This window comes from Triticum aestivum, chromosome 5D (assembly GCF_018294505.1).
Source record: "Triticum aestivum cultivar Chinese Spring chromosome 5D, IWGSC CS RefSeq v2.1, whole genome shotgun sequence".
Classification (NCBI taxonomy): domain Eukaryota; kingdom Viridiplantae; phylum Streptophyta; class Magnoliopsida; order Poales; family Poaceae; genus Triticum; species Triticum aestivum.
This window is the reverse complement of record NC_057808.1, coordinates 96495224-96567312: the sequence shown is the minus strand read 5'-3', so window position 1 is coordinate 96567312 and position 72089 is coordinate 96495224.

The following is a 72089-nucleotide window of genomic DNA, read 5'->3' as shown; positions in this document are numbered from 1 at the left end:
ACCTTCAATAAATCTTCTGTAATATCCGGCCATTCCTAGGAAACTCCGCACATCTGTGACGTTGGCGGGCGGCTTCCAGTCCAGTATGGCCTTGACCTTTTTTGGGTCTACGGCCACGCCTTCTTGGTTCAGTATATGGCCTAAGAAACCAACTTGACTTAGCCAAAATTCGCATTTGCTAAACTTGGCGTACAACTGATGCTTCCTCAATTCTCCCAAAACAATTCTGAGGTGCTCAGCATGCTCTTCTGGTGTCCTCGAGTAAACCAGAATGTCGTCAATGAATACCACCACAAATTTGTCCATGAATTTCCTGAACACTTTGTTCATGAGGTGGACGAAATATGCGGGGGCGTTCGTTAGTCCAAAAGGCATCACTGTGAACTCGTATAACCCATATCTGGAAGTGAATGCTGTCTTGGGGATATCCTCTGTCCGTACCTTCAGTTGATGGTATCCCGATCTCAAATCATTCTTTGAAAATACCTTAGCTTGTGCGAGTTGGTCAAAAAAATCATTTATCCATGGCATCGGATATTTGTTTTTGATGGTGACCATATTGAGGGCTCGATAGTCTATACACAGCCTCAGTGTCCCATCTTTCTTCTTGGCGAACAACACAGGCGAACCCCAAGGTGAGGGGCTGACTCGTATAAACCCTTTGTCCAATAATTCCTTTATCTGCTTCTTCAACTCCACCAATTCTGAGGGTGCCATTCTATACGGCTTCTTATAGATGGGAGCGGTGCCAGGTGCTAGTTCAATGCTGAATTCGATCTCTCGGTCTGGTGGCTTGCCTGGTAGTTCTTCAGGGAACACATCAGGAAACTCGCATACCACTGGAACTTTTCTCAGTTCTGCAATGTCCATTTTGTTCAGTTTTGGTTTCTGTGATCGTGGCCTTTCTTGAGCGGAAACTCTTATAGTCTTGCCGTGATGGTGAGTGAGAATCACTGTCCGATTGAAGCAGTCAATGAATCCTTTGTTGGTGGTCAACCAGTCCATCCCTAAAATGACATCCAGTCCTTTACTTTCCAACACGATGAGATTCGCGTGGAATTGTAGCCTTTCGAACTCAATGACCACTCCTTGGCAGTAACCCTGAGCGATTTGCTTATTTGCGGGGGACTTGATGATCATAGATTTTTCCAAGGGAAGTATCGGAAAACCATGTTGCGAAACAAAACTCTTCGAAACGAACGAATGGGAAGCTCCAGAATCAAACAAAACCATGGCAGGTACTGTGTTGACAGGGAACGTACCGAGCACGATGTCTGGGGCATTCTGCGCTTCTTCCCTGGTCACATGGTTCAGGTGACCCTTCCTGTGGTTGTTGCTGGGGTTGAAGTTGTTGCGCTTGGGGGCGGGATTGTTTCCACCATTGTTCGGCTTGGGTGCCGAGTCTCTTGGCTTCGGGCACTGTTTAGCATAATGCCCTTGCTGACCACAAGCATAGCAGGTGACCCCTGGACGGTATGTGAACTCCTTGTCCCTGGCATGAAACTGCCCGACGGGCCTTGGCTCGGTAGTTGTGGATCTCCTTGCGTCTGTCCTTAGGACCTCAGTCTTGCCTCGGTTGCTGCGGGCAAGGGTCGTCTTGTCCCTCTTCCGCTTGCGGATATCTTCCAGACTACGGCGCTCATTCTCCAAGGTGATGGCCTTGTCCACCAGCGTCTTAAAATCCGGAAAGGTGTGCACAATCAGTTGGCATCTCAGTGCTGGTGCCAGGCCGTCCAGGAATTTTTCCATCTTCTTGTTTTCTGTCATGTGCTCGTCGTAGGCATAACAAGACAACTGGGTGAACTGACCATTGTACTATGTCACTGACATGCCTCTTTGCTTCAGGTCATCAAACTCTCTCTTCTTGATCTTTAGGATGCTCCTGGGGATGTGTGCCCCACGGAAGCCTTCCTTGAACTCTTCCCAGGTGATGTTGTGTTCCCTGGGATGCATGTGTAGGAAGTTTTCCCACCATGCTGCGGCTGCTCCAGTAAGATAGTGTGGTGCATAAAGCACCTTCTCATGATCTGAGCACTAAGCAATAATCAGTTTCCTTTCAATCTCACGAAGCCAATCATCGGCTTCCAGCGGCCTATCGGTGTGAGCAAAAGTTGAGGGGCGAGTCTTCTATAACTCGGATAACTTGGAATGTGGTTGATAGGGTTCACGGTGGTTTCCCATATTGATGACATGGTTCATCATCTCTTGGTGCTGTTGCTGGCTTTGCTCGAAGAGACGGCATACTTGAGACAGTGCTGCTTCGCTGTCCTGTTGGCTGGACTGACCCTGAGTGAAATTGTTGCTGGTCTGTGTCCCGTAAACCTCTTCTGGCTGATTGGGCATGGAGCGAGTCCACGGGCGAGACATTTTTCCAGTCTGGGGTATTACTTGCAAAACCCATGAGAAAAAATTGTGTAGCACAAGAAAATCTCGCAAAGGCAATAATTCAAAAGGCTTCAAGGTTTTCAAAGAAACACAAATGATTTTTCATGGAGAAGAAGTGCTTAACATAAAACTTACATGCGAAAAGCAAACACATGATACAGCACTCAGGATGCGCGTACACAATCCTGACATGTTATTAAAACTAGCGTACTACTCCGGAAGGCAGCAAACACACCAATACAAACTAGCGTACAGATAAAACAGCACATCATACAGGCAGACATAACACGCGGCTACTCGGTGCTCTCAGTCGGAGATGGTGAAGATCTCCTTCCCCTTGCCGATGGCAAGGCTCAGCGGTCCAGGAGAGTCAACCTCCACCTCCTCTCTAGCTGGCTCCTGGCGCGTGACGCTGCGCTGCGGTGATGGTGCGGGGGCGACTGGTGGTAGAGCGCGTGCGGCAGGCGGTGCGGCTCTGACTGGAGTAGGAGCGATGACTCGGTCGAACTCCTCAGTGGTAGGCAGACGGCGAGCAGTGGCCAAAACGGCCGGTGCATACGAGGCTGAAGACGAGACGAATGTCAGAGGCGGCGCCGTGTGGAGAAGCTCCTTCCTGCTGGCAGGACCGCCCCGGACTAAGTCCATGCGGGCAGCCACAAGATCATCTACGAGGTTGTCGAAAGACTCCTCCAGAGCCTTGAGATACTCCACAACCATCTCGATGGCTTCATCTCGTTCTCCCCGATGGCAGGCGAACGCATAGTGGCTGGTGTAGGGCACATGGCATGGGAGGTAGCGGTAGCGACGAGTCTTCATCGTAGGAAGGATGTCCCGAAGGCGAGCTATCGCCTCACGGGCAGCCATCTGCATGGCATGCCTCTCCGTAGGCATGGCCCTTCCCACAAAACGGAAGTGGCGAGCAGCAGAACGTCCTCCCTTGAACTGCACCACAGCTTGGTGCATAGACACGTCGTCACTGAGCTTGTGCTGATAGAGTGTGAACTCCGGGCGAGCTGCTGGCCCGATCGCGAGCTTGGTGATGGAGACGAGGAGCTTGACAAACCCCTCGGGCACGTTGGTGAACACTCGATTCTCACAGCTGCTGCCAGCCATCTACAAAAGTAGGCAAAAATTCTGAGTAGTCATGTCATAAATTTATGATGACCAACAGAAAATAGCTACAATTGCAAAATGCTGAAAAAGCACAAAAGACGCTAATAACCGATTAGCGATCGCACCTAGTGGCTTCCTACAGTCAGCCTGGCTCTGATACCAAGCTTGTCACGACCGGTTTTTCAATAAAATAATTATTGAGAGACCAATCCCTTTTACGGACCAGCGAGGAAGAATTCCTTCTCACTGGTAGACAATATCTTGGTCACAGAAGAAAATACCAGGAGTACTAAATATAATACAAGGTTGAGCAGAGACTGCCCAACAATTTATTACATGCACGCCGCTAAAACAAGACGGCGGATAGGGTGGCAAACTACTAACTCACGATAATAACGGTGGTGGAAATATCACCGCGAAGCGAGTGATATGATTCCAGAAGACTACAACTCTTCGAGCGTCGGAGTGAGGCTCGAGAAGACTTATTGCGGGTGGCGGAAGCGTATACAATACAAGTGACCAATATCCGGGATCGCGCAGGACTGACTGGGACTCCTCTAGGCATCGGACGCGCTATCAAACTCTTCATCCAAGAGATCGCCTTCGTCAACATCTGGCCAAATCAACAAGCCAGGTGAGTACTATGAAAGTACTCGCAAGACAGTTCGGACATAAGATATAACAAATGTAAACATGAAGCACATGAACAAGTTAACCAGTGCGATCAGACATAGAGATAATAAATACTGGGTGCCAAGCGAGGGTCTGAATGACGCCTCGAGCGGAAACTGCAGAATAGTAATACTGGTGCCAAACGAGTGTCTGAAAGACTCCTCGAGCGGAAAATGCGGAATAATAATACAGGTGCCAAACGAGTGTCTGAAAGACTCCTCGAGCGGAAAATGCGGAATAATAATGCGGGTGCCAAACGAGTGTCTGAAAGACTCCTCGAGCGGAAAATGCAGAATAATAATGCCACAGTCGGGCGTCGGGGCGACACCACATAAAGGGCTTACAACAGAAAATAAAGACAGTGCATGCCACAGTCGGACGTCTGAGCGACATCACATAAAGGGCTTATATTTAAAGTAAGAAACAAGTACACGCCACAGTCGGACGTCTGCGCGACGTCACATAAAGGGCTTATATCACAGCTCAATAATACAATCGTTCGGGAACATAAATTATCACAAGCATGCGACAAATATAAAGTTAGTCCATCCACAGGAATAACAATAAAACTGGATTTACCACTTGAGCTTGTTCACCGGGGACAAGTTTTTCACACGGATAGATATGGATATAATGTTTACACTACTTGATCATGGATACGATGATTTGGAAAGAATTGACTCTGCAGAGTTTGTACTTAACCACAGCCAACGGATTTCAGTAGTCACGGGGACTAGTTCCGTCTACGGTGTTTTGGAAGAAACACGTCTAACCAGTACACACCCAATTCAACCATCCGAAACCAGGGATCACCCTCGGCAACGTTCAAGAAAAACCTTGAGACGGGGAGGCTACAACCTCGCGTAGCATGGGATCAAATTTCTATACGCGCGCTTTAAGGGGGTGCCCCCCTCTCGGTCCCAACCGGAAACACCCATGCCCCCTGACCGGATGACTGGCTTTAATCCTGGGCCAAGGTACCATCATCCCGGCCTCTCTGTTTGGTGTGTACACGGAAAGAGGTTACCAACTTACTAAACCGCATCCTGGCAATGAGACATGTGGTAGCACGGAAGGGGGAAAGAACGGTAACACGGCTCCAACCATGTTAACGTCGGAGAAAGTCGGATGACGCAAGGCTGGTATGCTACAACAGTACCACCTTGCTGCCCTTCATGCACATGCATTAGGCCATCTCTCATCAGAGATCATCGCAACTTTGGAACATGCGGAAAAGAACGATAACGTGGCTCCAACCACGTTAACGTCGGAGAAAGTCGGATGACGCAAGGCTGGTATGCTACAACAGTACCACCTTGCTGCCCTTCATGTCACCACATGATTAGGCCATCTCTCATCAGAGATCATCACGACTTTGGAACAACCGGGTAGTTGCCTTACAAGCAACGAGGTATTTACCGACACTCATATGCCACGCACAAACTTTCACGCAAACATGCAAAACACCTGTCATATCAAATGTTCGAAACATGCTTGCCTGGTTCGGAGAAGTCGGAGTCTAGCTCGGCGAAGTTCGCGGCTCCGTCACCTCTCCCGGAACCTACGGCAATCACGAAACGGGTACTAACGTGAAAACCAACACATGCACAGAAACTTTTCCAAATATTTTTCAAATAAATCCCATAAAAAACTAGACAAAATTTGAAGATTGTCAGAAAAAGAATCACTCAAAAATACCTTTTTATTAAAAAGTTATAAAGGTTTCTGTCCAGGGACTTATCTGTAATGAAACAGAAAAGTTCCAGGGTTTTAACTGAGAAAACAGAAAACGCTTCGGTTGGGAATGCGCAAGCGCAAAGGATAAAACGTATTTGCCCGAAGGCGCCAACAGAAAACGGTTCGAAGGAGAATAGAATAGAGGCTGACAGGCGGGGTCCACCTGTTAGGTTTAAAAAGCTCGCCGGCGCCCGAAGACTGCGGTGGACCCCGGCTTCGAACCACGGCGAGTTAGGAGAAACGGAGGGTACCAAGAGCTTCAGCGTCTTCTTCCGCGTCGGTGGGTGGTGGACTCGTCCAACGGGGAGCACCACGTCGACGGCGACACTATCTCCGGCGGACGGCGGCTCGGGTGAGGATGGGGAACTCGGGTGGAGGGCTGCAAGCTACAAATTGAGGCGCGGGTCAGAACGAGGGATGCAAGGTGAAGCTACTGGCAAGAAAATGGAGGCGGAGGAGCACACACGGGGGCGAATCGAGCTGGATCCCGTGGCGGGTCGCGGCGGCCGGAGTCGAGGAAGGAGACCTCCTCGGGGTTCCTCGAGTGGCTAGGCGTGCTCTAGGGGGAGTGTAGGGATGGTGGGTGCTCGAGTTGAAGCTCGGGGCCTCTATTTATAGGCAGATCAACGGCGTGGCCGTGAACGGAGAATCTCCGGCGAGCGATTACGGCGGAGCAGTGGATTGGCAGGTGGTTTGAGCGGCCAGGCAGCAACAGTGGAGGTTACTGGAGTTGTTGCACAGCTAAACGGGGTCAGTCTTGGCGTAATGGCGTCGGTCCACGGTGAGGTGACCGCACGTGCTCAACGGCGGCAGAGAGCGCGCTCCGCGCCCTGCGGTTCACGACGAGAGCGGCAGCGCATTCGGGGGAGTGGAAGGCCACGCGGCGGGCTCCGGTGGTTTGGGCGGCGCTGGGTGGCGTCGTCGGCGCCGTGTCTCCTGCTGGCGTCCGCAAAGCCGCCGCCGGCGTCGGTCATGGGGCGGCGCACCTTCTGCTGCTCGTCGCCGACGCCCGCAAGGCGCCAGGCGTTCGTGCGGTGCAGGAACAAGGGGGAGGGGACGAGGAGCAAGGAGACGCGGTGGCACTGGCGAGATCGACGTCCTCCTCTGAAGAAAATGACAGTAGGCCACTGCAGTGTTCTCTGAACTTTCTGAACTTGACATAGACAGTGCATTGCAGGTGTTTGACAGAAAGATTTTGCAATGAGATAAGTTTTTCTGGAGCTGTAACTTGGTGAGGTGACCACTCAATGCACCCAGAGGCTGCCTGATTTTACTTGGAATTTTTGGAGAAGGTTTTGAATGAATTTCACCAAATTTGACAAATCTGGTCCAAACTTGCAGCTGAATTAGTTTGAAAATTTTGAACTGAAGACCAGTGGATCTTCATGGTTCTAGGTTGAGGGCTCAAAGGACTAGGAGGGGAAAAAGGTTTGGTGGCAAAAATCAAGACAGAAAGTGGAGTTCCTTTGTAAATCTCCAAGTGCTAGAAAAGAAGGCAGAAATTTATTTTAATACAATTTAAATGGAAAAATCACATGGGGAGGTTCAACTTGCTGGATTTGATGCAATTCATGATCCAAAGGTGAGGGAGGAGTTAGGAGAGAGCATTTGCACTAAGGCCAAGGTAAGAGAGAAAAGTTGAAAGTGGTAAAGGAGTTTTCCAAAAGACATAGTGCATTTCCAAAAAGATTTTCAAAAGTTATTTTCCCCAAATGAAAAACATTTTGTCTTGAGTCCAAATGAAAAGCAAGAACCTCCAAGACCAAAGATAGATCTTGGGTGGGTCCAAATAAACTTGTGCCATAAAGAGAAAAATATTTGAGAGTGAGAGTTCTCTTGAAGAAAAATTTAAATCACTCCCCTCAAGTCAAATAAAATCATTTGAAAAATCCAAATAAAAACTTGGGTGTCACAGTATAAGCAGCTTTCAGTTTTGTGCGCATGTCTGAGCCAAGATGAGTAACGCGTCTACCTCCAATGTTCAAAATATTGGTAAACCGGCAGTTTCATGGATATTGCTTATTTAAAGCTTATGAAGAGGATATTTACCGAAGACAGCAGTGGTCGTAGCATTGATTTGCCGCTTCAAGCCAGTCAGTTCTTCTGCTACCGGAGTAAGGGCTATTTCAGCGTCCTCCGCCCACTTCAGCAGAGTTGCTTTCTCAGCATCCCATCCTGCCCGTTCGCTTTTAAAGCTCTCCTTCAATTGTTCCATGGCTGTTAAAGCGCTGGTCAGCTCTTCCTTAGCCTTGGAAGTTTCTGCTTGCTAGGACTTGATATTCTCTTGAAGGTCGGCGATTCGAGATTCCTTTTTGCTCAGATCAGCCTGCAGGAGACACTTAATGAGTTGACAGCATACATTTGAAGTCCCAAGCGCATAACAAGTTATACACTTGGCACTTGGGGGCTAATGCATATTGGTTCAAGTCAAGGTTATGGATTTCTTCTTTCATGAATCCGATTATAAAGGAGTTCAACAAGAATTTTTGAGTTTCATGACAAGAAGATACCGGTTCATCCTAAAGGGATAAACCGGCCCTTGGGGGCTACACAGGAAAAATTGAAGTGTTGTTATGCTACAAGTCCCGATTCATATTGATATTATAAACCGGCCCTTGGGGGCTACTGGTGTTTATCTTATAAACTAGATATGAAGGACGATTAAATTATGCAGAGTTAACGGTATTTACCTCATATCGCTCCTTCATCGTGTTCAATAAACCGGCTTCATAGTCACGGCTTGTGTACAGACGGTTTAAAAAATCAGAATGGATATCCTGGGCGCTGAGGTGGGCATAGGTTTCCAGGTCTGCTTTCCATTTGCCCTTGTCAGCGACAGAGATTTCCTCCTTGGCACTGTGCTTGGATAAAGCAATGGGGTTGCTTGGAGGTGTATAGCCAAAGCCAGTAACCATAACATCATCCGTTTTATCATCGGCAGCTTTGGATGGACTTGGCGGTTTATCAGCCGTTTTAGCTGGGCTTGGCGGATCAGCACCCTGACTCGTCGGATCTGTCTCCACCTGCTCAATAAAAGTTTCCTGATCTTGAGGTACCGGATCATCCAAGATAGCATCAGCATTTGAGTCCAGTGGTTCTGGGGTCTTCTCCGGTTCAGTGGCCGGGTTATCATCAGTCGGTTTATTCAGTTTGGCCTTTTTGCTGGGTCTGCCCTTGGCACTGAAAGGAACAAACATAAAGGTTAGTACAATAAACAAGTATAAGGCATAAAGGCTTAAGTTTAATATGCTCACCCAAGAATAGTCTTGAGGGGAGGGAGTTATGTAGCCGTTGACTCGCCAGATGATGAATGAGGTGTTCCCTGATAGTTTGAATCAGACGGATTAAGAGGTTGTCGGAAATAACCCGCCTTGGGATAAGAAGTATCAGAAATATATGAGACCTCTGATCGATGATTCCGGACTGGAGTGTTTGGTAAACCGGCTGAAGTAACTACATGGCCGCTGTGTCGGGTTGTGCGGCGAGCTTCATGTTGCTGCTTCTTCAAAAGAAAGTTTGGGTCCAAGTGAGCTAGGGGGTGAGAAAATCTTACTTTCCAGTTTGCTTGACGGGTTTTCTGTGTTGGCAGAGGATCTGAACCGGAGGAAAGAATAATTACCTCTACATCATCAGCGTCATCCTGATAATAGTCATTGTCAATGAGGTGTATGAAAAAGGAGCCAAGAGAATCAAGTTCTACCTCTGATTCTGGGTTATCTAGATCATCATCAACGTTTAACTCGGAGGACTCAGCGGTTTTCTTCTTGGCAGGTTTTTTGGTAACCTTAGTCTTGGGGCGAGGCGTCTTGGCCGGTTTGTCCTGTGGTTTCTTCTTCCAGAACGGATCATCACCCTGTCAAAGATTGAATTTTTTTGAGGGAATATTTAAAAGGATCGGATTAAAGCAAGAGTTATATGATTCTTACAGCTGGTGGTTTGTTGGAAGCGCAGAAGGGACTCAGCCTTATTTTGCTGCAGACAGCCACCGGTTCATCCAGTATCTTCTTGACAGCTTTAGTAATTTCAGCTTCTGTTAGCTGAATGTCAATATGCCGTTGAGGATCTTTCAAGTCCTCTGTGTACTCGCACATTAAACTGGGGCGTCGGCTTAAAGGCAGAATACTCCAGGAGATCCAGCAACGAACAAAATCAATGCCTGTTAAACCGTTCGGAACGAAGGCCCGAAGCTTTGAAAGCTGTGGTGCATACTTGGCTCGTTCCTTGGCGCTAAGTCGTTGGGGAAATGGATGTGTATTGGTAAGCCGGTGAGGATGATAACCCGACAGATGATTCTCATCAGTTGGAGACGTATCTCAGCAGTAAAACCAAGTCTGATTCCAGTCCTTGGGGTGACAATGATGCTTAGCGTGAGGGAAACTGACATCTTTCCTCTTCTGGATTGAAACCCCGCCAAGTTTAGTACTGGGCCCATCTGTAAACTCAGTACGGCGGTTCAAATAGAAAAAGTCTCTGAACATCTCAACAGTGGGTTCTTCCTGCAGATAAGCCTTGCAAAACACTTGAAAATTACAAATATTGGACACGGAGTTAGGCCCAATATCTTGAGGGTGGAGTTGAAAGCTGGCAAGCACATCACGGAAAAATCTGGGAGGGCTAAAACCTCGACCCAGATGATCAACGAACATGATTAATTCTCCATCCTTGGGCTCAGGAGGATTTTCTGGACCAGGGGCTCTCCAGTGGATAACTTCCTTTTTTGCTAAAGCGCCGGTTGCGACACATACGTTTAGTTGCTCTTCAGAACCCGGGAGGGGACCCAGTTGCAAGCCTAGAATTGTTTGGCCATTTCAATGAAAAGCTGAAAAAAAGATCAATGCTGGTTTAAGATTCATGACTGACAAGTATAATGCGTCGCAAGGCCAGAGGGAGAAGACGTTGAGGCATATATACATGTTAAACCGGATTCTGACATTGGCAGGATTACAAAATGACGAATTGACGGTTTAAGAGAGGGCTAATGGTACCTGGCGGATTATCATTTTCTAAAAGTTAAACTGCCTACATTAGTATGGAAGGTACAGATCTGAGATAACTAAGTGATGGAAAAACAGGTTTCACAAATTGGCATTACAAATCTAGATCTACCGTGTGTCAGAAAATGGAAAATATTCAGGCTTAAATGTTCTGGCACTTGAATAGTTGAAGGATCCAAATGGGATTTTGTACTTAAATGAGATGCATTAATGGAAAGGAAGGATCATGGCTATCTCTATACAGGATAAACATCAAAGTTTAAATCAAGAACTATTGCGCAGAGACGAACAATGACGAACACCGACGAACACTGATGAACACCGATGGGTACAGAAACCCTAATGACAGATCTAGGGTGGAAGGAAAGAGGACTTACTGGTGTCACGGGGGCAGCGGAGAGGCGCCGTGATTCTCTGGTAAGCTCAGGGTGATGCAGCGGCCGGAGTTGAGGTCGAAGACAAAACTTGGCAGCGGCGGCTGAGCTCGAGCGCTAGGTCGACGCAAGGAAGGAGACGAAGTGAAGAGGCACGGAGGGTAAAATGAAAGGGACCCTCGGCCCTATTTATAAGGCGAAGGGATAAGCGACAGGCACGAGAATCGAGGAGCCCAAAAAATGGATATATGACAGAGCTGTCGCCTCGATTTTCGGAGGCTCATTAATAAAGGTGAGGTATATATGGTTTTTTAAAAAACATGTGACGTCATGGCGGTTTACTATAATCTTGGAAGATGACATCATGGCGGATTACAAGGTTTACGCGAAGGTGCTGAAGGAGGAATTTTCCTAAGTATTGAAGATTGACATGAACAGGTTCAAATCAATCTGGGGCCTAATGTTGGGGATATAACTATTGAGTATAAACCGCCCAGGAGGGGCCGGGTTATACCCATAATGAGTTATTCATATTGAAGCCCATGAAGACAACGAGTATGGCGCTTTACGGAGGAGATCTAACACGAAGGCCCAGGGCCCAAAAGCGGATTAGGGCCCGTAAACATAAGCCGCCATATGATGTAACTTGTGTTGTAAGATAGGAAAGGGTAGAAACCGAGCCGGACACGTTTATGAGCTGGCCGGGATTCTGTAAACCGCCGGGCATCAACCTGTGTATATAAAGGGACGACCCGGCGGCGGTTCAAGGACAAGAAACAACACCTCGAGAGCCAGGTCAAGCGGATTCGCTCCCTGGTCATCGAAACCCTAGCAATTCCACATCAACTGGATTAGGCCTTTACCTTCACCGCAAGGGGCCGAACCAGTATAAACTCCTTGTGTCCTTTGTCCCGCTTTAACCCCTTTAAGCTAACCCATCGTGATGGCTCCACGACTAATTCCTCACACTAGGACATCTGCCGTGACTAATCCACGACACTGTGCAAGAGCATTAAACCAAATACAAAAGTCTGAAGGTAACTCGCATTATTAACTAAGGAAAGTATAAAAAGATTGCAAACCATGTACCTTCAAGGTAAATATCATTTCGAACTCGAGGGGACCTAAAAATTGCTATCCCACTCTTGATAATTGATCAAACATAAAAACTTGATCGAACGAATCAAGAACAGCCGGAGGAGGAGGTGCCCACTCTTGACCTTTCCTCTTGACACTGTACAAAAAAATTGACTTATCTCATGAAAGTATGGTATGTAATCTATAAGCATTAACAGTGCAAAAATCTGAAGGTAGTAGCAAGATTCATCGTTGGTATACTGGCTGTGCAATAGCATTAAAATGCCTTAGCTGAAAAATATTTAATACATCCACAATCAGCAGCTAACCCTGAAATAATCCAGTGACATTAAATGACATTGCTTGAATTTATCGGTGGCATTAGACTGAGTGCGGCATTAGTTAAATGTGGCATCACTTTAGAAGTAGCATTGCTTGACTTGACCGCTGGCGTTATGCTAATAGCAAAAAAGTGGCAATAAGAGCATGGGAGGCCCATTCGGACAGTGGGCGCACCAATACGATCTACCTCCACAGACGCATAGAGTGGTTATGGTTGCCCAGAGCAACAAATATCCAGAAGGCATATGTGGATTGCGTCCCATTTTTGTTCTCTTTAGCTACTGATTTTCCCCTTCTCAACCTAGATGCGGGTTCGATGCCTAGTCTCTTGGACAGTACAGTCTCCCTTCCTTTCCTTATTCAACCCAGACATGGATTAGTCTGCATGAAGTAGGGTTTCCTTTAATAGTGCAAGTTATGGTTTTTGTCTGCGTGACCAGCAGAGCAGAGGATAGCAAATTGGGAAGATGGTGGAGTGGAAAAAGATCCACATGCAGCGACATGGCAGATGGGGCAATAGAACAAGGGTATGGTTCGAAAAGAGGTTGCATACCTAAGGGTCGGCGGGAAGTGGCTTCGCTCGTGGTCGTTGTCCTCCGCACACACTATGGCAGCGAGCTTGGGGAAGGAGTCCATCCCGCACGGCGCTACGTCTGAGAGGACGGCCATGTCATCAGTGCGTGATCTCGCTCGCTGACGACGAGTGCATCAGCGCTGCACGTCCTTTTCTTCCCCGGCGGATCTGTGACCACCGGTGAGGAGGGAGAGAGAGGTCGTCTTTTTAGATCTGGAGAGAGGGTGATAGTGTGAGAAGCAAGTGGGCAGCCCTTAGCAAGAAAGCGCTGATGCTCCAGCCTATATATCTTTTTATACTACTAGTACTAGAGGTGGAGTACTGGTAGAGTAGTTTATATTTTCTATGCATACAGTACCAGTTACTTGTACTTCAAAACTGAACGGCACGCCATTAAAAAAATAAAAGGTCGATAACTACTGCGGCACCTCGGGCCAACGCGGCCAGATCACATTTTGCATGAGAAATTACACACCATGTTTTGTTGACATGTGGTCCCGTTCCCACATCTTAGTGAGACGACGGCGAGTCCTTTTGTACAATTTCCGAATGGACGTCTATGTAGGCCGAGGCGCCTCTTCGTGTACCGTGGCAACCGTCCACCGACTCTTCGCCTTTCCCTCTTGATTTGGAACTGCTGTCGCACGCTCTTCCTCCCTCCTCCATTTGCCTTCACCCTTCCTTCTGCCATTGTTCGATCGTCTTCTCCATGGAGGGAACAGGCCAGAAACGACCCCATTATTCTTTGTGACAGCCTGGTTTTTGCCCTCTCTTCTTTTTTGATTTTTATTTGGTTTTGGTTTGAACTTGGAGTTTTGGATCACTTCAGTTGGACTTAAACACTTGGGCACCACCTTCATTTACACCCAAGTGACTCATTTCTCTCTCTAGCCATCATTTCTTCTCTGGTCAACCTCAAAATAATATTATGAATATTTTTCTTAAAAGAAAAATATTCATTTTCTCCTCTAAAACCCTAACCAGCCACTTGTGCTCCAAAGCAACCCCATTTTTTCTTGCCCGCAAAAATCTGAGAAAATTCCCAAATATTCTTTGGACCCTAGGGCACCTTTCTGAGCAAAAATATTGCATCACTTTTTGGAATATTTTGGCTACAGAAAATATTTTCTGTTCTGGACAGAAATGGTAGTTTCTACAGCAACTACCATTTTACTTGCTCCAATGCTTCTGAATTTTCTTGTGCATCACTACCTTCCTAGATAATTGCAAACCTCCAAAGCTCAGCTCCCAACTCTTAGTAGTTTGACAAAAGTTAACTCTCGATGTTACTGTCCAGAAACTTACCAGGAAGTAACACTCCAACTTACAGCACCTGAGCTCGACTCAAAGCATTGGCACAACCCTAAACACTAAGGACTACATGCCAGAAATAAAATTGGGACCAGCCGTGGCTCTATGCCGAAGTGCACGCGGTGACCACGTGTGTGCAGGGTGCCAGCCTGCTAGCCGACGCTGGGTGCCACCGAGCGCTCTGTGCGTCGCGTGCTCGCTTCCCAGGCTGTCGCACCTTGCCAAACCTCGCCACCACCACCGTATCCACTCCCTTAACTCCCTCCTGGCGCTCACCGATGCAGGAGCTCGCCGCAGCGAGCACGGGCGCGGTCCAGCCAACAGAACTGTGCGCCGCGCACTGTGTTCGTCGCCACCCCTCGATCCTGTGCCCGTCACCGCCCACCCACAGTGCCTGCGTGAGCGGCGTCGCCTTCCCTCTCACTCAGTAACGCTGTTCGTCGCCGGGCGCCGTGTCCAGGTGTCCTCCGGCGGAGCCCGATCCCCTCCTCTTGCTCGCCTATAAATGCAGCCCTCCCCAGCCCTCTCGAGCATCACAAACCCACCTCACACACTCCACAAGACCGTAGGAAGCCGTAGCCCGGCCGGGCAGGCCTCGGGCCGCCGTCCCCGATCTCGAGCTCGTCGGCGATCCCCTCGGTTCGTCTCCACCACTCCAACCCCTCCCAGGCTCGGGCCACTCTTCCAGAGCCTCCGCCATGCTTCAATGGTGTCGTCCGACCCGGTTGGAGACACTGGTGCATCCTCTAGTTGTCGTCATCCCCAACTCCAGCGACCTCCGCTCTCTGCCGCTGCTGGAGAGGTCCGTTCCAACGCCGTCCGACCACCCCAAGCTAATCTACGGGTACGAGCAGGTGCGCCTCAGTCTTCTCTCTCGATCTATCCCTCTAGCTCCGGCCGAGATGCCTTCCTCGCCGGTGTGTGCTCCGGCGGAGCCTCCCCGTGCTCTGTTTCCTTCTCCCCCTCCCTCTCACCTGACTAGCGGGGCCCGCTGTCAGCCACTCCGGCAGCGCCACAAATTTTTAACCATAAGTCCAAATGAATTGATTCTTTTTGCATTGTGTTCTTTATGAAAATATCTAGCAGCACACCAAAAATGAGATTTTCTCTGCAGTCTAGATTTTTTAGTGAATTTCCGAGTGTTTCTTGATGTTTTCTTTTTATGTTTTTAATTGTTTTCAGAAGGTGAAGCTTGTCTTGAGGATCACCAGGAGGAGTGTGAACCTCACCTGCACTAACGCAAGCCACAGCAACATTTTCATGGTGCCATTTGCAATATTTGTGATTTTTCAACTTGAATAAATAATTTAGTTCATGCATTTAAATCGCCAAAATAAAAATACATTTACTCTGTTGAATGCTTGTTTGTGTTGATATGTTTGTTTACAAAAGGTTAGAGCTAACTAAGTTAGTTTAGGTCATTAGAAGTATATTTGATTATGAAGAAATAATTTTTTTATGAAAAAAATTGGTTTGGTTAATATTTTCTGGAGTGAGAAAAGAATTATGCTAAGTTATTTTCATGGTTAGTTTGCTGAATAAACATAAGCAGAAAAGTGTTATGAGTTTCTGATATGTACGGTTAGTGCTTGATATAGTTGATCCATTATTGTTCAAATGATAAGTGACGCATGTTATATGATTGCATTTGCATGGCATATCATGACACCGATTATTTTTACTCTAAGTTAAACCTGATAATAACTCAACTTGAACATATCGTTGATCGAGTCATGGTGCCACTGAATCGAGTTTTTCCCTAGTGCAACCACATTTGCCTTTGTGGAAAGGCCTTTATGCGGTCTGTGTTCATGCCTCTGGTCGGTGCCTCCAACGAGGGAAGGTTATGGGCATCCATTACCATAGCCTGGTAAGCAGGCATAACCTTGTGTGCCCGTTATTGTTATGGTACCTTGTCCCCATTTGGGACCGTTTATGTTTTGCCACGACGGTGGCCGTTGGTGTCTTTGGTAGACACGGGTCCACCCAGGATTTAGCGCAGTGGGGAGTGAGTCGGAGTGGCCGGGAGAGTGTCATGGCAATGGAGGGGTTCTATCGGAATGCCGTTTGGTCCACCCAAATGGGAGTGCGAGGCCATGGGTTCCGTGGTGTGGGTACAGTGCGCTACCACTGCAGAGTGTATTAAATCTATCGATAGCCGAGTCCACAGTTACGACATGCTCGAAAGTAGGTCACACCATGGGTCAATGTTTAAATAATTTTGCACACTAAGATAATAACTTTGCACTGTTGGAAAGAGGATGGTTGAGGAACCAGTTTGATGCTGGAGACCAACTTGTTGGTCAGTTTGATCCAAGAAAGATCACCGTTTGGTTACGGGGTAACCCAATTAAAGACCAAGATGTTGGTCCGTTTGTGATCCGAGAGAGATCACCGTTCGGTAAGCAAGTCTGAGGGACTTGAGTCACGAGATCTTGATCACTGCTTTTCTAGTATGATTTTGCATTAATGATTAAATTGGTTAATTATCATGATATTGTTTGTCATTATGTTTATGCTTGTTGTGAGCTTGCAAGTACATTCAATGTACTGACCTGGCGTGTCATGACAGCTTTCAGGAAAGTCTCATTGGAACGGAGTGTTGTCCGAGTCTAGATCATGTCCACATCGGTGTCCATATGCTATGGAGTCCCACTTCGTCATCGTTCCGCTACCGCGTAGTTGTCATGATCGAGGCCCCTTTATGTTCACTAAATAATGTACATATTGTTCAGCCGCACCGTGTGCGCCGCTTGGCCTCGCAACTCGTTGTAATATGAACCATATTCCGCTAGCATCAATAAAGTGGTTGTATTCTGCACCAAGATGTTGTGTGTTGCCAGAAGACATGATCTCTGGGCTGGCAATACAAGGTAAACCGGTTGCTCTGAGCCGAGGTGCCACATTCTTGCCCCGATCCGAATGATGACGCGGTGGAGGAACTCATTGATCGGTGCAACGTCATGACCTCGGCTAGCATGGCAGGTTCGTTCAGGACCATTCTCAACTCAACTAATAACATCATTACAAGGAACCCAAGGGTCCAGGAGCGGTTTGATCTCCCCTATCTTCTTCGTCGTGACCCTGCTGACTGGCGAGCGGACGACGGAGGCCTCGTCTTGTGCAAGTTGATGCCACTTGATAATGATACGTGTGATGTTAAGATGCCATCGCTTGAGGGTAAGTCTTGGGCAAGCGCAAATGGAGATTGGGTTGGTTATATTGGGTACAACTGCGAGTGGGAACTTCTGAATGTATACACTCATCACTGGGTTCCACTTCCAAAAATCTCAGACTGCCCAGAGGTTGAGTACACCGGTATTCTACGTGAGTTCAAATATGATCATGGTGACTGTCCTCTACGGAAGATAGCAATTTGTCGAGTTCCCAACCGCTCTTGGGATTACATGGACTATGAAGTTGTTGCTATCTTTGACAAGCTTGTTGCCGTCCTTACTTCCACGCCTTGATGGATATTGCTCAAAAATCAATTTATGTACACGGATGAGTACTGTGATGCAATTCAATACGAGGGTCTTGTGTTTGCTGCCACCACTCGTGGCACTGTTTTTGCATGGAATCCTGATGCTTTCGGTATGTTTGTATTCCACCGTAATTATAATTGTTTCATCCACATGCATGCGGGTTAGCTAGTTTCCCTTTACTAACTAACCTTCTTGTGTTTCCAAGGTCCTGTGAACATTCCACCACCTATACTTGAAAAAATTCATAACCAAGGGGGAGATGACGATGCTGATGATCACAAGCATGAGGACGAGCAGGACCCATATACTCAGTGGCGCCTGGCAACTTATTTCGATGGATCGCCTCTTCTTGTCTATATACAGGGCACTGCTGATGTTACTAAGGAGGCAGGTGTTGTCTCGCATGGTCGCACTCTCCGGACCTATTCCAACATCCATTGCGGGGTATTCGAGATGGATACTACTGTGCTAGCGCCAACACCTTCTCCCTGGTTTAGTATTGATACTCTTGGAGGAAACTCGCTCTTCCTTGGACAAAACTATCCAATGATGGGGAAAGGCAATCCAGCTGCTGTTGACACAACGTTACTACCATTTATAAGAAGCAATTGTATCTATACCTCGGACATTGCTATGCTTCCCTACCATCCCAATATGGGTCCTGACATAGGCCGCTTCAGCCTAGATGATCAGTTCTGCGTTGGTCTCGAGATTGACAGTAGCTGTCCCTTCCCAGAGAATCACTTATGGTTCAAAGCAAGCATTTCCAACACCGACGAGTGGTTGAGCTGAAGTTCATTTCATTGCTTGTTATTTGTTGTGTGATGAAAACTTTAGTATTTATAATGTATCCTCGTTGTCGTTGTGGGTTGATGACCTGTTGTATGTAATAAAATGATATGCCTGTGATAAACTTACTAAATATATGAATGGCTTTCGGGCCGCTTCTCTGAGTGGGTGGTGCGACGAGGCAAAAAAATATCCCGAATACATAATTGCACGTGCATTGCAATAGGTTATCAGATGAGTCCAATCAACAATAGTACTACTACTATTTGTACTAGATTCACATGCTTCGCGCGTTGGGCGGGTGTTTTTACTGTAGCTGCGAATCCCACCATCCTAGGTCCTCAGATGAGTCCGGCAGAAATTGCATTCTGATGTTTGGGTTCAAACATTCAAAACTGCTACACTATCTCTATGTGTACGTATACGTAATACAACAAGTTTTAAACTTGAGGCGAGCCACCCACCCTCGCAAAGAACACTTTTTAACCTAGCACAGACTCCAGGAAATTTGGCCATAGTGTGAGGTGGGCCATATGTTAATGTGTTCATTGTACGTAACCAGCACCTCGAATCCTCGATATATAGTAGGGTGGCATGGGCCAGATCAAGCATTCACGTCCAGGAGTACAGCACACGCCACCAGCACGACTTCCATCTAACACCATATTTCTCGGAGTCCGTGCGACAGCTATCTCTTCAACCTCATCATTTCTCTAACTCAGCCATCGTGCGGCGGGCGAGGTTGGGGTTTGCCGATAGTCGGTTTCCTCAACTGCGGTCCACTTGTAAGGCCAACTCCAATGCACGACCCCAAATGGACCTCCGTTTTGCCCGGATTCTGTCCGTTTGGGTAGGGCAATGGGGTCGTGTCCGAGCCATTTCTCGGATGCGGTGGCTGTGCGCCCAACGCGCCGACGCATCCCGACCGTGTACATTTTTCTTTGCAAACACATATCTTTTTTTCATCATTGATTTTTGGTACATGGAAATACATCACCAAAATTTGACTAGAAAAGCAAGACCAAAGAAATCAAGAACCACAAGAATACATTTTAGAAGATATCCAACTTCCATTACTGCTCCCGTAGGTTGGATTATTGCCTTCTTGATGCATTCATTGTTGATCCGTGGAGGCTCGATCTTGTGTGCTTCTTTCTTTTTCGAGTGTAAAGAAGTAGACGTTGCTTCCTCGCATCTAGTCTCATGTCTAGCCTCTATTCTATCAACAAGTGCACTAGTCTCATCTCTAGCCTCTATGCTAGCTAAAAGTGCTAGAACATCTACTAAATTGCGCTCTATCAATATATCGATGTACTCTTCTTCCCAATACCAAAACGTGCATCCATTCTACACAATAAAATTTTAAGTTAGCACAACTAGTCTAATCCGAGAGCACAACCGAAGCTAAAGTAGCACATACCCCATCGGTTGAGCACTTGATGAACACCCGTCCGGGATGTTCTAGCGTTGTAGACACGCAGCGCAAGACCTTCTTTGGGCAGTCGTCACACGTAATGAGTGGCAACGGTGCGCCGACGAGCTTTTGGGCCAGCACCGAGCCTGGTCGACCGCCATTCATGTATCTGCCGGTGGACCGCCGATGGTGTAGATCCGAGCGGCTATAGGAGGAGTCAGTACCTGCATGCGGCCTTGCGGCCTTACCAGGGCCTTCCAGCCCGGTGCCTGGCCAGTCCATGGCACGGCGCGGCCTCCCAGAGCCTGGCAAGCTCAAGCCCGACCGGATCCGCTCCAAATCCAGCTGTCAGGTGCACAAAACACGTAGCCTTGGTTGGGTAGCACCGGGGCGTCTAGGGAAAGGGGGCCGAGCGAGCGCCCATCGGAGCTGCGCGTGCTGGAGTTGGCCTAGCGGCATGGCGGACCAACAAGTGTGGGGGTGTGAACTGGCTTCGCTCGTGTGGGGGACGAAAGCCAACCCACGCGGGCGCTAGGTCTGACAGGACGGCCTCGTCGTCAGTGTGTGACCTCTATGGCAACCGTCCGCTACCCACTAGCCTCTTTGTTGACATGTTAGTGAGCTGACGGCGAGTCCTTTTGTACAATTTCTGAATGGACCTCTATGTAGGCCGGGGCGCCTCTTCGTGTACTGTGGCAACTGTCCACCAACTTTTCGCCTTTCCCTCTCGATTTGGAACTGCTGTACACGCTCTTCCTCCCTCCTCCATTTTCCTTCACCCTTCCTTTTGCCATTGTTCGATCGTCTTCTCCATGGAGGGAACAGTCCGGAAACAACCCTGCTATTCTTGCCCCGATCTGATTGATGACGTGCTGGAGGAACTCACTGATCTGTGTGACGTCATCACCTCGGCTAGCATGGCAGGTTCGTTCAAGACCATTCTCGACTCAACTAATAACATCATTACAAAGAACCCAAGGGTCCAGGAGCAGTTTGATCTCGCCTATCTTCTTCACCGTGACCCTGCTGACTAGCGCGCGGACGATGAAGGGCTCGCCTTGTGCAAGTTGGTGCCGCTTGATAATGATACGTGTGATGTTAAGATGCCATCACTTGAGGGTAAGTCTTGGGTAAGCGCAAATGGAGATTGGGTTGTTTATATTGGGTACAACTGCGAGTGGGAACTTCTGAATGTGTACACTCCTCACCGGGTTCCACTTCCAAAAATCTCAGACTGCCCAGAGGTTGAGCACACCAGTTTTCTACATATGTTCAACTACGATCATGGTGACTGTCATCTACGGAAGATAGCAATATGTCAAGTTCTCGACCGCTCTTGCGATTTAATGGACTATGGAGTTGTTGCTATCCTCAACAAGCTTGTTGCCTTCCTTCATAGTTCGACTGGATGGATATTGCTCATAAATCAATTTCTATACACGGATATGTACTGTGACGCAATTCAATACGAGGGTCTTGTGTTTGCTGCCACCACTCGTGGCACTGTTTTTGCATGGAATCCTTATGCTTTCGGTATGTTTGTCTTCCACCGTAATTTAATTGTTTCATCCACATGCATGCGGGCTAGCTAGTTTCCCTTTACCAATTAACCTTCTTGTGTTTCCAAGGTCCTGTGAACATTCCACCACCTATACTTGAAAAAATTTATAACCAAGGGGGAGATGACGATGATGATGATCACGAGCATGAGGACCCATATACTCAGTGGCGCCTGGCAACATATTCTGATGGATCACCACTTCTTGTCTGTATACAGGGCACCGCTGATGTTACTAAGGAAGCAGGTGTTGTCTCCCATGGTCGCACTCTCCGGATCTATTCCAACATCCGTTGCAGGGTATTCGGGATGGATACTATTGTGCTAGAGCCAACACCTTCTCCCTGGTTTAGTATTGATACTCTTGGAGGAAACTCGCTCTTCCTTGGAGAAAACTATCCAATCATGGTGAAAGGCGATCCAGCTGCTGTTGACACAATGTTACTACCATATATGAGAAGCAACTGTATCTATACCTCGGACATTGCTATGCTTCCCTACCATGGCTATCACAATATGGGTCATGAAATAGGCCGCTTCAGCCTAGTTGATCAGTCCTGCGTTTGTCTCGAGATTGACAGTGGCTGGCCCTTCCGAGACAAACTCTTCTGCTTCAAAGCAAGCGTTTCCAACGCCCAGGAGTGGTTGAGCTGAAGTTCATTTCATTGCTTGTTATTTGTTGTGTGGTGAAAACTTTAGTATTTACTAGAATGTTTTGTTGGGACTAATCTATAATCCAACATGTATCCTCGTTGTCGTTGTGTGTTGATGACTTGTTGTATGTAATGAATGGTACATTTGCATATGGATGTCATAAACTCCATTTATAAATGGTTTTCAACTCACTTCCTAGAGTGTTAGTGCCGTAGTAGTATAGCCAGCATCCGTAGTAGTATGAAGTTGCCACATCACATAGAGCCAACCAATAGTTAGTTCTAGTTAGATCAACTAGAGCCAGGTGTCGCACAGAGGCCGAGAAATATGGTGATAGCGTGACTGCGTGAGGTGGGCTTGTACGTAGTATGACGTAGGCACAGGGCTTGCCGTGTTTCCTACTCCTCCGGTCTAAATGTGGAGAAGATTTGGTCGAGTTCTTCCTCCTTTTGCCGACACGTGGGACATCAAGCATCAGGTCGTGTCATGCAAGAAAATGGAGTGGTAGTTGAAGCCACGTGATGTGCATCTTGGGTTAAACTGTAAATAGAATCTTACTACTCTTGAGTAACTCCAAAATAAGCCACCGAAGATCTTTATTGGATTTGTTTTTCATCACCAGCACGTCGAGGTGAAATATGTGCAGGTTTAGTGGGTCCTCTTGCATTTTCACTGACATGTGGGACCGCATGTGAGCAAACAGAGGATGGGCTCCGCGCGTCTGCTGGCTGGCTGAGAAGAGAGATAGAGGAGGTTTGAGCACAGACTCTAGGAAATTTGTTCTATGTAACCAGCACCTCGATATAGGCTCGGGTGGCATGGGCCATAACTAGCATTCATGTCTAGCAGTATGGCACACGCCACCCACCCGAGTCCCATCCGACACCAATTTTCTTGGAGTCCGTGCTACAGCCATCTCTTCTCCCTCCTGTTTTCTCAGCCATTGCGCGGTGGGCGGGGTGGGGGTTTGCCGATAGTCACTTCGCTCAACTGTAGTCCCACATGAAAGTGAAAATGTAACACAGCACGCATTCCCCCTTGAGCAGCGTGCCGGACCAACCGCGTGGGGGTGCGACACGAACACGACAAGCTTTTCCTTTTGAACTTGTAACTTGTAAAATTCGGTTCTGCTCCATGGTGCGACCGATAGATAAAAATAACGATTTTCCCTAGAGTAATGAGAAGTTTGGTTCCGGCGCGGTTCATGCATGGAGTACGTACGAAAATTATGAAGTTGATGTGAACGGTAAGATAATTACTAGTAGTACCATATACTACTACATGGATTTGACGGAAATATAAAGATACATACGGATCCATCAACGACATCCTCACGCCCTAGTGCGCCGGGTCACCAACCGACGTGTGAGGAGCAGCGGCGTTGGCGTCGAGCTCAACGTGCTTCTGAACAATGCCGTCCAAGGTTGCCCTGCGGGTCAAGAAGGCCACCGACCTCTGGCACATAGTAGTCCTTGTGGACAAATTTGCGTGTAGATGTGGGTGATTATGTCGACGGTGTCTTGTTGCGCCAGCCGCTGCGCGGCGAGCGCAACCTCGAGGTGGACATTCTCCGGCGCGACGGCGGGCAGTCGCAGGGCCACCAGTGCGTCGAAGAGGTTGTCACCATATAGGCCGTTGAGGGTGGTGGGCATCTTAGAGCCTGGGCGTGTGGGCTGGAGGCGTACATCAAGGTCATCCGCGAGCTTCTTCACGACGGTGAACTTGTCGAGGAAGCCGATGAGGACCTTGTTGAACAAGGAGACGAAGCTATCGTCCAAGCGGTCTCTCACCCTGGCGGCCTCAAGCACGACCTGGAGACGTTCCTCGGTGCCGGGCCGCAGGCCGGCATCATGGACCATGTGGCACAGCCGGCTGATGCTCGCGCTCATCGCCTCCATCGGTCTAGCTTCTAGTCAACTGATCTTGCGATTGGAGTGATCACTCTTTCCCTTGGTTAGGGTGCGTAGGTGCGTAGGATTTTGTAGATTGGACTGGCAGGGAGCCTTTATATGAGAATTGCAGACTGCGTTGCATTCACATGTGTGTTGGCCATCTACTCCTCGGCCCTCTACTACACCTGCCTTTGGCTGTATGACAGGTGGGCCAGCCACCTGTTGGGCCCACATGTCATTCACCCAAACGCAGGTGCAGTAAGTCAATGAAGCTGCATCCCCCTCTGTCCCAAAACACTTAGGCACGATACAGTAACTCCCTCCTCGTTTCTTATTTCGTGACATATCAACCAATGAGAGATGTGGGCCGTGCATGCTTTCAATGACTTGAGACTACCAAACATGACATGCAGTGGTTAGTTAATTGCGTGTGATCCTATTAATTAGCAAAAAGACATTAAGTTCTCTCGCTTTCCACTTCATCTTGGTCACGGTGCACAACCTAAGAGCATGGTTAATAGTATAGTCAGCTGCTGGCTATATGATGTTGCCATGTCATATAGAGCCATCACTTGTAGCCGCCACTCATACAATAAGGTTAGCTATAAGGCTGGAGATAAGAGTACTACTTTTTTTCATCTTCTCTCTCTCTTTCTTCATATTTATTGTATATCGGCCTAGGAATCCGCATATAGCTAGGCTCTTGCATGAGGGCCCACTCCTCTTTTTCACTTGCTCTAAGATGACTTAAACACCTACACGGAGGGAGTAGTCTCAAGTCATTGGATGCATACGCACCCCACGTCTCGTATTGGGTGATTTCTTTTCTCGTGGAAAAAACAGGGAACGAGGTGGGTAGTTAATGCACTGTGCCTAAATTTTTTGGGATTACTATTTGGTTTTCGTAACGTGACTAATGCACTAGTACGGAGGGAGTACAATAGTAGTCTTTGATTGCAATTTTTTGTGGGTAGCTTACAAAGCTAAGCGCTTGGTGAGTACAATAGTAGTCTGATTGATGAGACTTCAGATTTGAGCCATCTACCGGAAGGAATAAAACAATACACCATGTATTTATTTACAGAGGGAGAAGTACATTTTTTACATGCATTACTAGATATTTCTAGTCAAATACTAAATCCAGATGGACGTGGTAGTACTACTAAATCCAGACGGTGGTGCTAGTACTAGTAGTAGTACTACCAATGTAGTAGCTTTGTACTACCCGTTGGTCAAATTATTACGTGATGCTCCTCACAGTGAAGTGACAAGACCCTGCACCGGACATGACACCTGACAATAGGCGCCGTGTTCGGCATACCATAGTCAGCCTCACCGTCTGCAGTCACTATCATCATGGCTGTAGAGCTAGCCTGCTTACAACTAGCCGTGTTCGACATAATTTCTCGTGCGTAGATGCCCGTGCATTGCACGGAACACCAAGATTGGGGGTGGACGGCGCCGGCAGTGGCCATCGTGCCAGATTTTTCCATGGCCTTGTAGATGTAGTGGGGAGGAGATAAGGCTGATTGTGAGAGACAAGGAGTTGTTTGTAAATAGGTAAAAAGTGCAGGCATCTTTTTGCAAAACTGGAGAAGTTTGGTTTGTATGCGTCAGATCTAGATCCGACGGCTATTGGTGAAAGATTGTAGGCACAACATCATCAGCAACTCAGGACCTCTTTGATTCACAGGATTTTGAAAACATGGAAATAGGACACGGCAATATTACAAGTTTCAAACTGATATTACAAATGTTAGGAGTAATGTTGCACCTACGAAGAGGGAATCTAGGAAGTTTACGTAAGAACCTTCATTACTTTAGGTGGATATTTTTCTTAAAATAATATTATGAATATTTTTCTTAAATGAAAAATATTCATTTTCTCCTCTAAAACCCTAACCAGCCACTTGTGCTCCAAAGCAACCCCAATTTTTCTTGGCCACAAAAATCTGAGAAAATTCCCCAATATTCTTTGAACCCTAGGGCACCTTTCTGAGCAAAAATATTGCATCACTTTTTGGAATATTTTTGATACAAAAAATATTTTTTGTTCAGGACAAAAATGGTAGTTTCTACAGCAACTGCCATTTTACTTGCTCCAATGCTGCTGAATTTTCTTGTGCATCACTACCTTCCTAGATGATTGCTAACCTCAAAAGCTCAGATCCCAACTTTTAGTAGTTTGACCACAGTTAACTCTCAAAGTTACTGTCCAGAAAATTACCAGGAAGTAACACTCCCACTTACATCACCTGAGCTCGACTCAAAGCATTGGCACAACCCTAAACACTAAGGACTTCACGCCAGACATGAAATTGGGACCAGCCATGACTCTACGCCGAAGTGCACGCGGTGACCACGCGTGTGCATGGTGCCAGCCTGCTAGCCGATGCACTCTGGGTGCCGCCAAGCGCTCTGTGCGTCGCATGCTCGCTTCCCAGGCTGCCGCATCCCGCCAAAACTCGCCACCATCATCGTCTCTACTCCCTTAACTCCCTCCTGCCGCTCGCCGATGACGGAGCTCGCCGCAGCAAGCACGGGCGCGGTCCGGCCAACAGAACAGTGCGCCGCGCACTCTGTTCGTCGCCACCCCCTCGATCATGTGCTCGTCGCCACCCACCCACAGTGCCCGCGTGAGCTGCGTCGCCTTCCCTCGCGCTCACTAACGCCGTTCGTCGTCGGGCGCCATGTCCAGGTGTCGTCTGGTGGAGCCCGATCCCCTCCTCTCGCTCGCCTATAAATGCAGCCCTCCCCAGCCCTCTCGAGCATCACAAACCCACCTCACACACTCCACAAGAGCAGAGGAAGCTATAGCCCGACCGGGCAGGCCTCGCGCCGCCGTCCCCGAGCTCGAGCTCATCGGCGATCCCCTCGATTTGTCTCCACCGCTCCAACCCCTCCCAGGCTCGGGCCACTCTTCCAGATCCTCTGCCATGCTTCAGTGGTGCCGTCCGACCCGGTTGGAGAAACTGGTGTAGCCTCTGGTCACCATCATCCCCAACTCCGGTGACCTCCGCTCTCTGCCGCCGCTGGAGAGGTCCGTTCCGACGCCGTCCGACAACCCCTAGCTAATCTACGGGTACGGGCAGGTGCGCCTCAGTCTTCTCTCTTGATCTATCCCTCTAGCTCCGGCCAAGCTGCCTTCCTCACCGGCGTGTGCTCCAGCGGAGCCTCGCCGTGCTCTGTTTCCTTCTCCCCTCCCTCTCACCTGATTAACGGGGCCCGCTGTCAGCCACTCCGGCCGCACCCAAAGCGGTATCAGTGGAGGCGCCCCGCGGGTTTACGTCTTCGACGTCACCCACACCCCCACCCCCGATCTGTTTTTATTTAAATCAAATTCAAATTTAAACAGAGAGCTTCAAACAGCCACAACTTCTTAACCATAAGTCCGAATGAATTGATTCTTTTTGCATTGTGTTCTTTATGAAAATATCTAGCAGCACACCAAAAATGAGATTTTTCTCTGCTGTCTAGATTTTCTAGTGAATTTCAAAGTTTTTCCTGATGTTTTCTTTTGATGTTTTAAATTGTTTTCAAAAGGTGAAGCTTGTCTTGAGGATCACCAGGAGGAGTGTGAACCTCACCTGCACTAAGGCAAGCCACAACAACATTTTCATGGTGCCATTGCAATATTTGTGATTTTTCAATTTGAATAAATAATTTAGTTCATGCATTTAAATCACCAAAATAAATATACACTTATTCTGTTGAATGCTTGTTTGTGTTGATATGTTTGTTTACAGAAGGTTAAAGCTGACTAAGCTAGTTTAAGTCTTTAGAAGTATATTTGATTATGAAGAAATAATTTGTTTCTGAAAAAAAGTTAGTTTGGTTAATATTTTCCTGAGTGAGAAAAGAATTATGCTAAGTTATTGTCATGGTTAGTTTGCTGAATAAACATAACCAAAAAAGTGTTATGAGTTTCTGATATGTATGGTTAGTGCTTGATATAGTTGATCCGTTATTGTTCAAATCATAAGTGATGCATGTTATATGATTGCATTTGCATGGAAAGTCATGACACCGATTATTTTTACTTTAAGTTGAACCTGATAATAACTCAACTTGAACATATCGTTGATCGGGTCATGGTGCCACTGAATCGAGTTTTTCCCCAGTGCAACCACATTTGCCTTTGTGGAAAGGCCTTTATTCAGTCTGTTGTCATGCCTCTGCTCGGTGCCTCCAGCGAGGGAAGGTTATGGGCGTGCGTTACCCTGGCCCGGTAATCAGACATAACCTTGTGTGCTCGTTGTTGTTATGGTACCTTGTCCCTGTTTGGGACCGTTTATGTTTTGCCACGACGGTGGCCGTTGGTGTCTCTGGTAGACACAGGGCCACCCAGGACTTAGCCCAGTGGGGTGTGAGTCGGAGTGGCCGGGAGAGTGTCATGGCAATGGAGGGGTTCTGTCATAATGTCGTTGGCCCACCCGAATGGGAGTGCGAGGCCATGGGTTCCGTGGTGTGGGTACAGTGCGCTACCTCTGCAGAGTGTATTTAATCTATCGATAGCCGAGTCCACGGTTACGGACACGCTCGAAAATAGGTCAGACCATGGGTCAACGTATAAATAATTTTGCACACTAAGATAATAACTTTGCACTATTGGAAAGAGGATGGTTGAGGAACCAGTTTGATGCTGGAGACCAAGTTATTTGTCAGTTTGTGATCCGAGAAAGATCACCGTTTGGTTACGAGGTAACCCGATTAAAGACCAAGATGTTGGTCCGTTTGTGATCCGAGGGAGATCACCGTTTGGTAAGCAAGTCCGAGGGACTTGAGTCATGAGATCTTGATCACTGCATTTCTAGTGTGATTTTGCATTAATGATTAAATTGGTTAATTATCATGATATTTTTTTCATTATGTTTGTGCTTGTTGTGAGCTTGCAAGTACATTCAATGTACTGACCTGGCGTGTCATGCCAGCTTTCAGGAAAGTCTCGTTGGAACTGAGTGTTGTCCGATTCTAGATCGTGTCCACATCGGTGTCCCTGTGCTATGGAGTCCCGCTTCGTCGTCGTTCCGCTGCCGCGTAGTTGTCGTGCTCGAGGCCCCTTTATGTTCACTAAATAATGTACATATTGTTCAGCCGCACCGTGTGTGCCGCTTGGCCTTGCAACTCGTTGTAATATGAACCATATTCCACTAGCATCAATAAAGCGGTTGTATTCTGTACCAAGATGTTGTGTGTTGCCAGAAGACATGATCTCTGGGCTGGCAATACAAGGTAAACCGGTTGTTCTGAGCCGGGGTGCCACAACGCTTGGTATAAGAGCCGCGCTGACTGTAGGACACGCTAGACTACCGTTGTGTAACTGGACGTTAGTTTGAGTAAAAGTTGAGTGCCGATAGTGTTTGTAGCTGGTTGTTGCATTGCATACACTCGTTTATTTTTATTCTAACCTACTAATGGATGTGAGAGTAGATGGCTCCGGTGCCGTATCCGTGCCAGTTGCAGCTGATGCCGTACACGTCGCCACATCTCCTTCGTAACGTGCGGTGTCGGCTATACCCTCTCGGTGACGACCCAGTCTATCGTGTGTACCGGGAGCGTCTAGCAGACTCAGTGTATGAGTATCACGTAGTGGTTACTCTGCGCACTAGTTCATCTTCCAACACTTACATTCGTACCTCCAGGAGCGGTTTCGCTTCTACCGCTTCTCAAGCTGTCCCGTTTGCTGCATTTGAGGTCCTCGTCGAGCTGTGCTATAAAAAGGTCCGAATGCAGAACCATCCAGGTTTCCACTACTACATATCCTTGCACGACAATGGTCTTGTCCATTTTCCTATCATTGATCCGGAGTCTGATAGTACTGCTACCCACCTTTCTCGTTATATCACTGCTAGCTACCTTATGATTCACGAGCTCGCCCGAGAGCTGACTCGTGCTTGCACTGCTTTAGCCATACTAGAGCCTTCACTACTCCATCATCCACGGGATTTACTCCTTATATTCCATCCAGTTCTAGCTCACCTATTTCACCGGTTACTCCTCCGAGTAGCTCGGGCACCTCGACCGTGAATCCTCTCAGTGCTCCTGCTGAGTGGGTTTCCCTTCCCACTACCCCCATAGCCCCGATGCTTCAGCCCCATCCTACACCTGCTCCAAAGGGAGAGCCCTCGAGGCAGCGTCGTCGTGGTACCTTTAACCCAGAGGTCTCGGTTCACGTCATCAGTTCAGGATCCGAGTCCGCTTCAGGAGAGGACCCCGCAGCACCAGCAGAGCATTAGAGTGCTCGAGTATCCGCAGTTGTCATGTTGATGTACGGATGTAGTCGTACGAGTCATGATGTTCTGTTCTATGTATGAGAGTAGTCGAACTTATTATGTCATTTATCTTTTATGTACAAGTCTATGTATAATTATGTTGGAACTTTCTTTTATTCGACGTGTTTCCTTCTTTTTTTCACTTTCTTTCGGGTTTTGTCGCTTGCTTTTCCCCACTATATTTGGATGTTGCTCATCTCGGTTGCGTTGTCTTGGAAAAAACAAACAATAGGATGACGCGGGGAGGTAGCAGTAGCGACGCTTGTGAGGATGTCCCTGTTCGTCGTTCCGCACGATAGGCAGGACACTCCCCCGAGCTGTACGTTCCACCACCGCCTCCACCGCCAAATCCGCCCACCACCGAGCAAATTCTACGCATGTTTGAGGAAAGGAGGAATAATGATCTGATTGAAATATTAAGGAGTGTGCAAGCTATGGTTGGGTAGAATGGAAATCAGAACGTCATCACTCCAAACTGTCAGATTTTCAAAGAACCAAGCCTCCCAGTTTCAGTCAGGTTATTGAACCCTTGGACGCAGACGACTGGTTACGAACTATTCAGAATAAGCTTGAGATTGCTCGTACTGAAGAGGATGATAAAGTCCCGTTTGCAACTCATTATCTTGAAGGCGCTGCCGCCATATGGTGGGAAAATGCAAAAGCCATGTGGCCTGCTGATGAAGAAATCACCTGGACAAAATTCAAGGATCAGTTCCGTAAATACCATATTCCTGCTGGAATTATGAAGGTCAAGCAGCGTGAATTCCTCGCGCTCCTCCAAGGAATTCAGTCTGTGAGTGAATATTTGCATAAGTTCAATCATTTGGTCCGTTACTCCCTTTATGATGTGGCCTCTGGAGAAAGAAAGATTGACAGGTTTCTTAGGGGATTAAACCAGCATCTCTGATGCGCCCTCAGTATGTTTGATTTCCCCGATTTCCAAACTCTGGTAAACAAGGCCCTCATTGCTGAAAGAGAGCACAAGCTTATACATGACAACAAGCCTACAAATAACGATCACAAGTGCAAGTTCGAGCCGAGGAAGGAGGTTCAGCCAGTGCAAAAGGCTCGTTGTCGGTGTCAAAACCGACGGATCTCGGGTAGGGGGTCCCGAACTGTGCATCTAGGATCGATGGTAACAGGAGACGGGGGACACAATGTTTACCCAGGTTCGGGCCCTCTCTATGGAGGTAATACCCTACTTCCTGCTTGATTGATCTTGATGAATATGAGTGTTACAAGAGTTGATCTACCACGAGATCATAATGGCTAAACCCTAGAAGTCTAGCCTATGAGTATATGGTAATGTATCTGTCCTATCCGGACTATGCTCTCTGGTTTATATAGACACCGGAGAGATCTAGGGTTACATAGGAGGGAATCTTCATAGTCCGTCGCCTAGCTTGCCTTCCATGCCAAGTAGAGTCCAGTCTGGACACGGGTATTGTCTTCGGCCTTCATATCTTCACAGCCCATCAGTCCGGCCCATGGATAATAGGTCGGACGCCCGAGGACCCCTTAGTCCAGGACTCCCACAGTAGCCCCTGAACCTGGCTTCAACGACGAGGAGTCCGGCGCGCATATTGTCTTTGGCATTGCAAGGTGGGTTCCCCTTCTTCCGAACTCCAAGATAGTCTTCGGACGCGATGATTGTATCCGGACCTGTTAAACACCATGCACAACCGTACAGAGAACATATATATTTTACACGAATTCCATCCGCTGACAGCTTCCTATAACGTGACATCACGCCCGTCCGGTCACAAATTCGAACCGTTTTTCTTCTGCCATCCCACGTTTCAAAACGTGGTTGCTACTGGCACGTCTTGTCGAAGCAGAGATCGTGTCCTCTTATTGCGGGATTCTCATCAATGCGGGCATGGGTAACCCAACCGTGCCGTTTACACGGCCTTTGGGAATAGGCGAGTTTAAGGCGAGCAGGGAGGCGTTTGACATTCACGGCCTCTATAAGGGGGTGAGGACTCCCTTCTTCCACCCATGCCCTTTCTCTTCCTCAGCCCTTCCGTTCCTGAGCTCTAGCGCCCAAGCCTTAGCTTCTCTCTTGTTCGAGAAAACACTCCAAAGATGTCCGAATCCGGAGCTGGAGGTAAGTGGATGGCTTCTTCCGTCAAGAAGAAGGACATCAAGGAGCTCCGGGAAGCCGGATATCTGGCCAAAGAGATCGCTCATCGACTCTCGGCCAAGGGACAGATCGTCCCCACTCCCGAGCCCCATGAGAGGGTTGTGTTCCTTACACATTTCATCCCCGGGCTTGGGTTCCCTCTTCACCCATTCGTCCGCGGGTTGATGTTTTACTATGCGCTGGATTTTCATGACCTAGCCCCGAACTTCATCCTCAACATTTCAGCATTTATCGTCGTCTGTGAGGCATTTCTCCGCATCCCGCCTCACTTCGGCCTGTGGCTGAAGACCTTCAACGTGAGGCCAAAAGTTGTGCGCGGCCAGCAAGCAGAATGCGGAGGCGCTATGGTGGGCAAGATGCCCAATGTCACCTGGCCCGAAGATTCGTTTGCGGAGACGGTGAAGGGTGGCAATCGGGGTGGTTCTACATCACCGAGCCGCGTGATGCTGACTGGTTGGCGGCCCCCGAATTCCGATCCGGAATCCCGATGCGGCTCACCTCTTGGCAAGAGAGGGGCCTAACCTAGGGTCCCTCGGACGAGCTGACTGGGCTCCAGACGTGCATCCAGAACGTGATAGAAAGGAAAATCAAGCTCGTCAATGTGGTCCAGGTCATGCTTGTTCGTCGGGTCCTTCCGTGCCAACGCCGATCTTATAATTTGTGAGAATTCGAGCCGGCCAAGCACCAGACGCTACTGGAGTTCCTCGGCACGACGCACGAAGAAATCTGGAAGGTGCTCTTCAAGGTCGGCGAGACGCCACCGCCTACGACCGAAGACCGCGGGCTTAGTTTAAAGCGCCAGCCCAACCCGGTCAGTTCCTTTAATGTTTTCAAGGAGCATCTCCTACTAGCATATTTTGAGAGGAAATTTAAGCTTCCTCCCCCTATTTTCAGGCCTGGATTAAGTTGGCCGAGGAGATCAGCTGTCCGGCTCCGCTGCCCGAGGACCAAGAATTTCCACTATTGGAGAAGATGTTGTTCCCTGCACCCTACGAGGTGCCGGAGAAGACGGCTAAAAAGGCGGCCCAAGGGACCAAAAAGGGCCTTTGCCGGAGAAGCACTTCAGACGAGACATCCGAAAGCGAGACTTCTTCTTCGTCCGTCGATGACAGCAATGAAGAGAAAGAAGAAAATGACTCCCCACCTGAAGCGGGGAGGAAGAAGAGAGCGGCCCCCACAAGCCCGGAGGCGGAAGAGCCTAAAAGGGCTAAGGGCTCCCTCGCGGGTAACTCCGCGTGGGACGTCGACAGCAGTCCGGAACGACCTCGCCGGACCAAGCCTCGGGCTGCTTCGTAAGTACCAGAATTCGCAAAAGTCTGACCTTCCTGGTTTGTAATGTTGACATATAGTAAACTTTTGTCATTCCAGTCTGGCGCGCGGTGACTCCCCGCGATCCTCGGCAGAGGATTCGTTGGACACAGAGGAGATGGCTAGCATATCTCCGCCACCTGCACATTCCGTCTCACCCAGGGGTGATGACGAGGTGTTGTCCAAAAAGGCCTTCCCAGGCCGGGGGAAGGTTTCGGAGATCATCGGGGTGACGCCCCTGATACTCTATTTGGTGTTCGGAAAAAAAGCCTAACAGAGGATCAAAAAATCGCAGGAGTCTAACTTGAGTTGTTTATGTGAATAAGCAGGTATCGCTACAGGCTGCCACTGCTCATGCTGCGGAGGTTTCCGGACTAAAGCAGAAATTGGAGCGGGCCGAGGAGGAGCTTGGCTGCGTGAAAAAGCAGTTGGAGGATAGCCAAGGTATGCAGTAACCCGTGGGTACATTTCAAAAAAATGAATAGTCCGACCGGACTGAGAGTGTCATAAACTTTATTAGGGGCCACAACCGAGGTGGCAACCCTTAAGAAGGCGCTAGCCGAGGCCGAGGATGAAGCGGCCAAGGAACGCGCTTTGCGCGAGAAGCACGAGGCCCAGGTTGGCGAGGCGCAGCAATAGCTCCAGGGCGTGATAGAGAAATGTGAGTCCCTGGATCACGATTTTAAGGCGCAGGAGTCCGAATTGGCGAAGGCTCGCCAGACCATGCAGGATGCACGAGCCGAAGCCCAAAGCGCCCTCCAGGAGATTCAACTGGCCTAGAAAATTGCGGCGGGTGAGTCTGTCACCATGCCGATCAAGTATGTAGAGAAAACGTCCCTTGTACTTGTCCTAAATTTTGGTTTTTCAGGGGCATTTGCAGGTCTGCCGCACAGTGTGTCGGATGCGGCTGAGCATTAAAGAGCCGAAGAAGGGATGTCTACGGAGAAGCTGTTCTGGTCCCAATATCTGGTATCCGAACATCCGGCGCCCATCAGCGACCAGCTGAAGCAGTTGGTCGAGCTGCACAGGTTGGCAGAGCTGGCCATGAAGGACCTGATAGTCCGGCTGTGGCCTGCGGGTCCTACACCTGGCAGCTATTTCGGACTTGTGCAGCGGCTTGTGAGTGCCTGTCCGCGGCTCGAAGCCGTGAAGCGGTCGGTCTGCATTGAAGGCGCGCGTATGGCTTTTGCCCGCATCAAGACGCATTGGGCGAAGCTGGACACCAAGAAGCTAATGACCGAAGGACCGCCGGAGGGTAAGGAGCATCATCGACCCGAGCACTATTTTGATGGTGTCCTGGAGGGGTCCCGCCTTGCGGCGGAGCAATGTTCGAAGGATATTATATTCCCATAAGAACATGTGTATTATCTTGCCCTGTAATATGGAATGAAGATGTTATGTAGTATAATGTTTATGATTTTTAAATTTTACCTCATGTGCGGCCGTTTATTAATCTGGGGGATGAACAGTCGTCGGCTTCTGCCCCCACGTAGATAGTACGGGGTTGTTCGGGATAAATCTAAACACTCTTTACTCCACATTCTGGTCCTTAAAGGAGGTGTTTAGCGCAGCGAACAAGGCAATCGGACTATGCGGCCTTTACCGCCCCCACTTAGCCATAGGAGTTTGACGACTAATAAAGTTGGCGAAGCCCCTGGTGTTCGGAAGGCCGAATTAGGGGCGCTATACACGCCCAATCGAAAGAACCGATTCTTCGCAAGAAGCGGAAAAAATCTCCAATGATTTGGAACCTCATGAACAGCTGGCCGGCTCTCGCCGCATCATGACAGTCAGCTTTCGGCTTTCTCTACTGAGGTGCTCGTCCGGAAGAACCGGGACACAATCGCAGTAGTTCTCCCTTTACTACCCTAGCCGATATAGCGGAACATAAGGTAGTAAGCACAGGAGCCGGGCAACCCAACTATTGACCAAAGACATGATTCGGAGCTGATACATATAATGCTATAAGTTCGGGGTGCCGAACTATACTGAAAAAGTGTTCGGACTTTTATTGTCGTGATGCGGGGCATAATGAAGCCCCTGGCGTACTAGTACGTACCATGATGTACGTGTGCAATGAGTAATAGATACTTAGGTGAGGAAACGGAAAAGTTTTAAGTAATGAGCTGACGCCACCATTTATTCACCGTTACGATGTAATCAGTACGTCGAAGCGTACTTTGTACTAGTAATGCGATAAGCAAGTAAGGCTATTTAACATGCCGTAACCGAGGGCGAGCTGCATGCCGGTATGTAAAACAAGTATATTAATCGTTTATTAGAGACCACCTGGGGGTTCCCCTGTACGCCATAGCTTGTTGCCTCCGTGGTGTGTTCTGCGAACGGGTCGTCCGTATAGACCTTCAAAAAGAAAAGAAAAACCCATAAAAAGAAAAAGCAGGAACTTGCGAATCCCAGGGTCTATCAAGCCGTACTGTGGATCACGAGCGAGTTGTGCCTCCGTCCATACCCATGGGGTTTCGAGTGCGTAGTTTTAAATGCGCGTGGTACTAAGACCATTGCCTCGTCAGGGCTGGGACGGGGGCCAAATTGTTAGTTTGGCTTGTGACGAGCCAAGCTGTCCTGCTGCAGTGTAGTCTGGACCCTCTTAATGATGTCCAGGGGCTCGGCAGCCGGATTATAGTGTTGCTTGAGAAGGACACTCTGTACATCTGCTGCTAGGGCGGCGGTGTGCTCCTCTGTATGGAGGGAGCGTTCCGTATTTCCTCTTACCGTAATGACGCCACACGGACCGGGCATCTTGAGCCTAAGGTAAGCATAGTGCGACACCGCGTTGAATCTAGCGAATGCGGTTCGTCCGAGTAGTGCGTGATAACCACTATGAAATGGGATGATATCGAAGATTAGTTCTTCGCTTCGGAAGTTGTCCGAGGAACCGAACACTACCTCCAGCGTCATTGAGCCCGTACAACGGGCCTTTATGCCTGGAATGACTCCTTTAAGGGTAGTCTTCGTGAGCTTGACCCGTGAGGGGTCAATGCTCATTTTACGTACTATATCCTGATAGAGCAGGTTGAGGCTGCTACCACCATCCATTAGGGCTCGGGTCAGGTGAAATCTATCGATGATTGGGTCGAGGACCATTGCGGCCGAACCACCATGACGGATACTGGTTGGATGGTCTCGACGATCAAAGGTGATCGGAAATGACAACCATGGATTGAATTTGGGGGCGACTGGCTCTACCGCGTAGACGTCCCTGAGTGCACGCTTACGCTCCCTTTTGGGGATGTGTGTAGTGTATATCATGTTCACCGTTTTTACTTGAGGGGGAAATTTCTTCTGCCCCCCAGTGTTCGGCTGCCGGGGCTCTTCGTCATCGTCCTCGCTCTGCGATTCCCCTTCTTTGTTTCTATGTACCTTGCTGGCTTGTTTAAATACCCGGCAATCTCTGTTAGTATGGTTGGCCGGTTTGTCTGGGGTGCCATGTATTTGGAAAGGACAATCGAGTATGCGGTCCAAGATGGATGGTTTTCCACTGCTCCTTTTATAGGGCTTCTTTCGTTGGCCGTACTTGGAAGCACTGAATCCGGCATGAATTTTTGTGTCATCGGTGTTATCGCCATTGCTTCGGCGTTTGTTTCTCTTGCGCCGAAGCTTGCCAGTGCTATTCTTGGCCTCCGAGGGGCCTGTCTCGCTGGCTACGTTGTTACTACAGGCCAGCCAACTGTCCTCTCCCGCGCAAAAGCGGGTCATGAGTGCCGTGAGGGCTGCCATGGACTTCGGCTTTTCTTGGCCGAGGTGGCGTGCTAGTCATTCGTCACGGATGCTGTGTTTGAAGGCTGCTAAGGCCTCGGCGTCCGGACAGTCAACGATCTGGTTCTTTCTGGTTAGGAACCTAGTCCAGAATTTTCTGGCTGATTCTCCAGGTTGTTGAACTATGTATCTTAGGTCATCGGCGTCTGGTGGCCGGACATAAGTTCCTTGGAAGTTGTCTAGGAAAGCTTCTTCCAAGTCCTCCCAGCTGCCGATAGAATTTTCAGGCAGGCTGTTAAGCCAATGCCGAGCTGGCCCTTTGAGCTTGAGTGGGAGGTATTTAATGGCGTGGAGGTCATCTCCTCGAGCCATATGAATATGGAGAATGAAATCCTCGATCCATACTGCGGGATCAGTTGTGCTGTCGTATGATTTGATATTGACGGGCTTGAATCCCGCGGGGAATTCATGATCCAGTACCTTGTCTGTGAAGCAGAGAGGGTGTGCGGCACCTCTGTACCGTGCCGTGTCGCGGCGTAGCTCTGATGGAGTCCGTCTGCGGCATTCAGACCGGGCGTGGGTAGGTTTGTCATGTCCGAATAGGTGGCCGTCTTCTCGCGATCTGTAGATCAATCTTGTATGTCCTGCTCTATTGTCCAGGATCTGCCGGAGGTCATAGGTGTGACCCCGAATTCTTTCGTCTTTATTTTTGCAGGGAGGTTGGGCAGGCTGCTGTTCAGCCTGAGTTGCCGCTTTATCCCGACCGCGTGGTGGCCGGTCGGCCACCCTGTCTCGACCACGTGGTGGTCGTTCCGCATTACTCGAGGGAGATGTGTGCTCTGGTGCCTCCTCGTCGAATTGAGGTAGCAGTCTGCGTTTTGGGTAGCTCTTGGCTGGGCGCTTGAGGCTATATTCTTCCGCTGTCAGGACATCTGTCGACGAGCAGATCTTGTTCAGCTTGAAGTTGTTGCTGCTTCTTTTTCAGGCTCCTTGCAGTGGCTAGGAGGTGAAGCTTAAAGCGCTCCTGATCCAGAGGGTCCTCAGGCACGATGAAATCTTCGTTGCCGAGGCTTGTCTCCTCTTCGGAGGGTGGACGGTAACTTTCATCCCCTGTGTCATCTTCTATGGCCTGCTCATCAGGGTTGTCTTGCCTGTCGTCTTGTTCCTCCTGTTCGGATGCAGCACTGACAGGGTCTTCATTGTTTTCGGAGTCGCCCGGAGTGCTATTTTCTCCGGTACCAGTGTTGCTATCTTTTGAGCGGCGAGGCTTAGAACGGCGTTTGGGGCCGCCGGCGCTTGGACTGCGTCTCAGAAGTTTTATTCTTATCTGGCTCTTCTTTGTCGTCGCCAGGTCCCTTGGGTGTATCAACCATGTATACGTCGTACGAAGAGGTGGTCGTCCAACGTCCAGTGAATGGCGGGTCTTGGCCTTGCTCATTGTCGGCATCGTCGTCCATACCGGTAATTTCTTCGGAGCCATAGTCAAGCACGTCGGTTAAGTTGTCGACGGTGGCTATGAAGTGGGTGGCGGGTGGGAAGCAAAATTCCTCATCGTCCGCCTCTAGCTCGAACCGAACATAATTCGGCTGTGAGTCTTCCTCCAAGGAAAAGTTCTTCAAAGAATTTAGTACGTCACCCAAAGGCGAATGCTGGAAGATGTCTGCGTGCTAAATTCGAAAAATGACAACCGATCCAGCTCGGTGTCCGCAGGTGTATCCGGTCCAGAACGAGCAGCCGGAGACAAGTCCGGGGTTCCGTTGACGCAAGCATTGCAGGATGTCGAGTCCGTGTGTGGCTCCAACGCCGCGGACTTTATGGCCTCGTAGGGCGCGATCTGCTTTGGTACTGAGGCCGTTGCAGCAACAGGATCCATCTCATCTGTGTGCTCCGATGATAGATTTAAGTCATGTTCCTCGGAGGAAGGAGGAGCGAACGCCGCGGTTTCAAATCCCTCGAAGATCAAGTCTCCACGGATATCCGCGACATAGTTTAAGCTTCCAAACCTGTCCCGGTGGCCGGGGGCGTAACTATCGATCTGCTCCAGATGGCCAATCAAGTTGGCTCGCAGTGCGAAGCCGCTGAATACGAAGATCTATCCGGGGAGGAAGGTTGCTCCCTGGACCACGTCATTATTGACGGTCGAAGGGGCCATCAAGTCCTTCGTCGACGACACAATGGAACTCTCAATGAAAGCACCAATGTCGGTGTAAAACCGGCGGTTCTCGGGTAGGGGGTCCCGAACTGTGCGTCTAGGATCGATGGTAACAGGAGACGGGGGACACAATGTTTACCCAGGTTCGGGCCCTCTCTATGGATGTAATACCCTACTTCCTGCTTGATTGATCTTGATGAACATGAGTGTTACAAGAGTTGATCTACCACGAGATCGTAATGGCTAAACCCTAGAAGTCTAGCCTATGAGTATATGGTTATTAATCTGTCCTATCCGGACTATGCTCTCCGGTTTATAGAGACACCGGAGAGATCTAGGGTTACATGAGGTCAGTTACATAGGAGGGAATCTTCATAGTCGGTCGCCTACCTTGCCTTCCACGCCAAGTAGAGTCCAGTCCGGACACCGGTATTGTCTTCGGCCTTCATATCTTCACAGCCCATCAGTCCGGCCCATGGATAACAGGCCGTATGCCCGAGGGCCCCTTAGTGCAGGACTCCCTCACTCGTACCTGGCAGCATACTCAAGTAGAGTACAAGCCCAATTGGCAGCAGAATGTTAACAAAACCACTACACAAGTCAAGAATGTCGTAACCAACCCGGTGCGAGAAGAGTGTCAGCGCAACAATTCTTGTTTCAGTTGTGGGCAAACCAGACATTATGCCAGGCAGTGTCCCAAGAACGGCAAGACTTATGCTCCATTCAGGCCACAAGTCAACTTTATGGGGTCATACCCTATCCAGCAAAACATCACCGGGCAAGTCCATCACCTCTCCGCAGACGAAGCCCAAGAGAACCCCAAAGTCGTCATTGGTATGTTTTCTGTTAATAGCATACCTGCCATAATTTTATTTGACTCTGGGGCTTCCCACTCTTTTATTTCGCAGAGTTTTGCTGCCCAAAACAAATTTCCTTGTTCGATTTTGAGCAAGAATATGCCGGGACAATCCCCGGGATCTTTGCTCAGAAGCAATGTGGTCTACCGTAATCTGGAAATCAATATCAACGGAGTCTGCTTTCCAACTTCCTTGATAGTCATTGAGTCTGCCAAGTTGGACATTATTTTGGGTATGAATTGCTTAACCCAATGTACGCATTAATTGCGCGACCCGAGAAGTCACCTTGACAAGTCAAGAGGGGCAGACTACAAAATTCTATGCCTGCAGAAGCATACCCAAGAAAGAAATGGTCTTCACCACTGTGGCTGGTGAATTGGAATTAATTCCTATGGTCAGTGTGTTTCCTGATGTATTCCCAGAAGAACTGCCAGGCATGCCGCCAGACCGAGAGCTTCAGTTTGCAATAGATCTTGTGCTCGGAACCGCATCGTTATACAAGAAATATTATTGGATGCCTTCGTCAGAATTAGTGGAGCTAAAGAAAAAGCTTGATAAGATGCTCCAGAAAGGTTATATCCGTCCTAGCTCTTCACCATGGGTATCACCTGCTATATTCGTCGATAAGAAAGATGGTCGTCTTCGTATGTGTGTGGATTACCGTCAGCTGAATGATGTCACCATCAAAAACAAATATCCACTACCCAGGATTGATGACTTATTTGATCAACTCAGTGGGGCAAAAGTATTCTCCAAAATTGATTTAAGGACAGGATACCACCAACTCAAGATTAAAAAGGAAGGTATTCCTAAGACCGTGTTCACTACTCGGTACGGTCTTTATGAATATACCGTAATGTCCTTCGGCCTTACTAATGCCCATGCTTTCTTCATGCATATAATGAATAAAGTATTCATGGACTTCCTCGATAAATTTGTGTTGGTTTTCATCGATGATATCCTCATATACTCAAAAAGTGAAGAAGAGCACAAAGGACACCTCGAAGCTGTCCTACAAAGACTCTGTGACCATCAACTGTACGCCAAATTTAGTAAATGCGAGTTTTGGCTCAAGCAAGTTGGATTTCTTGGGCATATACTCTCCGCGGAAGGTATAGCCGTAGATCCAAGCAAGGTAAAGGACGTACTAGATTGGTTGGCACCCACGAAAGTATCCCAAATCCGGAGTTTCCTTGGATTAGCCGGATACTATCGTCGTTTCATTGAAGGTTTCTCCAAGATTGCCAAGCCAATGACAGAGATTCTCAAGAAAGATAAGAAATTTGAATGGACTGAGGATTGCGAGAAAATTTCAATGAGCTGAAAACTAGACTGACAACAACACCTGTGTTGACTCTTCCAGACATCTACCGCAGCTTTGATGTGTACTGTGACGCTTCCAGACAAGGTCTTGGATGCGTACTTATGCAAGATGGCAAGGTGGTAGCATATGCATCCCGACAACTATGACCCCACGAAGGGAACTATCCTACTCATGATCTGGAATTGGCCGCGGTGGTTCATGCTCTAAAAATTTGGAGACACTATCTCATTGGGAAAAGGTGCCAAATATTTACCGACCACAAAAGTCTCAAGTACGTATTCACTCAGCCAGATTTGAATCTCCGCCAACGAAGATGGCTTGAGTTAGTCAAGGACTATGATCTTGGAATTAATTACCACCCGGGTAAGGCCAACGTGGTTGCCGATGCACTCAGCCGAAAGCCTGTCAGTCGGAATACCATGATGGAATCCTTGCCTCCCGAACTTCAAGAGGAGATTGTTCAGCTCAATCTGGTGATAGTTGATGCTGGTCTTGCTAATATTATGAAAGTTACTCCTACCCTCGAGGATGAGATCCGCAAGGCCCAGCCAAATAACCCAGTCCTACAAAAACATGTCAGGCGTATGTTAGCAGGACAGACCCTAGATTTTTCTAAGGATCAGCAAGGTACACTGCGATTCCGTGGAAGGATTTGTGTACCAAGGCAAGAAGATATAAGGAAGAGAATACTGTCAGAAGCACACGGATCTTCGTATTCTATTCACCCCGGAGGTACTAAAATGTACGAAGACCTTCGACAAATATTCTGGTGGGATGGGATGAAGAAAGACATTGCCTATTTTGTGGCCTGTTGCGACATATGCAACAAAGTGAAGGCAGAACACCAGAAACCAGCCGGACTCCTCCAACCGTTGCCTGTTCCACAATGGAAGTGGGATGATGTCTGCATGGATTTTATCACAGGGCTACCAAGGACTCAGCGAGGTAATGACGCAATATGGGTCATAGTGGACACCTTAACCAAGGTAACTCATTTTATTCCCATCAAAACCACATAGCGAGCCAATCAGCTCGCACAATTGTATGTGTCTAGAATAGTCAGTATGCATGGAGTACCTCGAACAATCACTTCCGACTGGGGGTCACTATTTACCTCCGCTTTCTGGTCACGTCTCCATCAAGCTTTGGGGACAGTGCTAAAATATAGTACCGCTTATCATCCTCAAACCGATGGACAGACTGAGCGGATAAACCAAATACTCGAAGATATGCTTCTAGCATGTGCCTTGGCCCAAGGGACTAAATGGGAAGACGTCAGTCGTATGCTGAGTTCTCCTACAACAACAGTTTCCAGGCCAGTTTAAAGATGTCACCTTATGAGGCTCTGTATGGTCGTAAGTGCCGCACTCTGTTGAATTGGTCTCAAATCGGAGGTAGCGGCATTTTCGAAACAGATCTCATGATGGAAGCCGAAAATCAAGTCAAGGAAATCCAAGACCGATTGCAATTAGCCAAATCCCGACAAAAGAGTTACTATTATACAAAGCACCGACAGATCAGTTTTGAACCTGGAGAGCATGTATACCTCCGAGTCACTCCTATGAAAGGGGTCAAGAGGTTTCAGACTCGCGGAAAATTGGCACCCAGGTTTATTGGTCCATTCCCAGTTATGTCCAGAGTGGGTACTGTTGCATATAAGTTGGAACTGCCCCCAGAATTGTCAGAAGTGCACAATGTGTTCCATGTCTCCCAGTTGAGACGATGTATATCACCGCCCGGGAAAAAGACTGCTATGACAGAAATAGAGTTGGCTAAGGATTTAACGTATGAAGAGAGACCGTTCAGAATTTTGGATGAGGTGGAAAGGGTCACTCGTAGTAAAACGAGAAAATTTTACAATGTTTAGTGGGAGCACCACACAGAGGCAGAAGTAACTTGGGAACGAGAAGAGTTTCTAAAGGCAAACTATCCAGAATTGTTTTCCCGAGCAACCAAATCTCGAGGACGAGATTCATCCTAAGTGGGGGAGGTTTGTGACAGCCTGGTTTTTGCCCTCTCTTCTTTTCTGATTTTTATTTGGTTTTCGTTTGAATTTGGAGTTTTGGATCACTTCAGTTGGACTTAAATACTTGGGCACCACCTTGATTTTCACCCAAGTGAATCATTTCTCTCTCTAGCCATCATTTCTTCTCTGGTCAACCTCAAAATAATATTATGAATATTTTTCTTAAATGAAAAATATTCATTTTCTCCACTAAAACTCTAACCAGCCACTTGTGCTCCAAAGCAACCCCATTTTTCTTGCCCGCAAAAATCTGAGAAAATTCCCAAATATTCTTTGGACCCTAGGGCACCTTTTTGAGCAAAAATATTGCATCACTCTTTGGAATATTTTTGCTACAGAAAATATTTTCTGTTCTGGACAGAAATGGTAGTTTCTACAGCAACTACCATTTTACTTGCTTCAATGCTTCTGAATTTTCTTGTGCATCACTACCTTCCTAGATAATTGCTAACCTCCAAAGCTCAGCTCCCAACTCTTAGTAGTTTGACCATACTTAACTCTCGAAGTTACTGTCCAGAAACTTACCAGGAAGTAACACTCCAACTTACAGCACCTGAGCTCGACTCAAAGCATTGGCACAACCCTAAACACTAAGGACTACAGGCCAGACATGAAATTGGGACCAGCCGTGGCTCTATGCCGAAGTGCACGCGGTGACCACGCGTGTGCAGGGTGCCATCCAGCTAGCCGGCGCTCTGGGTGCCGCCGAGCGCTCTGTGCATCGCATGCTCGCTTCCCAGGCTGCCGCACCTTGCCAAACCTCGCCAACATCACCGTATCCACTCCCTTAACTCCCTCCTGGCGCTCGCCAATGCCGGAGATCGCCGCAGCGAGCACGGGCGCGGTCCAGCCAACAGAACAATGCGCTGCGCACTGTGTTCATCGCCACCCCTCAATCCTATGCCCGTCGCCGCCCACCCACAGTGCCCGCGTGAGCTGAGTCGCCTTCCCCCTCGCACACTAACGCTGTTCGTCGCCGGGCGCCGTGTCCAGGTGTCCTCCGGCGGAGCCCGATCCCCTCCTCTTGCTCACCTATAAATGCAGCCCTCCCCAGCCCTCTCGAGCATCAAAAACCCACCTCACACACTCCAGAAGACCGTAGGAAACCGTAGCCCGGCCGGGCAGGCCTCGGGCCGCCGTCCCCGAGCTCGAGCTCGCCGGCGATCCCCTCGGTTCGTGTCCACCACTGCAACCCCTCCCAGGCTCGGGCCACTCTTCCAGAGCCTCCGCCATGCTTCAGTGGTGCCGTCCGACCCGGTTGGAGACACTGGTGCATCCTCTAGTCGCCGTCATCCCCAACTCCAGCGACCTCCGCTCTCTGCCGCCGCTGGAGAGGTCCGTTCCGACACCGTCCGACCACCCCATGCTAATCTACGGGTATGAGCAGGTGCGCCTCAGTCTTCTCTCTCGATCTATCCCTCTAGCTCCGACCAAGATGCCTTCCTCGCCGGTGTGTGCTCTGGCGGAGCCTCGCCATGCTCTGATTCCTTCTCCCCCTCCCTCTCACCTGACTAGCGGGGCCCGCTGTCAGCCACTCCGACCGCGCCACAACTTTTTAACCATAAGTCCAAATGAATCGATTCTTTTTGCATTGTGTTCTTTATGAAAATATCTAGCAGCACACCAAAAATGAGATTTTTCTCTGCAGTCTGGATTTTCTAGTGAATTTCAGAGTGTTTCTTGATGTTTTCTTTTTATGTTTTTAATTGTTTTCAAAAGGTGAAGCTTGTCTTGAGGATCACCAGGAGGAGTTTAAACCTCACCTGCACTAAGGCAAGCCACGACGACATTTTGATGGTGCCATTGCAATATTTGTGATTTTTCAACTTGAATAAATATAGTTCATGCATTAAATCACCAAAATAAATATACATTTATTCTGTTGAATGCTTGTTTGTGTTGATATGTTTGTTTACAAAAGGTTAGAGCTAACTAAGTTAGTTTAGGTCATTAGAAGTATATTTGATTATGAAGAAATAATTTGTTTATGAAAAAAACTAGTTTGGTTAATATTTTCTAGAGTGAGAAAAGAATTATGCTAAGTTATTGTCATGGTTAGTTTGCTGAATAAACATAACCAGAAAAGTGTTATGAGTTTCTGATATGTATGGTTAGTGCTTGATATAGTTGATCTATTATTGTTCAAATGATAAGTGACGCATGTTATATGATTGCATTTGCATGGCATATCATGACACCGATTATTTTTACTTTAAGATGAACCTGATAATAACTCAACTTGAACATATCGTTGATCGAGTCATGGTGCCACTGAATCGAGTTTTTCCCCCGTGCAACCACATTTGCCTTTGTGGGAAGGCCTTTATTTGGTCTGTTGTCATGCCTCTGGTCGGTGCCTCCAATGAGGGAAGGTTATGGGCGTGCGTTACCCTAGCCTGGTAAGCAGGCATAACCTTGTGTGCCCGTTGTTTTTATGGTACCTTGTCCCCATTTGGGATCGTTTATGTTTTGGCACGACGGTGGCCGTTGGTGTCTTTGGTAGACACGGGGCCACCCAGGACTTAGCCCAGTGGGGAGTGAGTCGGAGTGGCCGGGAGAGTGTCATGGCAATGGAGGGGTTCTGTCGGAATGCCGTTTGGTCCACCCAAATGGGAGTGTGAGGCCATGGGTTCCGTGGTGTGGGTACAGTGCGCTACCTCTGCAGAGTGTATTTAATCTATCGATAGCCGAGTGCACGGTTACGACACGCTCGAAAGTAGGTCACACCATGGGTCAACCTTTAAATAATTTTGCACACTAAGATAATAACTTTGCACTGTTGGAAAGAGGATGGTTGACGAACCAGTTTGATGCTGGAGACCAACTTGTTGGTCAGTTTGTGATCCGAGAAAGATCACCGTTTGGTTACGAGGTAACCCGATTAAAGACCAAGATGTTGGCCCGTTTGTGATCCGAGAGAGATCACCGTTCGGTAAGCAAGTCTGACGGACTTGAGTCATGAGATCTTGATCACTGCATTTCTAGTATGATTTTGCATTAATGATTAAATTGGTTAATTATCATGATATTGTTTGTCATTATGTTTATGCTTGTTGTGAGCTTGCGTACATTCAATGTACTGACCTGGCGTGTCATGCCAGCTTTCAGGAAAGTCACATTGGAATGGAGTGTTGTCCAAGTCTAGATCATGTCCACATCTGTGTCCCTATGCTATGGAGTCATGCGTCGTCGTCGTCGTTCCGCTGCCGCGTAGTTGTCATGATCGAGGCCCCTTTATGTTCACTAAATAATGTACATATTGTTCAGCCACACCGTGTGTGCCACTTGGCCTCGCAACTCATTGTAATATGAACCATATTCCGCTAGCATCAATAAAGCGGTTGTATTCTGCACCAAGATGTTGTGTGTTGCCAGAAGACATGATCTCTGGGCTGGCAATACAAGGTAAACCGGTTGCTCTGAGCCGAGGTGCCACATTCTTGCCCTGATCTGAATGATGACGCGGTGGAGGAACTCATTGATTGGTGCAACGTCATCACCTCGGCTAGCATGGCAGGTTCGTTCAAGACCATTCTCAACTCAACTAATAACATCATTACAAGGAACCCAAGGGTCCAGGAGCGGTTTGATCTCCCCTATCTTCTTCGTCGTGACCCTGCTGACTGGCGCGCGGACGACGGAGGCCTCGCCTTGTGCAAGTTGATGCCGCTCGATAATGATACGTGTGATGTTAAGATGCCATCGCTTGAGGGTAAGTCTTGGGCAGGCGCAAATGGAGATTGAGTTCTTTATATTGGGTACAACTGCGAGTGGGAACTTCTGAATGTATACACTCTTCACTGGGTTCCACTTCCAAAAATATCAGACTGCCCAGAGGTTGAGTACACCGGTATTCTACGTGAGTTCAAATATGATCATGGTGACTGTCGTCTACGGAAGATAGCAATTTGTCGAGTTCCCAACCGCTCTTGGGATTACACGAACTATGAAGTTTTTGCTATCTTTGACAAGCTTGTTTCCGTCCTTAGTTCCACGCCTTGATGGATATTGCTCCAAAATCAATTTATGTACACGGATGAGTACTGTGATGCAATTCAATACGAGGGTCTTGTGTTTGCTGCCACCACTCGTGGCATTGTTTTTGCATGGAATCCTGATGCTTTCGGTGTGTTTGTATTCCACCGTAATTATAATTGTTTCATCCACATGTATGCGGGTTAGCTAGTTTCCCTTTACTAACTAACCTTCTTGTGTTTCCAAGGTCCTGTGAACATTCCACCACCTATACTTGAAAAATTTTATAACCAAGGGGGAGATGACGATGCTGATGATCACGAGCATGAGTACGAGCAGGACCCATATACTCAGTGGTGCCTGGCAACTTATTCCGATGGATCGCCTCTTCTTGTCTATATACAGGGCACTGCTGATGTTACTAAGGAGGCAGGTGTTGTCTCGCATGGTCGCACTCTCCGGACCTATTCCAACATCCGTTGCAGGGTATTCGGGATGGATACTACTGTGCTAGCGCCAACACCTTCTCCCTGGTTTAGTATTGATACTCTTGGAGGAAACTCGCTCTTCCGTGGACAAAACTATCCAATGATGGGGAAAGGCGATCCAGCTGCTGTTGACACAACGTTACTACCATTTATGAGAAGCAACTGTATCTATACCTCAGACATTGCTATGCTTCCCTACCATCCCAATATAGGTCCTGACATAGGCTGCTTCAGCCTGGATGATCAGTCCTGCGTTGGTCTCGAGATTGACAGTAGCTGGCCCTTCCCAGAGAATCACTTCTAGTTCAAAGCAAGCATTTCCAACACCGACGAGTGGTTGAGCTGAAGTTCATTTCATTGCTTGTTATTTGTTGTGTGATGAAAACTTTAGTATTTATAATGTATCCTCGTTGTCGTTGTGGGTTGATGACCTGTTGTATGTAATAAAATGATATGCCTGTGATAAACTTACTAAATTTATGAATGGCTTTCGAGTCGCTTCTCTGAGTGGGTGCTGCGACGAGGCAAAAAACTATTTCCCGAATACATAATTGCACGTGCATTCAACAGGTTATCGGATGAGTCCAATCAACAATAGTACTACTACTATTTGTACTAGCTTCACATGCTTCACGCGTTGGGCGGGTGTTTTTACTGTAGCTGTCAATCCCATCATCCTAGGTCCTCAGATGAGTCCGGTAGAAATTGGATTCTGATGTTTGGGTTCAAACTTTCAAAACTGCTACACTATCTCTACGTATACGTATACGTAATACAACAAGTTTTAAACTTGAGACCAGCCACCTACCCTCACAAAGAACACTTTTTAACCTAGCACATACTCCAGGAAATTTGGCCACAGTGTGAGGTGGGCCATATGTTAATGTGTTCATTGTACGTAACCAGCACCTCGAATCCTCGATATATAGTAGGGTGGCATGGGCCAGATCAAGCATTCACGTCCAGGAGTACGGCACACGCCACCAGCACGACTTCCATCTAACACCATATTTCTTGGAGTCCGTGCTACAACTATCTCTTCAACCTCGTCATTTCTCTAACTCAGCCATCGCGCGGCGGGCGAGGTGGGGGTTTGCCGATAGTCGGTTTCCTCAACTGCGGTCCCACCTGTAAGGCCAACTCCAATGCACGACCCCAAACGGACCTCCGTTTTGCCTGGATTCTGTCCGTTTGGGTAGGGCAATGGGGTCGTATCCGAGCCATTTCTCAGATGCGGTGGTTGTGCGCCCAACGCACGTACGCATCCCGACCGCGTACATTTTTCTTTGCAAACACATATCTTTTTTTCATCATTGATTTTTGGTACATGGAAATACATCACCAAAATTTCACTAGAAAAGCAAGACCAAAGAAAACAAGAACCACAAGAATACATTTTAGAAGATATCCAACTTCCATTACTGCTCCTGTAAGTTGGATTAGTGCCTTCTTGATGCATTCATTGTTGATCTGCGGAGGCTCGATCTTGTGTGCTTCTTTCTTCTTCGAGTGTAAAGAAGTAGACGGTTCTTCCTCGCATCTAGTCTCATGTCTAGCCTCTATTCTATCAACAAGTGCACTAGTCTCATCTCTAGCCTCTATGCTAGCTAAAAGTGCTAGAACATCTAATAAATTGCGCTCTATCAATATACCGATGTACTCTTCTTCCCAATACCAAAACGTGCATCCATTCTACACAATAAAATTTTAAGTTAGCACAACTAGTCTAATCTGAGAGCACAACCGAAGCTAAAGTAGCACATACCCTATCAGTTGAGCACTTGATGAACACCCATCTGGGATGTTCCGGCATTGTAGACACACGGCGCAAGACCTTCTTTGGGCAGTCGTCGCACGTAATGAGTGGCAACGGTGCGCCGACGAGCTTTTGGGCCAGCACCGAGCCCGGCCGACCGCCATTCATGTATCTGCCGGTGGACCGCCGATGGTGCAGATCCGAGCGGCTAGAGGAGGAGTCAGTACCTGCATGCGGCCTTGCGGCCTTGCCAGGGCCTTCCAGCCCGGTGCTAGGCCAGTCCATGGCGCGGCGCGGCCTCCCACAGCCTGGCGAGCTCAAGCCTGACCGGATCCGCTCCAAATCCGGCTGTCGGGTGCGCAAAACACGTAGCCGTGGTTGGGTAGCTCCAGGGCATCTAGAGAAAGGGGGCCGAGCGAGCATCCATCCGAGCTACGCGCGGTGTGGCGGACCAACAAGTGTGGGGGTGTGAAGTGGCTTCGCTCGTGTGGGGGACGGAAGCCAACCCGCGCGGGCGCTAGGTCTGACAGGACGGCCTTGTCGTCAGTGTGTGACCTCTATGGAAACCGTCCGCTCCCCACTAGCCTCTTCGTTGACATGTGGTCCCGTTCCAACATGTCAGTGAGACGACGGCGAGTCCTTTTGTACAATTTCTGAACGGACGTCTATGTAGGCCGGGGCGCCTCTTCGTGTACCGTGGCAACCGTCCACGGACTCTTTGCCTTTCCCTCTCGATTTGGAACTACTGTAGCACGCTCTTCCTCCCTCCTCCATTTGCCTTCACCCTTCCTTTTGCCATTGTTCGATCGTCTTCTCCATGGAGGGAATAGGCCGGAAACGACCCCGTTATTCTTGCCCCGATCTGAATGATGACGTGCTGGAGGAACTCACTGATCTGTGCGACGTCATCACCTCGGCTAGCATGGCAGGTTCATTCAAGACCATTCTCGACTCAACTAATAACATCATTACAAAGAACCCAAGGGTCCAGGAGCGGTTTGATCTCGCCTATCTTCTTCACCGTGACCCTGCTGACTAGCGCACGGATGACGGAGGCCTCGCCTTGTGCAAGTTGGTGCCGCTTGATAATGATACGTGTGATGTTAAGATGCCATCACTTGAGGGTAAGTCTTGGGTAGGCGCAAATGGAGATTGGGTTCTTTATATTGGGTACAACTGCAAGTGGGAACTTGTGAATGTGTACACTCATCACCGGGTTCCACTTCCAAAAATCTCAGACTGCCCAGAGGTTGAGCACACCGGTTTTCTACATACGTTCAACTACGATCATGGTGACTGTCATCTACGGAAGATAGCAATTTGTCAAGTTCCTGACCCCTCTTGCGATTTAATGGACTATGGATTTGTTGCTATCCTCAACAAGCTTGTTGCCTTCCTGCATAGTTCGACTGGATGGATATTGCTCAGAAATCAATTTCTATACACAGATATGTACTGTGATGCAATTCAATACGAGGGTCTTGTGTTTGCTGCCACCACTCGTGGCACTATTTTTGCATGGAATCCTTATGCTTTTGGTACGTTTGTCTTCCACCGTAATTTAATTGTTTCATCCACATGCATGCGGGCTAGCTAGTTTCCCTTTACCAATTAACCTTCTTGTGTTTCCAAGGTCCTGTCAACATTCCACCACCTATACTTGAAAATTTTTATAACCAAGGGGGAGATGACGATGATGATGATCACGAGCACGAGGACCCATATACTCAGTGGCGCCTGGCAACATATTCCGATGGATCACCACTTCTTGTCTGTATATAGGGCACCGCTGATGTTACTAAGGAAGCATGTGTTGTCTCCCATGGTCGCACTCTCCGGACCTATTCCAACATCCGTTGTAGGGTATTCGGGATGGATACTACTGTGATAGAGCCAACACCTTCTCCCTTGTTTAGTATTGATGCTCTTGGAGGAAACTCGCTCTTCCTTGGACAAAACTATCCAATCATGGTGAAACGCGATCCAGCTGCTGTTGACACAATTTTACTACCATTTATGAGAAGCAACTGTATCTATACCTCGGACATTGCTATGCTTCCCTACCGTGGCTATCACAATATGGGTCATGAAATAGGCAGCTTCAGCGTGGATGATCAGTCCTGCGTTTTTCTCGAGATTGACAGTGGCTGGCCCTTCCGAGACAAACTCTTCTGCTTCAAAGCAAGCGTTTCCAACACCGAGGAGTGGTTGAGCTGAAGTTCATTTCATTGCTTGTTATTTGTTGTGTGGTGAAAACTTTAGTATTTAATAGAATGTTTTGTTGGAACTAATCTATAATCCAACATCTATCCTCGTCGTCGTTGTGTGTTGATGACTTGTTGTATGTAATGAATGGTACCTTTGCATATGCATGTCATAAACTCAATTTATAAATGGTTTTCAACTCACTTCCTGGAGTGTTAGTGCCGTAGTAGTATAGCCAGCATCCGTAGTAGTATGAAGTTGCCACATCACATAGAGCCAACCAATAGTTAGTTCTAGTTAGATCAACTAGAGCTAGGTGTCGCACGGAGGCCGAGAAATATGGTGATAGTGTGACTGCGTGAGGTGGGCTTGTACGTAGTATGATGTAGGCACATGGCTTGCCGTGTTTCCTACTCCTCCGGTCTAAATGTGGAGAAGATTTGGTCGAGTTCTTCCTCCTTTTGCCAACACGTGGGACATCAGCATCCAGGTCGTGTCATGCAAGAAAATGGAGTGATAGTTGAAGCCACGTGATGTGCATCTTGGGTTAAACTGTAAATAGAATCTTACTACTCTTGAGTAACTCCAAAAGCAGCCACCGAAGATCTTTATTGGATTTGTTTTTCATCACCAGCACGTCGAGGTGAAAGATGTGCAGGTTTAGTGGGTCCTCTTGCATTTTCACTGACATGTGGGACCGCATGTGAGCAAACAGACGAATGGGCTCCGTGCGTCTGCTGGCTGGCTGAGAAGAGAGATAGAGGAGGGCTGAGCACAGACTCTAGGAAACTTGTTCTACGTAACCAGCACCTCGATATAGGCTCGGGTGGCATGGGCCATAACTAGCATTCACGTCTAGTAGTATGGCACACGCCACCCACACGAGTCCCATCCGACACCAATTTTCTTGGAGTCCGTGCTACAGCCATCTCTCTCTCTCTCCTGTTTTCTCAGCCATCGCGCGGTGGGCGGGGTGGGGGTTTGCCGATAGTCGCTTCGCTCAACTGCGGTCCCACTTGTAAGTGAAAATGCAACACAACACACATTCCCCCTTGAGCGGCGTGCCGGACCAACCACGTGGGGGTGCGATGCGAACACGGCAAGCTTTTCCTTTTGAACTTGTAACTTGTAAAATTCGGTTCTGCTCCATGACGCGACCGATAGATAGAAATAACGATTTTCCCTAAAGTAATGAGAAGTTTGGTTCTGGCGCGGTTCTTGCATGGACTACGTACGAAAATTATGAAGTTTATGTGAAGGGTAAGATAATTACTAGTAGTACCATATACTACTACATGGATTTGATGGAAATATAAAGATACATATGGATCCATCAATGACATCCTCACGCCCTAGTGGGCCGGGTCACCAACCGACGTGTGAGGAGCAGCGGCGTTGGCGTCGAGCTCAACGTGCTTCTGAATAATGCCGTCCAAGGTTGCCCTGCGGGTCAAGAAGGCCAGCGACCTATTGTCCTCCTCTGGCACGTAGTAGTCCTTGTGGACAATTTTCCTGTAAATGTGGGCGATTATGTCGACGGTGTCTTGTTGCGCCAGCCGCTGCGCGGCGAGCGCAACCTCGAGGTGGACATTCTCCGGCGCGACGGCGGGCAGTCGCAGGGCCACCAGTGCGTCAAAGACGTTGTCACCATACAGGCCATTGAGGGTGGCGGGCATCTCAGAGCCTAGGCGCGTGGGCTAGAGGCGTACATCAAGGTCATCTGCGAGCTTCTTGACGACGGTGAACTTGTCGAGGAAGCCGATGAGGACCTTGTTGAACAAGGAGACGAAGCTGTCGTCCAAGCGGTCTCTCGCCCTGGCGGCCTCAAGCACGACCTGGAGACGTTCCTTGGTTCCGGGCCGCAGGCCGGCATCGTGGACCATCTGGCACAACCGGCTGATGCTCGCGCTCATCGCCTCCATGTGTCTAGCTTCTAGTCAACTGATCTTGCGATTGGAGTGATCACTCTTGCCCTTGGTTAGGGTGCGTAGGTGCGTAGGATTTCGTAGATTGGACTGGCAGGGAGCCTTTATATGAGAAGTGCAGACTGCGTTGCATTCACATGTATGTTGGCCATCTACTCCTCGGCCTTCTACTGCACCTGCCTTTGGCTGTATGACAGGTGGGCCAGCCACCTGTTGGGCCCACGTGTCATTCACCCAAACGCAGGTGCAGTAAGTCAATGAAGCTGCATCCCCCTCCTTCCCAAAACACTTAGGCACGGTATATTAACTCCCTCCTTGTTTCTTATTTCGTGACATATCAACCAATGAGAGATGTGGGCCGTGCATGCTTTCAATGACTTGCGACTACCAAACATGACATGCAGTGGTTAGTTCATTGCATGTAATCCTATTAATTAGCAAAAAGACATTAAGTTCTCTCGCTTTCCACTTCATCTTGGTCACGGTGCACAACCTAAGAGCATGGTTAATAGTATAGCCAGCTGCTGGCTATATGATGTTGCCATGTCATATAGAGCCATCACTTGTAGCCGCCACTCATACAATAAGGTTAGCTATAAGGCTGGCTATAAGAGTACTACTTTTTCTCATCTTCTCTCTCTCTTTCTTCATATTTATTGTATATCAGCCTAGGAATCCGCATATAGCTAGGCTCTTGCATGAGAGCCCACTCCTCTTTTTCACTTGCTCTAAGATGACTTAAACACCTACACGGAGGGAGTAGTCTCAAGTCATTGGATGCATACGCACCCCACGTCTCGTATTGGGTGATTTCTTTTTTCGTGGCAAAAAACAGGGAACGAGGTGGGTAGTTAATGCACTACGCCTAAAAGTTTTGGGATTACTATTTGGTTTTCGTAACGTGACTAATGCACTAGTACGGAGGGAGTACACTAGTAGTCTTTGATTGCAATTTTTTGTTGGTAGCTTACAAAGCTAAGCGCTTGGTGAATGCAATAGTAGTCTGATTGATGAGACTTCAGATTTGAGCCATCTACCGGAAGGAATAAAACAATACACCATGTATTTATTTACAGAGGGAGTAGTACATTTTTTTACATGCATTACTAGATATTGCTAGTCAAATACTAAATCCAGATGGACGTGGTAGTACTACTAAATCCAGACGATGGTGCTAGTACTAGTAGTAGTACTACCAATGTAGTAGCTTTGTACTACCCGTTGGTCAAATTATTACGTGCTGCTCCTCACTGTGAAGTGACAAGACCCTGCACCGGACATGACACCTGAGTATAGGCGCCGTGTTCGGCATACCATAGTCAGCCTCACCGTCTGCAGTCACTATCATCATGGCTGTAGAGCTAGCCTGCTTACAACTAGCCGTGTTCGACATAATTTCCCGTGCGTAGATGCCCGTGCATTGCACGGAACACCAAGATTGGGGGTGGACGGCGCCAGCAGCGGCCATCGTGCCAGATTTTTCCATGGCCTTGTAGATGTGGTGGGGAGGAGATAAGACTGATTGTGAGAGACAAGGAGTTGTTTGTAAATAGGGAAAAAGTGCGGGCATCTTTTTGCAAAACTGGAGAAGTTTGGTTTGTATGCGTCAGATCTAGATCCGACGGCTATTGGTGAAAGATGGCAGGCACAACATCATCACCAACTCAGGACCTCTTTGATTCGCAGGATTTTGAAAACGCGGGAATAGGACACGGCAATATTACAAGTTTCAAACTGATATTACAAATGTTAGGAGTGATGTTGAACCTACGAAGAGGGAATCTAGGAAGTTTACGTAAGAACCTTCGTTACTTTAGGTGGATGTGGCATTATCGTACAAACTAAAATCCATCGCCCTGACAAGTCACTAATGGGCAAATAAATTTTCGAGTCTCTGGCCACTTGATGTTTCAAAAACAAATTCAGCTTCTGCGGAGACTTTGACATTTAGTCTTAGACGCTTGCGGTGATCAGCACGCCATTCATTGTTGCGCCAGAGAATGCCAAACCTCACTACCTTGAGCACACTTGCCTCCAGAACAAAGAACCTGGCCAATTTAATCTCAGATGTGCTGCCTCGGTAGTCGATCAAATCAATTTCTGTAAGATGGAGATCAAGGCATTCGATGAGATTGTTATAGTGCAGCACATTTTTCACTTTCGGGTCTTTTTTTATCTGCAAAAGAAGAGAACATATTAGAGCAGCTGGCTGTATAAGATTGAAGTGTCATCAAGAGGTACCAATATCATTTGCTCATACAATAGGGTTGGCTGGCTAGTGATATTTTTTCACTCTCTCTCTCTCTTTCTCTTTCCTCTCATTTACCTAGGAGCACGTGAAGAGCTTGGGCATTTGTTGCCTTCCACTATGTGGCCGATGCCATATTTCTCAAAAGTATGCCACATAATACGCATTGATGTCAAATCAAAAGATTTTGGCACCGCTCTCGCGATGTGAGAGAGTTGGCACCGTTGTGCACACAGACCCACATGTATAAACAAATCAATAAAACCAACTACACCAGCCACTCACTCTCCCAAACAAGTGTTTTTTATTGCCTTGGTCCTCTGTCTCTCCCACGCAAGTGTTTTTTCATTGCGTGAGTTAATTTGGCACCGGAGCAAAGTAGGTGATCCAGATTGGGGCACCAGGTGAGCAATGGAGGGGAATCAATGACAAATGCATCACAAGTGAATTTGGCACGTGTTTTGGCCTACATAGTAGAGGGCCGTTATAGCCCACTTTTGTACTACCTCGTATTTAGTGTAAAATTTTAACCATAGATTTACCTAAGAAAATGCCAATGCATGTCACCAAAAATTATACCATTTGAAATTATGTTCAAATATGAATCCAACGATATAATTTTTAGTGACATGCATTAACATTTTGTCAATTAAATCTATGGTCAAATTTTGATACTACAAAATAGGAAGAGTAAACCACGACAGAGGTAGTACTTGCTCTTAGGGTAACCATAGAGTTACTAGTCTAAGTTACTTTCCACTATGACTAGCCTAGGCTACTATAGTAGTACAACAAAAAAAAACGATGCAGGTGATCACTTGAGAAAAAATACTAAAAACATTTCTTTCGGTGTAGTGCGTAGATGCAGTTTTGAACACTACACTTGTCATCGTAATTTGGGAAAATTACGAAAAAAAATTGAGCTACGTTGTGATTACCATTTACTAATAGGAAAGAAGTTTCACCTCGATGAGTAGCTTCTCCGTGCACGGAAAGCATGTAAGGAATCCAACAACTTGATCCAGATTGGGGCCGATAGATTTTATTTCCAAGATCTTCACTGTGCGCATAGACTGGGTCAAGCTTGTGGGAATCATTTTCTGGAAGATGGTCGTAAATACATCAAGAAGAAATTTAAAAATGTGAATTTCAAGAAGACAAAGAAGAAGATGAGTGATGTACCTGAACGATTACGGATCCAATAAAGAGTTCGGAGAATTTGGCAGACGAGTACTCCAACACTGTCAATTCCGGCGCATCAGTGACCCTGATTTTTGTTGACCTTCTAGATCAGATACAAGCAATCTCTCAAGGAAAGGCGCATTCTCAATGACCATAACATGGAACAGCTGGAGTGATCTCTTCCCAATTGATGTCTTGTTGCGGGGCCAGCAAGACACATAAATCCATCGGAGATTCGTCGAGGCGATGTGGAGGCTAATGAACCCGTGGATCTGCTCAAGACGAAGGTACAAGAGCGCAGTATAGCTGCAGAGCAGGTGGTCCATAGCCTGCTTCGATATGACAATGTTGAAGAGGTCGAGCTGCTTGAGTTGATGGAGAAGAAGGGCGGGCACGGTATTAATCTGGGGAACATAGCAGGAGCTGAAGCTGGCGCGGCGCAGTGTTGGCGTGAGGCGGAGCGTGGACGGCGGCAGAGAGCGACATCGTCCAGCTTCAAAGCTGAGCTCCTCGAGCTGATCTAGGGCGGGGGATAAGAACCACTCGTCGAACTTGGCTTGGACCTTGCAGTTGGTACTGAACATGCAGATGTCAAGGCGTCTGGCTGGCCCAGGGTGCGATGAAAGGATCTTGGAGACTGTGGCCATGCGTTTGCAATCCCCGTCATAGAGGCAGCTGTCGACAGTGGGGTTGAGGGGGACGCGGCGCCAGAGGGGGCGCCACCGCAAGGAGAGCAGGGCGGTCCGCACGGCAGATTTGGTGGGGAGGAGGCCGATGATGATGAGCAGCATGTCGTCGGGGAGGCTGCTGATGAAGTCCAGGCTCGCCGGATGCGGTTTTCACTCGAGCCGCCTCCGCTTGTTGTCTGCCTCGTCGTCCATCTCAACCGGCGACAACGCCGGTGTACACGTGTGCTGGTGTGTGTTGTGTGCTGGCCTGCTGGGTGATGTCTACTACACAACCTTCTTCATGTAGACGTTGTTGGGCCTCCAAGTGTAGAGGTTTGTAGGACAGTAGCAAATTTCCCTCAAGTGGATGACCTAAGGTTTATCAATCCATGGGAGGCGTAGGATGAAGATGGTCTCTCTCAAACAACCCTGCAACCGAATAACAAAGAGTCTCTTGTGTCCCCAACACACCCAATACAATGGTAAATTGTATAGGTGCACTAGTTCGGCGAAGAGATGGTGATACAAGTGCAATATGGATGGTAGATATAGGTTTTTGTAATCTGAAATTATAAAAACAACAAGGTAACTAATGATAAAAGTGAGCGTACACGGTATTGCAATGCTAGGAAACCAGGCCTAGGGTTAATACTTTCACTAGTGCAAGTTCTCTCAACAATAATAACATAATTGGATCATATAACAATCCCTCAACATGCAACAAAGAGTCACTCCAAAGTCACTAATAGCCGAGAACAAACGAAGAGATTATTGTAGGGTACGAAACCACCTCAAAGTTATTCTTTCAGGTCGATCTATTCAAGAATCCGTAGTAAAATAACACGAAGCTATTCTTTCCGTTCGATCTATCCTAGAGTTCATATTAGAAAAACACCTTAATACACACATAAACCAAAACCCTAATGTCACCTAGATACTCCAATGTCACCTCAAGTATCCGTGGGTATGATTATACGGTATGCATCACACAATCTCAGATTCATCTATTCAACCAACACAAAGAACTTCAAAGATTGCCCCAATGTTTCTACCAAAGAGTCAAGACGAAAACGTGCGCCAACCCCTATGCATAAGTTCACAAGGTCACTGAACCCGCAAGTTGATCACCAAAACATACATCAAGTAGATCACGTGAATATCCCATTGTCACCATAGATAAGCACATGCAAGACATACATCAAGTGTTCTCAAATACTTAAAGACTCCATCCGATAAGATAACTTCAAAGGGAAAACTCAATCCATTACAAGAGAGTAGAGGGGGAGAAACATCATAAGATCCAACTATAATAGCAAAGCTCGCGGTACATCAAGATCGTGCCAAATCAAGAACACGAGAGAGAGAGAGAGAGAGAGAGAGAGAGAGAGAGATCAAACACATAGCTATTGGTACATACCCTCAGCCCCGAGGGTGAACTACTCCCTCCTCGTCATGGAGAGTGCCGGGATGATGAAGATGGCCACCGGTGAGGGATCCCCCCTCCGGCAGGGTGCTGGAACAGGGTCCCGATTGGTTTTCGGTGGCTAGAGAGGCTTGTGGCGCGGAACTCCCGATCTAGGTTTCTTTTCGGGGGTTTCTATATTTATAGGGATTTTTGGCATTGGGAACAAGTCAGGGGGGTCTCCGAGGTGGCCACGAGGTAGGAGAGCGTGCCCAGGGGGTAGGGTGTGCCCCCACCCTTGTTGGTGCCTCGGGACTCTTCTGGTCCATCTCCGATACTCCATGGGCTTCTTCTGGTCCAAAAATAATCTTCGTGAAATTTCAGGTTAATTGGACTCCGTTTGGTTTTCCTTTTCTGTGATACTCAAAAACAAGGAAAAAACATAAATCGGCACTGGGCTCTAGGTTAATAGGTTAGTCCCAAAAATCATATAAAACAGCATATAAATGCATATAAAACATCCTAGATGGATAATATAATAGCATGGAACAATCAAAAATTATAGATACGTTGGAGACGTATCAAGCATGCCCAAGCTTAATTCCTGCTCGTCCTCGACTAGGTAAATGATAAAAACAAAATTTTTGATGTGGAATGCTACCTAAAATATTTATCAATGTAATTTTCTTTATTGTGGCAAGAATATTCAGATCCGAAAGATCCAAGACAAAAGTTTAATATTAACATAAAAATAATAATACTTCAATCATACTAACTAAGAAATTATGTCTTCTCAAAATAACATAGCCAAAGAAAGCTCATCCGTACAAAACCATATTGTTTGGCCATGCTTCATTTTCGTCACACAAAATGCTCTCATAATGCACAACCCCGATGACAAGCCAAGCAATTGTTTCATACTTTAGTATTCTCAAACTTTTTCAACTTTCACGCAATACATGAGCGCGAGCCATGGACATAGCACTATGGGTGGAATAGAATATGATGATGGAGGTTGTATGGAGAAGACAAAAAGGGAGAAAGTCTCGCATCAACGTGGCTAATCAACGGGCTATGGACATGCCCATCAATTGATGTCAATGCGAGGAGTATGGATTGCCATGCAACGGATGCACTAGAGCTATCAATGTATGAAAGCTCAACAAAAGAAACTAAGTGGGTGTGCATCCAACTTGCTTGCTCACGAAGACCTAGGGCATTTTGAGGAAGCCCATCGTTGCAATATACAAGCCTAGTTCCATAATGAAAAGTTCCCACTAGTATATCAAAGTGACAACATAGGAGACTCTCTATCATGAAGATCATGGTGCTACTTTGAAGCACAAGTGTGGTAAAAGGATAGTAGCATTGCCCCTTCTCTCTTTTTCTCTCATCTTTTTGTTTTTTTGGGCCTTCTCTTTTTTTATTTGGCCTTTCTTTTTTTGGGCCTTCTCTTTTTTATTTGGCATTTCTCTTTTTCTCCTCACACGGGACAATACTCTAATAATGATAATCATCACACTTCTATTTATTTACAACTCAAGGATTACAACTCAATACTAGAACAAAATATGACTCTATATGAGTGCCTCCGGCGGTGTACCGGGATGGGCAATGAATCAAGAGTGACATGTATGAAAAATTATGCATGGTGGCCTTGCCACAAATATGGTGTCAATTACATGATCATGCAAGGCAATATGACAATTATGAAGCGTGTCATAATAAACGAAACGGTGGAAAGTTGCATGGCAATATATCTTGGAATGGCTATGAAAATTCCATAATAGGTAGGTATGGTGGATGTTTTGAGGAAGATATAAGGATGCTTATGAGTGATAGAGCATATCATATCACGGGGTTTGGATGCTCCGGCGAAGTTTGCACCAACTCTTGAGGTGAGAAAGGGCAATGCATGGTACCGAAGAGGCCAGCAATGATGGAAGGGTGAGAGTGCGTATAATCCATGGACTCAGCATTATTCATAATGAACTCACATACTTATTGCAAAAATCTACAAGTCATCAAAACCAAGCACTACGCGCATGCTCCTAGGGGGATAGATTGGTAGGAAAAGACCATCGCTCGTCCCCGACCGCCACTCATAAGGAAAGCAATCAAAGAACACCTCATGCTTCAAATTTGTCAGACAACGGTTACCATACGTGCATGCTACGGGACATGCAAACCTCAACACGAGTATTTCTCAAATTCACAATTAATCAACTAGCACGACTCTAATATCACCATCTTCATATCTCAAAACAATCATCAAGTATCAAACTTCTCATAGTATTCAATGCACTTTATATGAAAGTTTTTATTATACCCAACTTGAATGCCCATCATATTAGGACTAATTTTATAACCAAAGAAAATTACCATGCTGTTCTAAAAGACTCTCAAAATAATATAAGTGAAGCATGAGAGATCAATAATTTCTATAAAATAAAACCACCAGAGTGCTCTAAAAAGATATAAGTGAAGCACTAGAGCAAACGACAAACTACTCCGAAAGATATAAGTGAAGATCAATGAGTAGTTGAATAATTATGTAATTATGTGAAGACTCTATAACATTTAAGAATTTCAGATCTTGGTAGTTTATTCAAACATCAAGCAAAACAAAATAAAATAAAATGATGCTCCAAGCAAAACACATATCATGTGGTGAATAAAAATATAGCTCCAAGTAAAGTTCCCGATGAACGAAGAAGAAAGAGGGGATGCCATCCGGGGCATCACCAAGCTTAGGCTCTTGGTTGTCCTTGAATATTACCTTGGGGTTCCTTGGGCATCCCCAAGCTTAGGCTCTTGGTTGTCCTTTAATATTACCTTGGGGTTCCTTGGACATCCCCAAGCTTAGGCTCTTGCCACTCCTTATTCCATAGTCCATCGAATCTTTACCCAAAACTTGAAAACTTCACAGCATAAAACTTAACAGAAAACTCGTAAGCTCTGTTAGTATAAGAAAATAAATCACCACTTAGGTACTGTTGTTAAATCATTCTAAATTCATATTGGTGTAATATCTACTGTATTTCAACTTCTCTATGGTTCATACCCTCCGATACTACTCATAGATTCATCAAAATAAGCAAACAACAAAGAGAAAACAGAATCTGTTGAAACAGAACAGTCTGTAGTAATCTGTATCATTTGAGTACTTATGTCACTCCAAAAATTCTGAAATAAGTTGATGGACCTGAGAAATTTGTCTATTAATCATCTTAAAAAATAATCAACCTAAAAGGACTCTCCAGTAAAAAATGGCAGCTAATCTCGTGAGCGCAAATGTTTCTGTTTTTTACAGCAAGATCGCATAGACTTCACCCAAGTCTTCCCAAAGGTTCTACTTGGCACAAACACTAATTAAAACATAAAACCACATATAAACAGAGTCTAGATGAATTATTTATTACTAAACAGGAGCAAAAGCAAAGGACAAAAATAAAATTGGGTTGCCTCCCAACAAGCGCTATTGTTTAACGCCCCTAGCTAGGCATGATGATTTCAATGATGCTCATATAAAAGATAAGAATTGAAACATAAAGAGAGCATCATGAAGAGTATGACTAGCACATTTAAGTCTAAACCAATTCCTATGCATAGGGATTTTGTGAGCAAACAACTTATGGGAACAAGGATCAACTAGCATAGGGAAGCAAAACAAGCATAACTTCAAGATTTTCAACACATGGAGAGGAAACTTGATATTATTGCAATTCCTACAAGCATATATTCCTCCCTCATAATAATTTTCAGTAGCATCATGAATAAATTCAACAATATAACCATCACGTAAAGCATTCTTTTCATGATCTATAATCATAGAAAATTTACTGCTCTCCAAATAAGAAAAATTCTTCTCATTCGGAATAGTAGTGGGAGCAAACTCAACAAAATAACTGTCATGTGAGGCATAATCCAATTGAAAATTAAAATCAAGATGACAAGTTTCATGGTTATCGTTAATATTTATAGCATACATGTCATCACAATAATCATCATAGATAGCAACTTTGTTCTCATAATCAATTGGAACCTCTTCCGAAATAGTGGAATCATCACTAAATAAAGTTATGAGCTCTCCAAATCCACTTTCATAATTATCACAATAAGATTCAACATCCTCCAGAATAGTGGGATCATTACTTCCTAAAGTTGACACTCTTCCAAACCCACTTTCATCAATATAATCATCATAAATAGGAGCCATGCTATCCTCATAATAAATTTGCTCATCAAAACTTGGGGGACAAAAGATATCATCTTCATCAAACATAGCATCCCCAACCTTGTGGCTTTGCATATCATTAGCACCATGGGTATTCAAAGAATTCATACTAAAAACATTGCAATCATGCTCATCATTCACATATTTTATGCCAAGCATTCTATGTAATTCTTCTTCTAGTACTTGAGCACAATTTTCCTTCCCATCATTTTCACGAAAGACATTAAAAAGATGAAGCATATGAGGCACCCTTAATTCCTTTTTTTGTAGTTCTCTTTTATAAACTAAACTAGTGATAAAACAAGAAACAAAAATATTCGATTGCAAGATCTAAAGATATACCTTCAAGCACTCACCTCCCCTGCAACGCCGCCAGAAATTGCTTGATGTCTACTACACAACCTTCTTCTCGTAGACGTTGTTGGGCCTCCAAGTGCAGAGGTTTGTAGGACAGTAGCAAATTTCCCTCAAGTGGATGAACTAAGGTTTATCAATCCGTGGGAGGCGTAGGATGAAGATGGTCTCTCTCAAACAACCCTGCAACCGAATAACAAAGAGTCTCTTGTGTCCCCAACACACCCAATACAATGGTAAATTGTATAGGTGCACTAGTTCGGCGAAGAGATGGTGATACAAGTGCAATATGGATGGTAGATATAGGTTTTTGTAATCTGAAATTATAAAAACAGCATGGTAACTAATGATAAAAGTGAGCGTAAACGGTATTGCAATGCTAGGAAACCAGGCCTAGGGTTCATACTTTCACTAGTGCAAGTTCTCTCAACAATAATAACATAATTGGATCATATAACAATCCCTCAGCATGCAACAAAGAGTCACTCCAAAGTCACTAATAGCGGAGAACAAACAAAGAGATTATTGTAGGGTACGAAACCACCTCGAAGTTATTCTTTCTGATCGATCTATTCAAGAGTCCGTAGTAAAATAACATGAAGCTATTCTTTCTGTTCGATCTATCATAGAGTTCATACTAGAATAACACCTTAAGACACAAATCAACCAAAACCCTAATGTCACCTAGATACTCCAATGTCACCTCAAGTATCCGTGGGTATGATTATACGATATGCATCACACAATCTCAGATTCATCTATTCAACCAACACAAAGAACTTCAAAGAGTGCCCCAAAGTTTCTACCGGGGAGTCAAGACGAAAACGTGTGCCAACCCCTATGCATAAGTTCACAAGGTCACTAAACCCGCAAGTTGATCACCAAAACATACATCAAGTAGATCACGTGAATATCCCATTGTCACCACAGATAAGCACATGCACGGCATACATCAAGTGTTCTCAAATCCTTAAAGACTCAACCCGATAAGATAACTTCAAACTGAAAACTCAATCCATTACAAGAGAGTAGAGGGGGAGAAACATCATAAGATCCAACTATAATAGCAAAGCTCGCGGTACATCAAGATCGTGCCAAATCAAGAACACGAGAGAGAGAGAGATCAAACACATAGCTACTGGTACATACCCTCTTCCCCGAGGGTGAACTACTCCCTCCTCGTCATGGAGAGCGCCGGGATGATGAAGATGGCCACCGATGAGGGATTCCCCCTCCGGCAGGGTGCCAGAACAGGGTCCCGATTGGTTTTTGGTGGCTACAGAGGCTTGCGGCGGCGGAACTCCTGATCTAGGTTTCTTTTCAGGGGTTTCTATATTTATAGGGATTTTTGGCGTCGGGAACAAGTCAGGGGGTTTCCCAGGCGGCCACGAGGTAGGGGGCGCGCCCAGGGTGGTAGGGCGCGCCCCCCACCCTCGTGGGTGCCTCGGGACTCTTCTGGTCCATCTCCGATACTCCGTGGGCTTCTTCTAGTCCAAAAATAATCTCCGTGAAATTTCAGGTCAATTGGACTCCGTTTGGTTTTCCTTTTCTGTGATACTCAAAAACAAGGAAAAAACAGAAACTGGCACTGGGCTGTAGGTTAATTGGTTAGTCCCAAAAATCATATAAAACAGCATATAAATGCATATAAAACATCCTACATGGATAATATAATAGCATGGAACAATAAAAAATTATAGATACGTTGGAGACGTATCACTGGGTGTGCGCGAGTGTGTCCTTCTGTGCATGCCGCCGCGCAGTGGTGAATTGTGCACGAGTGCGTCCTTCACGCGGAACAAGTGTGTCCTCAATGCGCCCTCAATTTACTAGCGTGAGTGGTGCTACCCTGAGTGGTTACAACTTTATTTACTTCACCGCGTGTCTGATTGGCCTCTAGTTTACTTATTTTCACCCACTACCACATGGGCCAGCACGCGAAGATAGAGAACACGAGCTCACAAGGCAGTATCTGGACTGGTTGACCGGTCAACTAAACAATATACGGAGCTATATGCTGACACAGTGAGCGTATAATCCGTCGGTATAGAGAGTTCGAGTGAGAGGGGAGGCCCGTGAGAGATAGCAAAGAGAGAGAAAGAGCTACTCCCTCCGTTCGATAATGTAGTGCCAACATTTTCTTAAAGTCAAACTTTTGAAACTTTGACCAAGTTTATAAAGAAAGTACTTATATCTACAATACCAAAGGTAAATTATAGTATGAAGTAAGTACATGTTGTGATGAATCTAATGATCGTTCCAGATGTAAATGTTTTTTCTCCACATATACCTGGTCAAACTTTTCTAAGGTTTGACTTTTCAAAACATCCATATGCTTATGGACGTGAGAGAGTCCCTAACTAGAGAGAGAGAGAGTGTGTGTGTGTGTGTTCGTGTGTGTGAAATAGAAAGAGTGAGTGAAAAAAGTGTGTGTGCGTGTGTGAAAGAGACATGGACAACACACGATAAAAGTAGAGAAAAGGCGTGTGTGTCTTATGCAAACATATCACACATGCATCTTCGACAATGGAAGCAAGGTGAGGAGATAGTGTGTGGTTTTTTGCAACCGAGAGGGAAAGACCCCTATCACGTGGCCAACAGGGGTCTGGCAAACAAGGGAGAGAGGTCGAGAGAGGCGTACAGAGAAAATGCAGACATGGGGAGGAGAGAGTGTATGTTTGTCATAGAGAGATCCCCTGGAGATCGTGATGGGACTACATGGGTGGGAGATCGAGTGACAAGGTGTGTGCACGATAGAAGATACCCCGAGAGATATCGAGATAGACGTATGGATGGAAGGAGACAATGTGTGTGTTCCTGATGGCTAGTGAGAGATAATCATACTTAGGGGGGAGTGCGTGCGCCTATGATGGAGTGGGGAATTATGGTACTTAGGAGGGTGTGTGTCACACAGAGAGAGAACAAGGGCGGAGAGTGTTGGATGGGTCTATATGTAGCGCGAGCGAGACATTTGTATGTGTGAACCAGGCAGATATAAAGTTTGAGAGAGATAGAGGAGCCCCGATAAGGCTGAGTGGTGCGTCAGATAGCTGAGAGGGGGAAAGAGATATTCCATCCGCTCGATAATGCACTGCATGTAAAAAATATTAGAAGTCGAACATTGGAAACTTTGATCAGGTTTACGCAAATGTTATTTATATCTACAATACCAAAGATACATCATACAAAACTACATCTCATGATGAATCTAATGGTATATGTTTGTCGTTCTAGATGTAAATGTTTTTCTCCATGTACATGGTCAAACTTTGTGATGTTTGACTTTTCAATAAATCTATATGCTATGGACCGAAGAGAGTGCCTAAGTCGAGAGAGATCAAGTGCGTGTCAAGGAGAATGAGTGAGTGTGCAACAAGAGTGTGTGTGTGAAAGAGAAAGGGACAAGAAACGATAAATTAGACAGAGATTGTGTTTTTTCGTTTCTTATGCAAACATATCACGCATGCATCTCTGAGATAGAAAAGCGAAGCGAGGAGATACACGAAGATAGCTAGTGCGTGATTGTTTGCAATGGAGAGAGACACCCCTATAGCACATGTCCAATAGAGGTCTGGGCCAACAAGGAACAAAGGTCAAGAGGGACACATGGAGAACATGGACGCATGGGGAGGGAGAGAGGGTGTGTTTGTGATACAGAGATCCCCTCGAGATCGTGAGGGGACTATATGGGTGGGAGATCGAGGGAGGTGCGTGCGCGATATAAAGATGCCCCGAGAGAAATCGAGATAGACCATGCACATGTTTGTGATGGAGACTAAGATTAGCTAGTCATATACATATAGGGGGGACTGTGTGTGCCTACATTTGAGTGAGAGACCATCATAATTGGCTAGGCATGAGATTGTGTGCGTGTGCGTGTGAGATGGAGAGAGAACGAGGGAGAGAGATAGAGTTTTAGATGGGTCTATCGAGTGCGAGTGAGATATGCATGTGTATGTGTGACCCAGGTAGATGGAGAGTTTGAGAGAGAGAGGGAAGAGCTTCGAGACGACAGAGTGGTGCGTGAGAGAGTTACGCTCAACGAGCCAAGGAATTTGTGTGCGTACGATGAGTGCACCCAAGATATTTAGCTTGGACTGGAGAATCATACATAGTGTGCGAGAGAGACCTATAGATGGAGTATATATGCATGTGAACTAGAAAGACCCCCCCCACACACACACACAAAGAGAGAGACAGAGAGAGAGAGAGAGAGATGGAGAGAGAGGGAGAGGGACCAACAAGGTTTGTGTGTTGGATGCGTGCGACAGAATTGAAGATTGTCGGCAAGAGAGAGAGAGAGAGAGAGAGAGAGAGAGAGAGAGAGAGAGAGAGAGAGAGAGAGAGAGAGAGAGAGAGAACAGGAGTCCGGGAGAGGGGGAGTTCGCGTTTTATGCATCAAAGACTGATATATACCATGTTTCGATATAAACTTGCATTCAAATATTTAAATTTTAGAACATGTTGTCTGCAATCCACACATGAACGGAGATATGCGTATATCAAATAAGTTCATTAATTTGACTTTCAACATGTTCATGGAGTACTATAATACTGTACAACATGCTACTCGATTGAGGTGTTCAATTTTGTATTTAGTTCACTATTTTGACATGGTGAACGAGCTATTTCATTGAATCAAGATATTTCATTTTGGGTTTGATTCCCGTTTTTGAGTGGGTCAACTATTTGTCATATAGTAAATCGCTAGCAACGAGCATGTAAAAACACATTACTCCCGAGCATCATCTCTCCATCTAAAATGGAAGTGGCAAGCTAATATTTCAAAATTTGATTCGAATCGACTTGGTAAGGTAGACGTGGATGCTCGTTCTCCCAAAATTTGAACAAACCGTTAAACGCCCTCTGCTCGGTGGAATTCGCCCGAGCAAATAAATGGGAGACACGAAATTACCGGCCTATGTGGGACACACATCAATTGGCCCATCGTACATCGAGGATAGGTTCGTAACTTCATCCAAGCGCGCCTTCTCCTCGGCCGAAATGACATGTGCCGAATAATTCATAAACCATGGTCGGCAAAGCACCCTCTTCTCGCCCGAAATAGCTCGCGCTCACTATTTCAAAACACGCTCTCGTCGCCCGAAATCGCTCGCGCCCACTATGTTTCAAAACACGCCTTCCTCGCCCGAAATCGCTCGCGCCCACTATATTTCAAAACACGCCTTCCTCGCCCAAAATCGCTCCCGCCCACTATTTGGGAGAAGCAAAGTTACTCTACTATCCCCGACCCTCAGTACACAGACCCAAGCCGAGAAGCCTAAAGGCAGGGGTAGAACTGTAACCCCCCCACACACACATTTCTGACAAATGCGTCCGTAAGACATGGTTCCCCCTCCCAATTCCCCATTCATACCTCATGGGCGCCAAATCACCTTCTCCCCAGAAGCTCCCTTCTCCCGAGCCGCGAAACCTCAGCCGCTCCTCCATGGCGCCCCCACCGCACCAAATTCACAGCCGCCCTCCTCTCTAATCCCGGAGATGCTGTCCATTTGTGGTCATGCACTGGGCCGTGTGCCTCTTACTCCGTGCTGCCGGAGCTGCCTCGACGACGGCCGCGTGAACCATACCGGAGCCGATTCACCCCCGCCGTTGTTCACAGCACCGAAGCGGCTCCAACTTTGGAACCGTCCAGAGCCTCGGCGCTGCTTCCCCGTAGCCGTTGACCATCGCGACATCTCTGCTTCCCTGCCGCCGGTAGCCACCGCAACCGCGCCAGCCTCACCGACTCGGCAGCTGGAGCTGCCTACTTCACCAGGCCGCCAGATAGGTCGCACCCTCATCTCAAATCACTTTATTTAGGCGTTAGTTGTTTGAATTTTTATTCTGGGCCAATCGATTCCCAATGGGAAGCAGCACCCCTCGAGCCGACGGAGCTCCTAGGCTGCCGGTTGGCTGGTGTCTAACGTAAGGGTGCGGGGGCGTAAGTTCGTCGCGGAAGCAGCGCTTAGATGGCTATCTTAGAGTTGTGTAGGTTGAAGGTACTGCCGCCGCCGGATCTGGATGACAGCGAGTCTTTGTGGATTGGCCTGGGGGCAGCGCAACCACGGCAATGTGGTGGGGCGGGGAGCGGGGTTTTGGTCGGGGCCACAGACGGTGGAGGCAGGCTGCTCTGCCGATAGTCGCTGGCTCTTCGGGGAAGATTCCGAACAGTGTCAGCCGGGAGGCACAAGACGGCCATCAAGCCATCCGACGTAGATCGGACAGTACCAAAACAAAATAAAATCGTGTGACCCCAATTCAGTCTTCAGTCAACAGACGTGTGACCACTCTCGTGCCTTTCTGTTCATCTCCTAGGGTATTTCTTCAGATCAGAGAGATGTGTCATTCTTAACATTATGCGTTTTCTGCATCTTCAGCCACACCATCTTCCGACTCACCGCAGCTGCTCCAACAAGGGAAGCATACACCAGAAGGGAGCTATAGTCCCCACTCAACAGTTCCCTGCATCGAATGCGCGTGCCCGACATGGACAGCCACAACAACTGCAGGGCCATCGACAAGTCAGCACATGATGCTCACTCCTATGGATGGCGGCCAGATAAGTTGTACCCTTATCTTACTTGTGTGCAACATTTATGGCTTTGTTATTCATCTAAGCATGGAAAATAGATTATCACATTTCACTGTATATTCATGCTGATCTCTTACAGGTCTTGTTCAGGAGTTAACGTTGTTCCATAGTTTAGCTAAGAGACTTGTTCTTTAGGTAACGTTGTTCCATAGTTATCATCCATCAGCCAATGCTATCCCACAGGCTGGTGATTATAGTATTATACCACTTCTAGTATAACCTATGTTGTTCTTTAATACTTTTGTGTGCCATCTAGTTAATCTCGAGTACAAACGATACATATTATGTAGCTTTCATCTGTGTTCTCCCTTTAGTTTTTGAGACCTGTTGCTGCTAGTTAACCCCAGTCCTACTATTTATGTCGTCTCCTACAGGCACTCATTACATAAATCTAACTACTAGTTGTCTTCCATGCATGTCAGATATAATTGCACACACTGATTTATCCACAAGAACCTCACGGAGCAATGTAACGGCCAACAAACTTGACGTCAATGATACCCAATATGATGGAACATGTAAAGGCAGTTCTTCACAAGACTTGCAGAAAGATGATGAATCCTATTCACCCCATAAGGTCCTTGCTCTAACTTGGCCCTTGATATGGGTACATCATGCATATAATGTCCTGGAGTGCATCTACTCTGTTGCAATGCCTTGTGCTTCGCCTGCTGATCATGCATGTAAATATGGCATGCTTTCCTGTTTTTCAGTACCTATTCCATTAATGATAACATGTTTTCAAATTCAAGTACTGTCATTCTACTCTATCACAATGCCATCTGCTTAGTTTGGACATCATGCTTCTCAATATCTTATGCATTGTTATTCATTAGTATGTACTTCATCTGTCTACCATACCATGTTCTTTTTTTACATTGAAG